This window comes from Solanum verrucosum, unplaced genomic scaffold, assembly GCF_900185275.1.
Source record: "Solanum verrucosum unplaced genomic scaffold, falcon-dt-bn FXZP01000094.1, whole genome shotgun sequence".
NCBI classification, from domain to species: Eukaryota; Viridiplantae; Streptophyta; class Magnoliopsida; order Solanales; family Solanaceae; genus Solanum; species Solanum verrucosum.
Window position 1 is genome coordinate 2,787,612 of NW_026019970.1, and position 72,089 is coordinate 2,859,700.

The 72,089-nt window shown below is 31.1% G+C and overlaps 5 protein-coding genes across 5 annotated transcripts; 2 read left to right on the top strand and 3 right to left on the bottom strand.

Annotated features, from left to right (window-relative positions):
* The first annotated feature begins 9,829 nt into the window (after window positions 1-9,829).
* Window positions 9,830-13,704, top strand: LOC125817030 (aldose reductase). Its single transcript, XM_049496619.1, is given in 8 exon segments — window positions 9,830-9,972; window positions 10,944-10,994; window positions 12,395-12,538; window positions 12,540-12,650; window positions 12,732-12,938; window positions 13,026-13,097; window positions 13,263-13,499; window positions 13,615-13,704. Coding segments are annotated over 8 exon segments (1,053 nt in total). The 5' UTR covers window positions 9,830-9,831.
* A 7,705-nt stretch (window positions 13,705-21,409) lies between these two features.
* On the bottom strand, window positions 21,410-23,485 carry LOC125817022 (uncharacterized). The gene has a single exon (XM_049496610.1). The coding sequence runs from the start codon at window positions 23,059-23,061 to the stop codon at window positions 21,529-21,531; it is 1,533 nt and encodes a 510-aa protein (XP_049352567.1). The 5' UTR covers window positions 23,062-23,485; the 3' UTR covers window positions 21,410-21,528.
* A 4,648-nt stretch (window positions 23,486-28,133) lies between these two features.
* On the bottom strand, window positions 28,134-28,310 carry LOC125817048 (60S ribosomal protein L38-like). Its single transcript, XM_049496636.1, has one exon. It carries the CDS (start codon window positions 28,308-28,310, stop codon window positions 28,134-28,136), a length of 177 nt encoding a protein of 58 aa, XP_049352593.1.
* A 7,151-nt stretch (window positions 28,311-35,461) lies between these two features.
* On the bottom strand, window positions 35,462-35,833 carry LOC125817132 (secreted RxLR effector protein 161-like). The gene has a single exon (XM_049496699.1). The coding sequence runs from the start codon at window positions 35,831-35,833 to the stop codon at window positions 35,462-35,464; it is 372 nt and encodes a 123-aa protein (XP_049352656.1).
* Window positions 35,834-45,021: 9,188 nt separating this feature from the next.
* Window positions 45,022-46,424, top strand: LOC125817133 (uncharacterized). The gene is made up of 3 exons (XM_049496700.1): window positions 45,022-45,104; window positions 45,204-46,038; window positions 46,329-46,424. The coding sequence occupies exons 1-3, from the start codon at window positions 45,022-45,024 to the stop codon at window positions 46,422-46,424; spliced, it is 1,014 nt and encodes a 337-aa protein (XP_049352657.1).
* Window positions 46,425-72,089: the final 25,665 nt, after the last annotated feature.

The following is a 72,089-nucleotide window of genomic DNA, read 5'->3' on the forward strand; positions in this document are numbered from 1 at the left end:
GACAATGCTCTAAGAGCGTTGGAGATTATGTCCGTGTGAGTTTTTATTTATGGGTGTGAAGCGCGTCACATTCATGGCTAAGAGGTTGCAAGCCTCCTTTTCATACTCGACTTACTTTGTCACTTTTCCAAAATCAAAGGTTATCTTGCATAATAGATTTCATTTTCAACCGATAGAGTCGAACTACAAGTAGCCTGATTCCCTAGGTTGAGGGATATGTAGGCGGACTCAATGTTGAAACTCGGTTGTATTCCAACATTCATTCTTAAATCTTATTTCCGAGCATTTTGATCCCTCCATAATTCGATATTAGGATGGCTTTTGAATTCATCTAAAATCGTGCGTGAAAATCAAGTTTATCGAACTACAAGTGGCCTGAATTCTCATATAGTCTGAGATATGTAGGAAACCCATTTTCCGGGGTTCGGTCATAATTCCTAAAGTCCGTACCAAAATCCCTTTTCCAAAAGATGAAAATGTGGTCGGTCAAAATTGGATTAGTCAATTTTATTTTCCTCGAATTTCTTGCATCAATCTGAGTAAAACGAGGGACAGCTGTTCACAACCAATTTTGACCCGCCACGATAGGAATTAACTTTTGAGCTTCCTAATTTTGAAGCAATTTGAAATAATTGGTTTTGTGGAAAAAGACTCAGAATATTTCTCAAGTTTTTGAAATGGTTTTACTTATTTATGTGTTTTTTTAAAAATAATTAATGTGTTTTATATAGGCACATATATTCAATTAGTTTATTTAGTAGTTAAGATATGTCACAATTTTTTTTTTATACTTGTGAGTTAAATATTTTATTAGTTTAATTTAGTCTTAATTATAGTTTTACTTTTAAGACAATTAATTTATTATTTTATAATTAAGATCGATTATTTTATTTCGCTAAGGTTAAGAAGCTCATAAATTAATTATATTAGTTTGTATTATCTTGAATTCTAGACGAAGTTTCTAATTATTTCTTTTGGTTACCTTCTACATCTATATGACTAAATTATTAATCTATCACAAATTTGGCCAAGTCAGAACATTTGTCTGCATTTCACTAAAAGATCGATTTTCTTTTTTTGGGCCCTTTTATCCGAATTTCCAGCAACCCACCTTTAATTCCTGGTCCATTTCAAAACAATTCCAGCGCCTAGCCCATTTCCATCACCAACTAAAGAAACCCAAAACCTTCACGTTCCAGCTCCAACGTTCTCAAACAAACACACGGAAAGCAGAAACGGCAATAGACGGAAAAGTAGCGAGGAGCGCAGAAACAGTACAACAGGAGCAGTCCGTATTGATTGTCCTCCCTAGCGTGAGATTAAGTCGTGTGGCATGGAGATGATGATGGAATCAATCCGGAGCGTCGAGTCGCCCTTTCCTCTTCCGGAATGAGGTTGAATCTTCATAAAAAGGATGTCTTCCCGGATTTGTGAAAGATTTTTGGCATTTTGAATTTGAAATTGGGCCCTGGTTTGCCAAAAAAAATGTTCGTTTTCTTCGCCCAAATCTACCCTAATTTCCCTGCTATATATACTCGCTTATTATTCACCGAAAGGGATTTTTTTTGGAGTTGGAAATTTAGTGTTAGAGAAAATAGTTGGAGAAACTATTAGGGATTTTAGGGAGAAAAGATACGCAGAATAGTAAAAACAGAAAATAGCAAAAATATATACCAAGTACTCCAAGAGAAACAGAAGAAATACTTAGTTTCGGTGTTTGAGTTTGATATCTCTGCCCAAACACCCTTACTGTTGTTCGTGTTCGAGTCTCGGCGTAGTGAAGGTCGTCGTTCTGCTCGTGCTGTCTCATTTCGCTGCCCTGAGAAAGGTAACCCATTCACTCTGATAACTTTCTCTTCATCTCTTTTGCTATTCGCTTCTGTTAATGTTGAAAAATCATTATTCAGTTGGTTGTTCGTTGATTAGTTATCGTTGAATTGATGTTGTTTTGACATGAAGCACATGTTCTTAATCGCTTCCATGAGTTAGTTGTAATATTGTTTTAAGGTTCTGTGAAATTTTATCGGATATGGTCATTTCTGCCTTTTTTTTTTTTTTGCTCAAATGTGTTTTGATGTTTCCTCTTCTTGAAACTAGTTCTGGAGTGCTGTTAAATCAATATTATTTTGTTTGTGCCGTGTTAAGCATCAGTTATGCTATATTTAGGGTCGTCACTATTTGAGGTTGCCCTTTTTTATAGGTTGAAGTTTTAAAAGCCGACCAATATGGTTAAGTATATGTTGTGCAATCGCATTCTTATCGCTTGGTTTTATCTATTTTTTGATTGTCTTCCTGCCGAATGTGAGTTACTTAAATCAAGTCATGTCCTCATATTTATCCAACTTTTGAGCCGAAAATGCATGCTATTTACCGTTTTAAGTTAAGCTTCTTTAGCATGTACCCTTTATCTTTGTCTTGTTTTCGTTTTCAAGAGGTCTGTGTTAGTGTTCCCAAAATATATCATATCTTGCTTTAGCATTAGATACTAAGATCTTGTTGCTAGAATTGTTCTTAGCTTATGTTGGTTAATGTGGCGTTTCAAATATTAATTCGATGAGGACGCGATTTGCTTGTGCGTGTGACTGGTCTGGGCATAACAAAATGAAGAATTTCTTTAGCTTAACTAAATTATATAGTTGAAGTTTCAGTTCATATTTGTGGGTTTAGTTAGATTTTTTTTTATTTCAAAAATGTTAATTAATCCAATATAGTTTTACTTGAATTTTTCTTCTCTCTCTGATGATGCTTGATAATTAATTGGTCATTTTATGTATTTGATAGTCCATCAAGACTCGTTTTGTCTTGTTCATTTTAACTTAGTATTGTGTTAATTATTTCATAAGATTATGTCACTGCTTCTTTTCATGTTATTAGGATAGTTATTTAATTGGATTGGCATGTTTGATATCAATAGTTTAAAATTATTGAACTTGGTTTTCCTTTGTTTTCTTGCACAGTTGATTTCTGGAAAGTTTATTAATTCCCTTTTGACTCTTCATCCCATTATTGTCCGTTACCTTGGATATAAAAGTATTAAGCATTCACCAGTTTCCCTTCCAATTTATTATTTAAATGTTGTGTTGTTCACGATTGACTGGTGTGTGTCACTTCATTTATTATTAATTTTTAATTTATCACTTCATTTCCTCCTCAAAAATGCTAATTATGTAATTTGTTTGTTTTGCATGTGAAATCTGTCTTGGTCCCATGGATCCCATCCTTGCATTTTCCTTTGGGCCATGGAGACCCAATTCTATTTTACCTGAGTTGATCAGCTATAAAAAATTGACGAACAGGAATTGGGGTCGATACATCGAGAATATACAACAATATATATTAAGTATATATGTTGTGTATTGAGACAGAACCAGGCCCAAAAGCCCACCTCTATTTATTTTGAGTTGTATTTTGTTAATTTGGGCCTAAACCCCCCTTGTCATTATTTATTATTATTGTGTTAATTCTTAGGACAGGTGGAAAAAATTGGGCCTAAAGTCCAAAGAAATATTTTCTTTTATGTTAGTTTAGGACAGGTGCAAGGGACTCAAATAGGTCAAAGGCCCAAAATGAAAATGGGCCCAAATATTGGCCCAGGCGGATAGGAAAACCAGATTTGGGCCCAAATCTCTTTCCCTCATTTCCTTGTTGTGTTTGTTTACTCGTTATTATTTGTTATTAATCTTAAAGTTAAAATTTTCAAATCTCCAAAAGACACCCATTTTGAATTAATCACTTAACTAAATTAGCCGTTTCTTTCTTGACTTAAAAATAAATAAATAAGTAAGTTTACAAAATACTTCATATTGCGATATTTTTCTGTTTCTCCCTTAAAACGGTAGTAACTATCAAGTAGTTCGCTTTTGCAATTCAAGATAAGTTAAAATATTTTAGCCAAATAATTAATTGCAGAATAACCACATATTAGCGGGCATTTTGGGTGCTTTCAAACCCTTACCGAAGTCTATCTCTCTCTCATGAGGGACTCTGGGTAGATCATCTGGAAAGACTTCTGGAAACTCTTTTACTACCGAAACTGACTGAATAGGAGGTATCTCAACACTAGAGTCATTAACTCAGACTAAGTGATAGACACACCCTTTGGAAACTAACTTTCTTGCCTTAAGGTACGAAATAAAACGACCCTTAGGCACTACTGAACTACTTTTCCACTCTAAGACTAGCTCATTAGGGCTTTGGAACTTAACAACTCGAGTTCTACAATCAATGGAGGCATAATAGGCATGAAGCCAGTCCATACCTAGAATGATGCCGAAGTCTACCATGTCTAACTCAATTAAGTCAGCCATGGTGTCTTTGTGATTCATGGAAATAACACAATCACGATATACTCACTCAGCTAGAATAGACTCCCCAACAGTTGTAGAAACACAAAAGGGTTCACAGAGTTTCTCAAGAAGAACATCAATATTATTTGTAACACAAGGGGTTACAAAAGATAAACTTGTTCCTGGGTCTAGCAAAGCATAAACATCAATAGTAAAAACTTTGATCATACCTATGACAACATCTGGAGAGTTCTTTTGCTCTTGCCGACTAGTGATCGTATAAAGACGGTTTGATCCTTCGCCAGTACCGAAAATAGCTCCTCTAGGTGCAACCCCGTCTACTGGAGCTATTGATGAAGATTGGGTTCTATTGCCTTGATTCCCATTACCTTAACGGTTCTTAGGGAACTCTTTCATAAAATGACCATTCTGGCCACACTTGAAACATCCAGTAGAGCCATCAAGACACAACCCTGAGTGGTTCCTACCACACTTAGCACATGCAGGAATCTTAGTACCCCCTTGTGCCCTACTACCTTGTGACTGTGTAGGTCTAGCTCTGAAATTCTAGGAATTATGACTATTGTAGTCACATTTGTTTCTTGGTGCAGGTACACCAACAGATGATGGAGAAGGTCCTTTCTGCTTATACTGGAAAGAAGACCGGTTCACATTACTCTTTTGCTGCCCGGATTCATTCCATGATGTCTTAGCCCTCTTATTCTTAAACCCTTCTCTATCCCTCAGTTTGTCCTCCTCAACTTGTTGCACAAAGATCATCAGCCTTGCTATGCCCATGTCACCTATTAGCATAGTTGCCTTACTTTCCTAATCTGACAAACGAGGCAGCCCAACAATGAATAAACTCATCCTGCTCCTCATGTCGGCAACCATCTTTTTACTTTTCTTAGCTCACGAGGAAAGAAACACCTCATGAAAGCACTCTCAAAACAGTCCAACTCACAATCGGTTACGCGCAAGCACGAGTTAGAAAGAAACTTTTTACAGATAAAACTCTAACGCACGAAATGAGTATGAAATAAGTGAAGGAATTTCCTAAATGTTGCAGCCTCCTAATTATAGATGTGGCGCGCTTCACACCGATAACTAGGACTCTACACATATGGCTTCATAGACTCCCTAGGACTCTTGAACTCTATACTCTGATACCAAGTTTGTCACACCCTTGGAGGGAGTAGCACTCGAGAACCATTGCTAGCCCCAAAAGAACCCTTGGCCTGGCTTACTTACTCAGCAGAAGACTTAAACATAAGAAATATAACTCATGCAATAACTTAAAAGATAATAACTTAGCCAAAATGGCAACTCAAGTCTTAAAGGTATACAATTGAAATGAATAAGACTAAAGAATTATTACTATCTATCTATGAAGCCTCTAAAACAAAGAGGGATGTCGGGACAAGACCCCCGATCATCCTAACAATGAAATACTAAAAGCAAATGATAAAAGGATCCCTCCGGAAAGCTAGGAGGCTCACCAACAGACTCTGAGTTCTCAACTGGATCAATGAGGCAATGGGTGATGATCCTAGTTACCTGTGTCTGCATCATAATACGATGCAGGCCAAATGGCATTAGTACATTGAATGTACGAGTATGCGAGAGGAAAACTGAACATAACATAAGCTTGAAAGAATCTGAAAGAAACACTTACCTTGGCTTTACTCAACTCATGAATAACTTAACTCAATATAAGCAATAAAACACAAGCAATATATGGAAAGCTTTATAAAACTATAGAAAGCAACTTAGTTCGTTAAAGAAAATGCAATAACAAACTCAATTTTACTTATATAATAAAGTAATATAGTTTATGTGGGAGTTTCTCTAATCGACAACCATCACTATGAGCCTAAGTGGTGATACAACGTCTTTCCCACGCTGCCAGAACTGTCCTATACTTTTCCTTCAAATAGGACACCTTAACTAAGTGGATCCACTAGTCTATGCTTAAAAGCACTTAAGGAATCATCTAAAAAGTATGATCCTTTACTACTCATGATGGCTACTTGGTTTAAGGAGACTTGAGTCATTATAAACTCGCGTCCCCATATCGGTGCTCAATACTACTCCAAAAATGTACTTAGCTCATATGTTTTTAGAACAAAACTTCTTTCTTTGGTTTGAGATAATTACTCAAAACTTAGCTTAAAAGCTCTCTTGGAATCGATGTTCCCTTTCTTTCTCAAATGTGAAAACATTTCTAACTTTTAGGAATACTTAGTTCCCGTATAATCTTTGAAGAAATGAACTTTACTCTTAACTCTTTAGTCAACTCGAAACTTAAGTATTAAGACAAAGTTAAAACGTTTGCGAAAAACTTTTGAAAACTTTATGAACTTCTCTTGACTTGCTTCTTAACTTCTAGAATTGACTCTTCACTTTCCTTGAATTGAATTAGGGATTCAAGGTTCATGATCTCATGTTTATGGATGATTTCATGATGTTTAGACGTACCTTAGAGTGTTGGAATCAACTAGAAAACATAGGTACGTTGCTAAGGAACTAGTACAGAAAGAAGGGGGAAATGGGATGAGCTGGCATCCTTGGCGCTTTGAGAGGCGTGGGGCACCAGAGCCCAAAGTTCAAAGATCCCTGCTTGGGGCTCTAAGAGGGGCGACGCCCCAGAGGCAAAATATCAGAGGGTTCTTCTTGGGGCTATGAGAGGGACGACACCTCAGGCCCCTATTTCGACTTGGTTCTTCCCCCCAAACACTTAGAAACAACTTATTCATCAATATATGCAATATTTAACTCGAATTCAAACCTAATAACATGAATCAATCTCAAGAAACTTCAACAACAAGAACCCACAAGATTCCAATTGAATTATCATCAAGAACTCATAGGATTTACTTTCAAATCAATATAACTTTGCTGAATTGAATCATGATTGGCGCGTAGGTGAACTGACCCAACGCTATGTGATCTCACATACCTCGTAGGATTGAATCCTTGGCTAAATCAATAACCAAACTCGAACATTCTTGACGATTCTTGATTTCTCCTATTTTCTCTTTTCTCCAAGCCCTAGCATGAACTTCAACTTTTCTAAACTAACTAAAATCTGATTTTACCCCAATTAAACTCCTAAAAACGAATTAAAACAATTGGGTAAGGAAAAGACTAAAATACCCTTCCAAAATCCAGATTAGACTTTCCTTATTTGAACAGCCCAACTTCAAATGGGCATATCTCACTCATACGAACTTGGAATCGCGCAAACTCAGCGTCGTTGGAAAGATTATTCCAAGATCTTTCCTATGGTAACTGGAAATACACCTAACACATGCTGAGCTACGAGTTATGGTCATTTGAAGTTGACTAAAAACTCAACTTAACATGCTTAAAAAATTTCCATATTTCAATTCTTTCCAAATGTGACTATTTCCAATTCTTAGCTTCTTCCTAGTTATTTCAATTTGCGAGATGTTACACTTTGTTTTGAGGAAATAACTGTATTTTCCTTATACTTGTTTATTCTTTAAGGTCAAAGTCCTGGATAATAAAGAAAAGTGGGATGCTATATATTTAGTAGGGGTGTACATGACCGGATTGGTTTGGATTTTTCAAATATCAAATCAAACCATTTGTGTAAAAATTTTAAATTTATAAACCAAACCAAACTAACAAAACTCGCGTTTTTTTTTTAGCTTTTCAACCTCGGATTGGTTCGAGTTTTTCAAATATTAAACCAAATCATTTGTGTCAATTTTTTTAATTCTTAAATCAAACCAAACTAATAAACCTTGGGTTTTTTCAGGTTTTTGAATTTTTCCAGTAAAGTATTCATACAAACATATAATTAACTTGTGCTCCAAATATTTATTTATAAGTCCAACCAAAATACAACTATCTAAGGTGTTTCTTAAGAAAATAACACAAAATATGAGATGAGTGATGACACTAAAATATTCAATAGAAAATAATAATGAAATCATATAAAATAAATATTGCAAATTGATAAGTCATAATGAAAAGATCATAATTTAAAAGTACTAAATCATGCAAAAATAAGTCTAATAAGTATTAATTACATGATTAAACATTAAAAAAAATTAAAATTAGATTATGTATTTTAAATGTCTAAACCAATGTAAAACTAAAGAACAAATATTCAACATTGTTGTCATTCTTAGTGTTGAATTAATTTATTTTATAAGCATTAGTATTGATTTAATTTCAAATTGAGCTTTATTGGAGTTACTAATATCTATGAACTATAACCTTTATTGGACCATTCAAAATTTTAAGTCTCAAAAAACTTGAAAAAATATGTTAAAACATAAAAATTATGAAAACGTATAAGTAATATTTAAAAATTACATCAAAGTAAATACTTTTATATATTAAATAAATTTTAAAAATTATATATATATAATGTCGGGTTGGTTTGATCTCGGGTTGACTTTTTTTTAGTTAAAACCAAACCAATTCAAGTATATTCGGGTTTTTTTTTCAATACCAAACGAAGTCAAACCAAACCATTCATCGAGGTTTTTTTCGATTCAACACGATTTGCAATTTGATTCGATTTTTGGTTCGATTTTGTACACCCCTAATTTTTAGGATATCTTGTTTACATTGTGCACTTAGGGCCCGTTTGTGATCGGCTTAAAAAAGTAACTTTTAAATCAAAAATAAAAAGTCAAACTGAAATGACTTTTAAGTCAAAAAATAAAAAATAGGGGGAGACCTACTTTTGGTTTTTGACTTATTTTAAGTCATTTTAAACTTATTTTAAGTAATTTTTGACCTTGTCAAACACTTCTCAACTTATTTTAAGTCATTTTGACTTATTTTAAGTTATTTTTTTATATTTGTCAAACATTTCCAAAAGTCAAAAATTGACTTTAAAATAAATTTGACCAACTTTTAAATCAATCTAAACACCCTCTTAGTACAAGATAGTAGAACTAATATAGAGAATCTGGTTTCAGTATTGAAGGTTGTACTATTTGGTGTTTAGGCTGAAAATCATTTAAGACACTCTTCAACCCCCTCTAGTTTCCAAATGATGTACCAAAGCAACACTTATTTTTTAATGAAAATTGATTAATTTAATTAAACTCACCTTAGAAATTAAAATAGAAAATTTTTATTAAAGATGACATTATTTTTATATTCAAGCTCAAGATTTCTAATTAAAAATTAAAAAAACTCGAAGTCTTTTAGAATAATTAATTTTGGCAGAAACTTTCTCCACTACCACTATTAATTAACTGGATCATTCACAAATGTACAAAACGTAAAAATCTAGAGCAAGAAAACAAAAAAACAAAGAAAAAGAAGGCAAGAAGAGTGTGGTAGGTAGCCAAAAAGAGAACGTGTCACAAAAATGTGTTGCAAAATTTGTGAATGTGTTCAAACGTGTCACAACATGCAATGCTACGTGTCTCTAAACTTTAGCCCCTCCATTTCCCATGCCATATAAATGTCCTTTAATTTATTTTTTTCTTTTATAGTATAGTATCAAAAATCTACACCTCGCTACAATAATAGATACGTTTCGATAGAAGTTAAGATGGCTCAGATGACAATAGACCCACAAGGTGAGAAAATTGAATCTTTTGTACTGTTGAGTGGTCACAAGATTCCTGCTATTGGTTTGGGCACTTGGAGAGCTCATAATGCAAGGGATTCTGTTTATACTGCTATTGTTGAGGTACTCTACCTCGTCCCATTATACATAATTATATTGTATCATATTGATATGTTAAAAGTAATATTGCGAATTGATTATATGTTGATTTGTGTAGATGAAGTAAATTAATAATTTGATTCAACTAGATAAACAAGTATTCATTAGTGGTTTGGTTTAATATTGAGAAAAAAAAACTCGATCATAGTAATTTGGTTTTAACTATAAAAAAAAACAAATTGAACCAACTCAACTCGACGTTTCATGTATACATTTTTTAAAATATTTTATCATACATAATAATATTTATTGTAATATAATTTATAATATTTTTTGAACTTTTTCATATTTTTTTGTCTCTTTAACATATACAAGTTCGGATCAAACTTAAAATTTGAAATGATTCAATAAATATTATAGCACATATATATATTAGTAATTTGAATAAAAACTCAAATCAGAGTCAAATCAATATTAATAGTAACAAAAGAAATTCAATTCAGCAAGAATGACAATAATATTAGATAGTGGATTGTTTGGCCAAGAAAACAAAAGCACTTTATTCGAAATTTTCAAAGTTGATGTGTGTTCGGTATACTTTTTGCAAGTACTTTAAAAAAAAAAAAAAAAAAAAAAAAAAACCTAGCCACCTAGGTGTACGATTAACGGTATGGTATTTTCGATTAAAAAAATTATCTATCAAATTAATTTGGTATGGTTTGGTATTTTCAAATCTCATTTTGAAATTTTGTGTTACTCTAAATTGATAATTACAGTTTGTTCAATTTCGCTTACATATACTCATATAATAAATAAAGAAGTATGACTTTGATTTTTCGCCTCATTCATTCTGGTGCGTGTGAGTCACTTAGAATGTTTTGTGATCTTCATTCCCCAAGGCTTGTCCTTTGGAGCATGAAACCCAACCTTTTAGCAAATTTGATTATTTAAAACTGTTTTTTTATGAGAATTTATGCTCTTGACTATGGCTGCAGGCTGGCTACAGGCATGTTGACACAGCGGCAGAGTATGGAGTCCAAGATGAGGTTCTTTTTCATTTGTGATTATTGCTTTTAAGTTGTTGAATTACATCAAAGTCGCATTATTATGTACAAGTTGTTTAGCATACACATACGATCGAGGCTTAGTTTTCTAAACAGAATTATTGTGCACATAGTTTAAAGTTTTCTATAACAGAATTGGTAAATAGATGTCATTTTAGAGAGAAAATGACATAAATAGTCCTTTAACTATAGGAGTAGGTCTAAAATGGTCTCTTAATTATACACTTAACGGATTTAGTCCTTTAACTATTCAAAAATTTATCAGCTTTTGTCCCTTAACTATACACTTATCGGTTTTAGTTCCTTAACTATAAACTTACAGATTTTACGAGAAAATAAATCTTTTAGCAATTCTTTCTATTGTTTCTCTCTCTCCGCTACTTTTTCTTCAAATTAACCTTATGCGAAGAACATTAACCTCAACGATTTAAAATAAAATTCACGAGAAAAGAAAATATAAGTCATAATTTTATTCAACAAAGGATAAAATGAAGCATATTATTGCTACTAATGACTTGAATATGCTAAACTTTATTATAAAAAGAAAAAAAATTATTACTCGTTAAATCCAAAGTTTGTACTCCAACGACTTCATTGACGAAATTTGTTTAATTTTTCAGAAATTGAAATTTATAAAATATAGATTTGTAATTTACTTTTATTTTTTTTAAATAGATCAATTTTATTATTCTATTCATTTTATTTTACGTAAAGAAATTTGAGTAAATTAAATAAAATCTGCATTGATTAGCATATTCAAGTGTGGATTCAAATCATTAACAACAATTATATGCGTAATTTTATCTTCATTGAATAAAATTAGGAATTATATCTTCTTTCCTCATTAATTTTATTTTGAATCGTTGACGTTATTGCTCTTTTCATGAGAGTAGTTTGAAGAAAAAAGAGCGGGGATAGAGAAACAACTTAAAAAATGGGTTAAAGATTTAATTTCAAGAAGATTTTCGTTAATATAAACCTAAGCTATTTGTATTTTTAAAATGGACAAAGACCAAATTTGATAAGTTTTTGAATACTTAAAGGACTAAAACCGGTAAGTGTATAGTTAAGGAACCAAATTAAAGCTGATAAGTTTTTGAATAGTTAAAGGACTAAATCCATTAAGTATATAGTTAAGGGACCAAATTAAAGCTGATAAGTTTTTGAATAGTTAAAGGACTAAATCCATTAAGTATATAGTTAAGGGACCATTTGAAACCTACTTCTATAGTTAAAGGGACTATTTATGTCATTTTCTCTCATTTTAGACATTTAGGATCGACGGGCAAGTATGAAATTTCATCAGCTTAAACAGATGTTTACCGATCTTATAATTTGTAGTTAACAAGATATATACATTTGTGTTTTGTTCTTATATATAGGTTGGTCATGGAATTAAGGCAGCTATACATGCAGGAGTAGAGAGATCAGCCTTATTTGTGACATCTAAACTATGGTATTATGCTTTAACTTATTTTAAATCTCTAGGATTTTTTTATACATCCAACGTGCAATTAAACGAATTAAGGAGATATTATTGATTGTTTTAGGTGTTGTGATTTGTCACGTGAGAGAGTTCGACCTGCATTGATGAAGACACTCAATGAATTGCAACTGGGTTATCTTGATCTCTACCTGGTACGACTTCCTTTTCGCAGTATTTAGTTGGGTAGTTTTGAAATCTAATAGATGAATGAATCTGCAAATTTTATGTTGAAGATTCATTGGCCCTTCCGTCTCAAGGACGGAGCTAGTAGACCTCCAAAAGCAGGGGAAGTGTCTGACTTCGATTGGGAAGGGGTTTGGAGAGAAATGGAGAAGTTAGTGAAAGATAAACTCGTACGAGATATTGGAGTATGTAATTTCACTGTCAAGAAACTTAAAAAGCTTTTAGATATTGCACAGATAATGCCTTCTGTATGCCAGGTTAGTTGAATATTATATTAATTCTCGTCTTTCAATTAATCGTATCGATGTCCTCCTCTTCTTCCTTTTTTTCATATTACTGATCAGATGGAGATGCACCCTGGATGGAGAAATGAAAAAATGTTGGAAGCTTGCAAGAAAAATAATATTCACGTCACAGTAAGTAACTGAAACTTTATGCATAACAACATATATTAACAATGATTTGGTAGCTAACAAGTTTCAAATGTAATGAACTTGAGGTAGGTACTACTAATACCTCGCGGAGTTGAGACTTGTATATATTTATTTATGCCTGAGGTTGTTTGCATCCACTTTTTTCAGGCGTATTCACCTTTGGGTTCGCGAGAAATTGATCTAATTCATCATCCTGTAGTAGAGAGAGCAGCAGGAAAACTAAATAAAACGCCGGGGCAGGTGCTAGTGAGGTGGGCTATACAAAGAGGAACGAGTACAATTCCGAAATCAGATCTCTCAGAAAGAATAAAAGAGAACATTAAAGTGTTTTCATGGGAAATTCCAGAGCTAGATTTCCAAGCTATTTGTGATGTCCCAGATCAGGTACTTCTCTCTTGTCATTTAAAAGTTCGTTATTACCAGTAGTTTCTACGTAAACAATAATTGAATTCTCGATGTGGATACTAAATAGTTGGGTTTTCATTGATTGTTTGTGCAGATGCGAGTATTAGATGGAGAAGAATTGTTTGTGAACACGAGTGATGGGCCTTACAAGAGCGTAGCAGATATTTGGGACCACGAAATCTAATTTAAGTTTTTTCTTCAGTTTGCCTTGTTTTAGTATATATATATTTCTTTCGCCCTTATTAGCTTTTAAAATAAAATAAGATGAAATGTTGTAGTTGGATGATAATAGTAGGTAATACTACTATATTAATCTTTGAATATATTAAATTTAATGCTTTAGGAAATATATGTATTAGATATTGAATAATTATATTTAATATCAAAGGTAAAATAGACACAAAATGATAAGTTATATCTTGATTTTTCAAACTGAATAAGTATTTTGCTAGAAAATTATTTTTAATATAGTTGATAAGTAAAGATAGACCGAGCTTCATTTTAGCATGCAGTTCCGTTTCTTCAGTTTTATGCTTCATGGCGTAGTTGTGTCAATATATCCTAGTATTAAGTTGGAGGTGGCAAAATTAGTTTATTAAAATGTTAGTATTAATTTGTCCATATATTAGTTGAGTCTAGTAAAATTGGGTCAATATTCAACTCAAATTGATTTTCTAATCGTGATACACACTATTCCCAATTTTAAAATAGCGTAAAATAGAATTTTAACTTCTTAACTATTTTCCTAATTTATTCATTCACTCCAATTAGCTCACTTCCTCTCCTAATTCTTTGTTCATCACTTAACTCTCTCTCCTTCTTCCCTTACTCCCATCTGAAATTGAATGGAAAATGGAGCATTACAAATCAGATTCTTTGAGTTTGATAACTAATTCAATTATTATTTGAGTCATGGCTCATGCTCTTGATTTTCATCCTCAAAAATCTCAACCAATCTTCACAATAACGACAAGATTAACGCATCACTACGTAAGAAATGACTTTTAGTGGTGATTAATTAATGGTAATAACTTAATTGTCACTAAATATTTATTTTTAGCAGTAATTAGCACTCAATGTATATGTCTCTAAAGTTTTTAGCGACATTGATTCTAATGACATTTAATTAATGCCGATAAAAACTTTAACACTCTTTATTAATATGTATATTTATTGCCGTTATAAAGTTATTTTTGTTATAGTAACGGTGAAATCATATATGAATCTCTACAACACACCATTGTATGTTTCTAGGCATTTTAATTACCTAAGCATGTACGAATAATATATTTGGTGTGTATCTAAGAATGTATCATGTAGCTGAACATGTATCTGAGTTGCACTTGCACCCATATTGTATCTTGTATGTATCTGTTAATGTATTTAAGTTGTATATGTGTATCTAATATGTACATGAACTCATGTATCTAAATACTAATCGAGTATTAGACTCATAGCATCATAAATAGTGTAAGAAATTTAAGTTCTTGAATATCTCAACAATACAGTGATAATCACTTGTCATTGTGTATTTCATAAAGCTTGAAATTCGAATTAACATAAACAATTATTGGAGAAAAAATTCAGGGAAAAAGTAGTGAATTTTTTTTATGCTCGGAAAAAATGGGAAGAATTTTGAATTTTTGATTTTTTATGGATCAGGGATACAACAGATACTCTTGAATCATTATATGCATGATTTGCTCCTAAACTAATGTCTTTCGATTACATTTCATATTTAAATACACATAATTAGATATATCTGATTAACATATATTCGAAATATATGTATTTGAATAGCATGAGAAATTTACTAAATTTACATCTAGTGGAGCAGTGGTTCACATAGGATGGTTCCCTAGTGGAAATATACTAAGTTTACTAGTTGACAAGAGATTGGAAAAGGAAATATAAAAATATGACATTTAGAATTTGAAATTGGTAGTATAACACACTACACATCCCTCTTGGCAAAAGGGTAATGTTTATGATTTTTTCATATTCACATGTAAATGATTTTTTGGAGATCGATTAAATAGGCTTCAAAGCCCGTTAATTGACCCCCTTTTTTTAATCTCGTTGACATAGATTATTAAAACTCCATTGCAATTTGCAGCAGACATGTGCACCAAATCCAACCTCCCCCACACCCACCTTTATAATTTTTGTTCATGATTGCAAATAAAATGATTGTAATTAAACAAAACTAACTAAACTTCAACCATACATAACTCAAAGTTCAGATAAATTGAGAAGATCAATAATTATTTCCTGGAGCAAAAATGCACCAACTTCTTTACTCATGCAACTTTAAACATTTTTGTATAAAGAAGACTAAAATTTGATTGACTGAATCAAGCTTTGGAGAACGCAGGCCGACTGTACAAGATTGGGGTCTAAAGTCAAATTTCGTATTGAGATCTTATTTTTTTAGTTCATAGATATAAATTGAATAATTATAACCTACACAATGTGATCCTATAAATGAGGTTTGGAAAGGTAGGATATATATATATGGACATTATGAAGTAGAGTTGTTGGCAAAAAACATCCTTAAATTATAGAGTAAATTTTAGGTTTAACAAACATAAAAACCATATTTGTATGCTATACTTATAGTTTGTATAATTGTGCTCCATAGAAAACTTTATGTTTGTTATGGCTATTAATCTGTATATTTCGGTATACATATACATAAAAAAATATGTATTTGGGTCTATTTGTATATTTCGGTATACAAATGGGTCCTGCATTTGTATATTTCGGTATACAAATGGGTCTTGCATTTGTATATTTCGGTCTATTTGTATATTTCGGTATACAAATGGGTCCTGCATTTGTATATTTCGGTATACAAATGGGATGGCAAAAAACATGGAATGTTTGCTGCGAATTACAAATAAAAGAAACTATGGCTATAGCATTTAATTTGAATTAATAGTTTGTTATTTCATACAATTTTCCCTAAATTATACCCTCAACTTAAACTACATCCTTAAATTATTTTTCTTAACAGAATACGTCCCTCAATTATTTAAAATTTGACAACTTTCATCCTTTTGTTAAAATTTGTCAAAAACTAACAAATTCTTCACAACAACATGTACGGTGCACATTGCTCTCAACAAATTAAACTCCCTAAATCACCCCAATAAACCAATTTTGTTCATTCTACATACATCTAAAATAATATTATAATTTGTTTTAGTAACAACGTTTTGCATTGTCTTCCTTTTAATTAGCAATTTTATTTTTATTTACTTTTCATTTGATTTGATATCAAAGAATCTATGGAAATGTTTTCTTTTCATTGAATATGTTTACTTCTAATAATGGAAAATGAAACTTGAGTACTAGAAATCAAAATTAGCAGAATCTTGATCCCATCAACTATCAATTTGCCCAAAAAATTATTGATCTAACGACATTTTGACTTTGCAAGGTGAAGATGGTGTGAAATTAAGCTCTAACTTCATTCAGTTTGTAAAGGAGAAGAGAAGATCATATCTCCTCGTAGACTCACACCGTCCTAACATTATTTTTTCAACAACAAACATGAGTCTCAGTTTTTTGTTTTTTATTTTTGGATGCTTTTTCCAATCGGTAATAATTTTATAGATTTTTTTTATATGAGAATAGTATGAATTGCATATGTTTTTGTGTGGAATTCACTATTTTTTTTTGATAAATTCAAATAGAGGGATGAAAATTGTTAAGTTTTAAATACTTGGAGAATGTTTTTTGTTAAGAAGGATAATTTAAGGATGTAGTTTAAGTTGGGGGTATAGTTTAAGGATATTTTTAGCCAAAAATTCTTATGGAGTAAGAAGGTAAAAAATGTAAATTTCCAATGAAATAAAGTTATAAAAAAATAAAATCTGACTCAAAATTTGAAAAGCTTATATAATGATATCGAAATAGTGTTACGTTAAATTTGATAAGTTGATATAATGATATTAAAATAGTGTCTATTAGTTTTAGTGCTTGAAATTTGAAGAAGACATCAAAAAAATAATTTGATCTTTCTATAAACACACAATAATAATTTTGCGTAATATATGTAATAAGGTTTGACTGTTTGAAAGACTTTACAATATTTAATAATGAGAGAATAAAAATAGTGAAAGGGGATTAAAAAAATTAAAACATAAGAATAATAATTGATTCATGATAATCGTCAGAATATATATAAGGCAACAAAATAGATAGCCACATAAAGATGCTACAATTAACTAAACATTATTTCATTTCTCAATTTAACAACGATTCATATATTTAATGAGGTAAAAAGCTATTATCTTTTCTATCCAAGAAATTCTTTTCAAATTTATTAATACATGATTTTTTTACACAATATATATATGGGAGAAAGTGGGGGTTGTAAAAAAATTGGGCCCTCAAACGATTGATTTAGTAGCCTTATCGTCGAGAGGGCCCTGGAGAAGGAGGATCGAGCTCTCTCAAGATCTTAAGAATCATCCATGGTAGAGGCACTACATCAAAAAAATAAAATAGCGATAATTAATGGCAATTACTGAATTGTCGATAAATATGTTTTTTTAGAGGCAATCAACACTTTTTGTAAATGTTTTTAAAGCCTATAATGATATTAGATCTAACGACTATTAACTAATATTAGTATAAGTTTTAACACTTTTTACTAATATACATATTTATTACCGCAAAAATTTATTTTTATAAGATTGAGCTTCTTCAGATGTTATATCACAAGAGAAGAAGAGAAGAGAAAACTCCAATTATGAATTGTGAAAGATGCAAACGGATTAATCATTTCACTAAATCTGAAGTTTATATTTCACGGTAGGGGTGCCAATAAATCCTATTAAACTAGAGGTGGCGAAATTGATCCATTAAAACGTTATTATTTTGTGTATTTTACTAGTTCAGTCTTGAAAAAGTTGGATCAATATTTAACTCAAATTGATTAATGAGAAACTTTATCAAAGTATTTTCAAATGAATATTTTTGTAGTAAATATATTATATAGTTATAAAAGAAAGTAATAATTTTAAAGAATAAATAAAGTAATTTAAATTTAATAAAAGACGACGGTTGATTTATGATTTACATTTTAATCAATTTCAATCAAGTATGATTTGCATTTTAATTCATTCAATCAACTAATTTTTGGACCGGATTCCGTTTTTGGACTGATTAAATAGTTCATTTGTTTTGATTCTTCAAATTCCTAGTTGTCCTAGTCACCCCAACATCAACCTGCTCTTTGAGCGTCTCTATTTTTTCCTTCATGAAATCGATAGTGCTCAACGCTTCCATGAGTCTCTGCATTCTAAAATAATGACGGTCTGCCTCATCTCTATCTTCATCTGTGTACACCTATTCAAGTCATTTCGAATGTTTTCGATCTCCTCAAAAGTATGTGCCACAAGATAGCTTAGTGTGCCTTCTACTTTCCCAAAGCATTGGCTAAATATCTCAATTGCATCAACCCCTGCATTAACCTTTGTGAACCACTCTCTACCAAACAAGATGTCCTCAGGCAAGACCTCCACATCATCTTTGCTCGCCTGAGTGGTATAAGGTTCTTGGAATGTAAGTCTTTCATTTGACTCAACCTCGAGTGGTACCTTCTCGTTCTTGGTGGCAACATTCCTCTTTTTGGTATGGTCCTTCTTGTCGGCGGCATGGGTAACGTTAGCTTGAATGTTAGCAACGTTAATTTTTCCGTCGTTTGTCATTCTCTTAGTTGCAACCTTGCCTACCACATTGGCTTAAGTCTTTTACTAAGCACAGGTGTGATACATGACAACTTGCTCATGATCTTGCTATGTCAAGTCAACCCAAGACTATAGAAATGACTAAGAGAATGATAGAGAGAACACAAGAGATCATTGATATGAAGAATGTCGTTGAGAACTTCGGTTGATTTTTGTTTGATGATTTTACAAATGGATGTCCCTCTATTTACACTACTCTCGATCACTTAGAGGCTGATATTTAAATAACAATTATCAAACAAGTTCATACATATTTACAAATAAATCTTTTTTCTAGAATTCTCTACCAGACTAAAATATTCTCAAAGGCCTTTTATGATTCTTCCTAAATATTCTAAAGTATTTTCAAGAAACTTTACATACTCTTGAATCTTCCCACAAATGCTAACATTCTTATCATGTATGCATCCACATGAAAAACTATATACCACGTGACACCTAAGTTTCATGATAACATAATGGGTCATCAAATAATAGTGAAGCCAACAATTTGACTAGAGATTGAAAAAACAAAATATAAAAGTCAAGCCAGTCGTGTAGGGCGATCAGGCCAGGCCTAGTCAGAAAGGCTTTAATGACTCAAGGTTCATATTAGGGAAAGGAGAGTAAGGGGAAGAGGAAGGTATCCCTCGGTCCGATCATCCAATTCGCTCCAACAAACAGACATGGTTTTGTAGTCAAAGCAACTTCCTCATTTTCGCATTTGCACCTTCCAATTTTGCTAATGTCTATTTTATTCTTAATATTTTTCAATTACACAAGGGTAATGTTACTTTATTTTTATTTTTTCATATTCACTTTAAAGAAAATTTTGGAGATCCGTTAATTAGGCTTCAAAGCCCCTTAATTGATCCCTTTTTTTATCTCGTTGACATAATTATACAACTCCATGTGCACCAAACTTTGATAATTACACCGAAAATTAATGATGATCTCTTTGCCAGGTACAACATCCACCTAGTTCTAATTACTAACTAGTTGCCTCACACAACGTCCAAAATATTTCATTGCTACTCCCTAAGAAAGATATGCTAGTACATACCTCCGTCTTATATAGTAAATATTTTATTAATTTGATTATCGATTTAGCTGGTTCACAAACTAAAATTTAATCAATCATAACGTTAAGACATAAAATCGACCAATCGATGCATATTACTACTTTCATTTCATCTCCAAGGAATTTCTAATTAATGAAAGGGTTTCGTTTGATTCCTTATAAGCATATCAAAATGTATTGGGGTGTGAAATGAACCACAATGAGTTAAAATTGATCAAATCAATAAATATCTAAGCTATAGTTTGGTTATTTAATGAGAAATCCCTTAATATATCATCACAGGATAAAAATATATTGGCATGGTATCATATTTCAACGAGGCACTCTTCAATCCTCTATAATACCATCATGGTGTATCTATATACTGATATGATTGGTATCATGGAGAACTGATTCAGTCCTTCAGTGAGATATTCCTCAGTATACAACCACAATATACCTATATATTGTCATAATATCATCTTTTACCGATATATTTTCATGATAGCAACCTTCAATGACACTCATCAATTTTCCATGTTATTTAAGTTGGTCAGAGCATGCAGATGAGCTAAAATTAATGAAGTTGAAAATAGAAGGATTTCTTACGTAACTATATAGGGAAAGGGATAATACAATAAAATGATCATATATTTATTTAATGTATCAAATACTATATAACAGTGTATATATAATGTATAATGAGTCGAATGTTAATGGAATTAGGCAAATGTAATATCAACCAAACAAGTCAGGAACATGGAAGAATTCATTTTCCATTCTCAATCAACTATCTAATCTGGAATCAATTGAAGGAAGCAAGCAAAGCTTATTTCTTCAAACAAGTGTGTAAAAAAACGAATTGTCGAACAAGAACAAACATGAAGATGAAGACTATTGAGTAGAGAAGAGGTAAGGGGAACAAAGTGTTAGCACAAAAATTCTAACATCATAATCCATTAAAAGCTCAACTTGTTTGAATTGAAAGAGAGAGGAATATCCTTCGATGAGCTTAACTTCAAGCCACAGTATTTAATCACAAATATTGTTGTTGTAGAAGCAAACGCATTGAACGTAATTCTTTATATGGGGCAAACAGTACATACATACGAAAATTTAAAGTAAAGGAGAGAATTTTTGGCCTGTTGTGTAAGAACTACAAATATATAAGAACTAAAGAGCTAGGGAAACTAGACTGTATTATTGATGATTACCACCATTGATGAACAAGAACTCCACTTTCTCTTAGAGAAGTGAAGAGATCCAAACACTGGCTATACGTATTCGGATACTTTGAAGACCTCTCCCCAGGGCAGCATTTCTGCCACCTATTGTAATGGCATTCAAGAAACACTTCATCAATCAAGCAAATTGCTCCTGTTTCAATCAATCTCGGGATCAAATCGAATTCAGTCCCTTCAACATCCATCTTCATCACCACATAATCCTTCTCCGACACCGCGCTCATCAACCATTCAGCAAAGTCAAAACCTTGGATTACATCCACCTCACTTGCAGATTCACTAGAAGATTCAACAGGTTGAATTCTTCCCATCCCTCTTCCTTTTGCCACATCTTTATGACCCGGATCTTGATTAATCTCAAACGACAACGTCTCGTTCTTAACCCAAGCTGCATATGGCAACAAAGTAACCCCTTTCTTCTCCTTATACTGCCCATGGAAAGTCTTGTCAGCCTCAACAGCATATATCTCAAAGGTCTTGTTTTGCTTAGGATACTGTTTCTTGAACCAACTCACAATGCTTGAACCATAACTCCTCGAACCAACATCAACATAGACATATCTCTGCTTAAAACTAATATCCGCCATGGACGACAAGTACTTAATGCTCTGTGCATTCTTCTTAAGTGTAATCCATGGTTTCTTAGGTTCCTCTTTAATCAAAGGCTCAGCTTTTTTAATCAGTTTCATTTTATAATCGGGAACATGACGACAATTGTTCTTGGAATCACTCACTTTTTCTTCAACAAATACATCCTTTTTCATAACAATCTCACGAATAGTCGAATCGAAACCATCAATATTCCTAGACTTAATCAATGTACAACAATTAAACAAATGAAGGAATGAATTGAAACTGTATGTATCATTAGAACCTGTATGGACAACCAAAAACCCTTCGGGTTTCAGAGTCCGGCAAATCTCCGCCGCGAAATCTCCCGGCTTAAGTGACTTATCTATCATTCCGGCACCGGAAAATATGAAATCAAATGTATCATCTTCAAAGGGTTGTTTAACAGCTTTACCTGTAATCACCAAAGGCTTTGAACCTTTCTTGTAAATCCCAACGGAATCGGCAACCCCAATTTCCCTCAACGCAAAAACATCAGCACCCATCGGAGTTTCAACGCAAAGGGTTTTCGAATTTGGGTTCAAAAAACCCTCCGCAACAAGATCCTCAAACACCGAAGAATAAAACTGGGCCGACTTTTGGAAATCTTTGTTCGCCCATAGATCGGGAAGTTTGGGCTTCGCCGGAGCAGATTTTCCGGCAGTTTCGGTGGTCATGACCGCTGATACAGACCCAGCGAGCTGTCCGACGCCGGAAATAACATTGAGATTTTCCGGTAAAGAGAAGAAACAAAAATCGCCGAGGTCACAAGTTTCCCCTTTGAGAGTCACCACATAAGCAAACCGACAACAGACAATCACAACACAAAAAAGGCATAAACGTACCAAAACATTCCTAAAAAATCCCGGTTTTCCCGTACTATGATCCATCAAAATCGCTCCTTTTACTTTTCAAAAATGAATATCTACAACGAATTTTTTGCAAGTATATAGAAGAAGAAAAAAGAATGGGTACCCAAAATTGGAGAGGAGAGAAGAGGGGTTTTCTGAAAAGAATGGATTACCGGGAACAGAAACGAGCAGAGGTATGATTACCACCGATGAGAGAACGATGAGACATAGGTTTTGAAAAGGGTATAAAGAAAGGAGCGAAATCAGTAAAAGGGCCCAACATTTTGCAGGAGAAAATCACTCTTTCATAGATTTCTTCCAGCATTCCCAAACCCAAATTCAATTGTTTTTTGTTGTTTGAGTGGATTATTGAGATTCAAAGAAACCCAATTCTTGAAAATTTGATGATTTTGGATGTGAAGAGAGAGAAAGCAAAGGCGAGAAAACTGTAATCCTAGCAGAGAGAGAGAGAGAATGTAGGAAAGCGAGTTTATGGAGGGCTGGAGATGAGAAAAAGCGTGTGAAGCGGACGAGTATTTCGGGCGGGTCGGGTCGGGTGGCAGAGGGGTTTTGGGTAAATTTACTTCCATAGGATTTGGGTTTGACTTTAGAAAATATCAGTATTGGATTCTATTTCCTAAATTTTAATACTAGTAAACTAATTTCATTAGTAAGTACTATTTTCTAAATCTTTTCAATTTTAAATTGATTGTAACAAAGATAGAAAATAAATATTGCTTTCGTAATTTAATTTATGAGATTTTAGAAGAAATTATTCGACTAATTTTATCTTAATAAAAAATGATTAATGTAGAAATTTATATTGCACTTTAACTTTTGCTATTATTTTTCTTTTATATATATCAGTTTTTAATTTGTGATCAATCATACATAATTAAACGAAAATTAAATATTTAAAAATAAAAAATTAATAATAATAAATATCTATTCATTTAATTATGTGTGATAATTAAAAACTCATAAATCGAATCGATGACGTGGCACTCATAAATTGACTAGACGGTTTAGAAGTGGGTTTGGGTTTCCAATTACAATTTTGCCCACATGCAGATGCTATGCCAGCTCATATTCAAGTCATATACGCCTTCATTTTGTATTTATTTTGCTTTCCTTTTGGTTAAGCATTAATTATTGGACGCGCAAAGAAAACGGATTCCTTTTAATGATTGGCTACTCTTTCTTTTCCCTCTATACTTTCATTCCTATAACACTTTTCAAAAGTTAATTTGATTAATTTTCAAAGTTATAAAATATTAGATTACATTACATTAATTTGATATTTTAAACAAAAATAATTAGATATTCAAAAATTATACAAAAAATATTATAAATTGTAATATCTTCATATCAATATGATAATAAATATATCATAAAATGTTAATTAAACTTTTTTATTGCTCGACTCTAAAAAAAGAAATAATGACAACTAAAAGAATGAACGAATGGAGTACTTTTTTTTAAAAAAAAACTTGTTATACATGGACTATTGTTACGTCCCGCCACTTCACAGTTCAAATTTGGCACCGGAATAATGGGAAAGAATCTAGAATTGTGGAGAGGTTAGTAGAACACTCTAGAATTCCCTAGAGAATTTTCAAGAAGACTCTAGAATAACTTAGAAGCTTTCTTAGAAAGCTTTGGAAAGTCCTAAAATGTGTAGAGAATTCTAGAGAAGGGACCAAAGTGTAAATACTTTAGAAACTTGTAAAGTAAATATTAATTACACTTTAACCCCTAGGTTGTAGTATAAATAGATGTGTCATTCATTTGCAAGGCACCAAACAAGTTGTAAGCAATTTTCCAAGCAATATAAAGCTTTCTTCCAAAATTCTCTAAGTTTTTCTTTGCATTCTCTTAGCAGTCTAACTTCAAAGGGCTTACTTGAGTTTACAAGATCGTGAAAGATTCGTGAGTAAGTTGTCAAATACTGCACGAAACATTAGTGAGACTCTAAGTCCGTGACACTACACTATATATATAATGTTAAACTATAATAATGAAATGTTCAAGTTAAGAATATGCATTTATTAAAGATAATAATGCTAATAATAATAATAATTACTTGGATTGGCTTTAAGTAATCTTGTTATATGGAGTAAAAATTAGTTGCACACATTCAATGCATATTATTAAATCTACTCTAGTCTAGAGGAGAGAATTGTTAGTAGTAGTTTAGTAGTAATACATTGATTAACTTCCTAGAGTTCAATATAAATAACCGTCTCTAGTAAAATTAATTGAATTGTAGAAAGTGTACCTTCGACACATCCCATAATAAAAAAGTGGTAGAAAGATGTCAAAATCAATACTATGTCAAAAAAAAAGCCCAAACACATACACAACCCATCAAACTTGCCTTCATTTTTCATTTTGGCACTCCAACTTAGTCTTATTCCATTTTAATCCTTAAATTTTATTTTTTCTGTACCATATAAACACTAATACTAATTTTTATGATTTTTTTTATTTATGTTCTTCAATTGAAAATTTTTATTTTAAAAAAAATAGACGTATGTCTGTTAATTTCGTAAAAAAATTAAACATTCGTAAACGAACATAAAAATTTTCAAACAATAATATTATTTTTTGAGATTTCTCTGTATTTTTGCATGAAAGTAAATTGACGAAAGTTCTTTGATTTTCTTTCTTAAACATTCAATTAAATTAAATAACACTACTTATTTATTATTTCTTATCATCTAGGCTATCTAAATTTAACGCAAATACTCACTTTTTATTTTTAATATAAATCAATACGAATAAAAAAACTCATCTTCAATACGAGTATAAAAGACTCTTGTTCATTGCTAATAACACTACTAAAAAATATTAAAACTCGACTAATTTTAATTTGTTAGATTGTCGGTGATTTTTAAGAAAGAAAACCAACATAATTTCGTCGATTATTTTTCACATTAAAAAACATAAAACTCTTAAAAGGAAATTATTATTTTTTTAAAAAATTATTTTTTGTTAATTTTTATTTTTTTAAAACTAAAATTAACTGACACATGCCGATTGAAAAAAAGAAGTTGCAATTGAAGAATATATATAAAAATAAAGAAAACATAAAAATAGTATTTCATGTTAAAATGGTACATAAAAAATGAAGTTTAAGAGTTAAAATGGAACGAGGCTAAGTTGGAGTGCCAAAATGAAAAATGAGGGCAAGCTAGAGGGGGTTGTATATGTGTTTGGCCAAATCATAACATCAGTTGGGAGGGTTATATGTTATTGATAAAAATTAAAATTAAATTAATTTAATCTCTTTCTAATTTAGCCTTATTAAAATATAATACAATATATATTTATGTATTTGGTTGTTATTGATTTTGATTTGGTTATTAATCATATATGAAAAATAAAGAAACTATTCATTAAAAAAAAATAGTCATTATAGAACTTTTGATTACTGAATTTAATGTGAATAAAACCCAAAAGTGCACGGAAGAGACTCTCAGTTTTCCAAAAACTATCATAGACACTCATATACATGAAATTAACAAAAATGTTCACTCTTCGGCTTTTTTCCTTTCATAAATAAATGATAAATAAATTTTGATGATTAAAAATTATTCATAAAATTATTGATATATTATGCATGTATAATTAAAAATATATGAATGTAACTTATTGGTTTGGTTCAATTTGGTTCGACATCTTCTAAAAAAAAACTTTTACAAAATGAAAATTAAATTAAAAATAATTGATTCTTAAATTTGTAAAATCAAATAAAATTCAAATAAAATCAACTTTATAGAACGTCATGTAGGACGAATGTGTCTCTTTGTTCAATTTTATGCAAGTTTAAGTGTTTATTTGTGCACACTCAAAATTAAAGATAATATGCGTCAACTAAAACTAAGTAAAGAGTTATGTTTATGTATTATGTCGAATAACAATTGTTTATTTTTATAATCATTATTACAAATTCACAATAATTACTACCCACGTATAAAAACAATTTTACTTATTTATTTTCATTATTAAAATAAGAATACATATAAAGCAGTGTCACCTTACTGGATTTATAAAAAATGTACTAAGAATTGAATATGGAGAAGTGTGATTTGTTGTAAGTTTAGAGGTAGAATATGATTAAATGATTGATTATTCCACGAGCACTAACGTGTCATATTATGGTGCCTTCTCTGCTGCATAAAATCTGTCAATATAAGAACATGGGCTACTAGCCTACTATTATAGCTTCTCTTAAAAAAAAACAAAAAGAAGTTGCCAGAGATTGATGTGGGCCCACTCACCTGCTGTGGTCCCACATTTCCCATAGTTTACATTTTACAATAAAGCCGGATTTAACGCCATTCCCATAGTCTAAATTTCCTCTTTTCGTCATTTTTCTTGTTAAAACTATACATTTTGTTTCATTTTAGGTGATATTATTTAATTTAAAAAGGTGTTTTAAAGATTTTTTTATTTTAAATATTTATGTAGTTATAAATTATTCTATTAGGAATAAAATAAAAATTTTAAAGTTAACTATTTTTAATTGTAGTAAGATGATTTTTAGATGAATTAAAAAAAATATGTCAAATAAAATAAGACAGAGGAAGTATATTATTCTATCAGTTTCAATGTATGTTATTGTTCTATTGTCCAATCTGTAATACTAAGATAAGATGCTTGGAATAATAATTTTGCGGAACTTCATAAGAACAACAAAGTTTAAAATATGGAAATGGGTCAAAAATACCTCTTCAATTTTAATTTATTGGTTGACTTATATCTTTTCTGTTAAAATAAAGTTGTTCTTGTCCCTACCGTTACAAAACTTATCATTCATGCCCCTCCTTGGACGGAAATCTTCAAATCAATCAAAATTAACCCAATTTTTAAGAAAACATAGGTGTGATTTTCATAAACTCAATTTGAAAATTAGATTGAAACAATACAGTGAATTTGAAATCTGATTTTTCAGGAGAACACTACACTTGTTTTGTTATAGAAATGGAGGAACGAGATGAAGATGAAGATTGGAGAGCAGCAATCAATGAAGATTGGCGGAACTGAATTACAAATTCTACATTGCGTTGTAACTCTATAAGAAAAACATAAATATTTTTTCACACGTCTTATACGCTCAAACATGAAGGAAGTAATTGCTTCAATTTGTCAGTCTTCTCAAAGTCGGACACATAGCGTGTATGAAGATACCTAGAGAAGCAAACCTTGAACTTGGCCATATCCTTGTTCTTCTTGGTCTTGACAGTTTGTGCATCAGTCATTCGGTCTGTCACACGAAATTTCATGATCTCATGAATTCACTTCGCATTTTTGGGAGGGGAAAGTGGTGATAGGAGAAACGACGAACTCAAAGAGAGGTTTGAAGATTTAATTGTTATGCGTTTATTTTATTTTTAGGGAAAAGAGTCTGAAAAATACTCTAATTTGGCTGAAATTGTTGTTACGATTCCAAACTTTATGGAGGACCTTTTACCCCCTGTACTACTTAATAGTGTGTTTTAAAGGTATATATGTGCCCACATGGACACAAAACTAGTTATAATGATGCAATATTTATGATGTCCACATGAGCACATATATACTTTTTAAAACACACTATTAAATAGTGCAGGGGGTAAAAGGTCATTTTCAAAGTTCGGTATTGTTACAATAATTTCGGTCAAAGTTCGGATTTATTTCAGACTTTCTTTCCCTTTTCTTAATACAATGGATACGATTTAGGTTAAAATAGATAATTGAGTAATTTTAATTAAAATCGAGTTAATTTTTGTTAATTTGAGAATTTCCGTCCAAGGAGAGGCACATACAATAAGTTTTGTAATGATAGAGGTAAGAACAACTTTATTTTAACGATAAGGGAATAGTCAACCAATAAATCAAAGTTATGGGGTATTTTTGCCCTTTTCCCTTTAAAATATACATTTTCAAAATCAAAAGTTACAACTAATAAAAAAAATATAATATGCAATAAAACAGAAATAATATTGCAAAGAAGAAAATTGAGTTCACTGAATACACAATATACCTTAAGAAAATCATTCCTCTCAAATACTCAAAATTAATGAAATATATTCTCACAAAATAGAACTATTTTATTCACTGATATATTGATATTTCATACCTAAAAATTTACTAAATACCGAATAAAAAAAGAAGAAGATGGATGACAGGGACATGTTGCAAGGGATCAACGATATCTTCTAGTAGAGTCCATATGACAGAAAATATAATACGTATTATAATTTCATTGGTTGCGATTTATAAAGTCATTTAGAAACGATTATTTTTTTCGCAATATTTTACTTTCCCACCATAAAGAAAGGAATGTCTTTCAATTTGCTTACAAACACATTTATTCACTATATGACATTCGTTTTATTTGATTTATATTAACCTGATATAATTTTAAAAATAATAATATTACAAGTGTAATTTGCTGAACTCTAGAGTCAAATAAAATTAATTGATTGACTTGTATTAAGTTGGATATGATGATTTGATAGATAAATTAATAATTTATAGTAATAAATTAAATTGCACTTAAAATATTAAACTTCTTTACTTTGTGATTATTGTTAACTAAACCAAAATTAGATGATTTTGGTAGTTAACAAGTAAATGTAGTTAGTTGTGTTAGGAGCTGGTAAACAGTTATCCCTCGCTCACTCTAAAATGTGAAAATGTTGGTAGCCGTTGGGACACAGAGACTTGAAAGAAAAATCCAACCTTTTTTCAACCATTTTCTGGTAAAAAAAAAATCACTTTTCACTGATTTTATTGCTGGTAAAGCTACTTATAGTATTGTTTAAATGACGATATGTTTTTAACATGATTTATTTTTATTTAAAAATGCGGAAAATAAGAATCTATTTCAATCGAAGATTCTTCAAAAACATCTTTTATCTCTATAAGATAGAGGTATAGTCTACCTACATTCTATTTTTTCAGATAAAATTTGTGAAATTTCATTAGATATGTTATTATTATGGGAAAAAAGACAAATATATTCCCGAACTGTCGAAAATGGTATGCAGATCCCTCCGTCATACTATTGGGACATTGATGCCCCTGCCGTCTAAAAACTAGAGCATATATGCCCTTCACTCTAACGGAAGACTAAATAGGGACACGTGGCGCAATCTTATTCGTCGATCTGATATTTAATCGGCAGATAATATTATGACACGTGTATGTCTGTTAGTATAAAGGGTATATATGCTCTAGTTTTGGACGGCAGGGGCACCAATATCCCAAAAATATGACGAAGAATATCTGCATACCATTTATGATAATTCGAGGATATATTTATCTTTTTTTCCCATTATTATTGGAGAAAAGAGATCTACAAAGCAAGATTAGCAATGAACTAAAATATCCTTTCAATAAAAATAAAAAATAAAAAAATTATAATATCCCCACTTCTCCAAATATTTGAGAAAAAAATAATAATAATGGATAGTATAACAATTTTCAATAAGTTTTGTCAGTAGTTATCCTATTTGTCATCCTTTGCATTTGAGGTCAGTCATCTTACTTAATATATTTTGTAAACAAATTTTAAAGTGATAAAAAATAAATTATCACAAATAAAATATGATTTATCGATAGAAAAATGTAGGTACAAATCTGTTCCTCTCGGGATTCTATTCTCATAAGATTTATCGATAATTCGAGGGTCGGTCGTTAGTGACGTATTTCTCGATCTAAGATGATTGATTTTGATCTCTGTATAAATATTCCATAAATTTGTGGAATTTTTGAGATTTTGATCTGTTTATGAATATTCAATGAATTTGCGGTGGATTTTTTATGTCTTTTCAAGGGAATATAGCACCATTTATATAGGCATGAACTAGTGTTTAGAGTTGACTAGCCTCTAAGAATTTTAATTAGAATTGAACACACTTTGTAGAGTCTCAACTCGAATTGAACACATCATGTACCCCACAAAATTTCAATGTCTAGAGTAATTTTTTGTGCATTTTAATAATATATAAAAATTATATTGTCAAAGTTTATATATAAAAAAATTCCTCCATTACTATTTGTTTATTTTGATCTTTCCTTTTCATCCATTTTAAATAAAAAAAACCCTTTTTTTCTTTTTGACAATTTTTTAATTTTAACTTTTCACATGACATATTTAAGGTATAGAATAAGATCAAATAACTTTTTGATACATTTCATGTATTTATCATTTAAAATCATAAGATTTAATTTTTTTTTTTGCTTTTTAAAATTTTATGTCAAGTTAAAGTCTGACAAATAAATCAACACAGAGGGACTAATTTTTTTTTAAAAAAAACTATAAATTATGGAATTAGAATTATTAGGTATTGTGATGAAGGAAAAAAATAAATTAGTATGGGTCATGTGAGTTTGAAGAAAAGTTTCTGAAATTACACTCGTGAATTATATCTCCTTTTGATGTATCTGTTTGTTGATGTAAACTCCAAAGTCTAAATAAATTGCTAAAAGTGGTCCCTTCAAGACCGTTGGAAGATTGGAATAACAGGCTCCTTTTATTTCTTTGGGATCAATTCATAGATATTTTGGACGTGAGTTCTCTAAGTATTTTAAATCACATATAAGTAAAATATTTTAAATTACGATCGTAATATATGTTCAGGTTAAATTTCACATATTTTATCTAATTTCATAGAATATATGTCTTCTCTCATCGATAATAGATAGCAGATAAAAATTAGATAAATAAGATGAGACTTAAATTCAACTCATGAATCCATTTGTTTGAGCTATATTGTTAAATTTGGATTTTGCATCTTGTTAAACAGTTTATATTAATATCTTTTAATTATCACTAGCATAATATACAAATCAAATTAAACATCATGTTAAGCTACGTGGTTAACAAATATCACCATATACATTTATTTATGGACATTTATCACCATATTAAAGTTACTACTTTGAAGTTTTAGTGTTTTACATCGGAAATTCAAATTTGAAGAAATAACATTTGGGTAAAAAAAAAAGATACGATGAGACTTTCCTATAATAATCTTATTTGTCCAAAGTTCTTATACATGTATACTCCCTTCGTCCCTAATTACTTGTCCGCTTTTATTTTTTAAATTGTTTCTAATTATTTGTTCATGTTGACAAATCAAGAAATGACAATTTTTTTTACCTATTATACCCTCAATTAATTACTTTGAAAAATATAGAACTTCTTGAAAACCTTAAGTTTTTAATTCATCCACTTCATAATTAATAGGGGTAAAATGGTAACCTCGTTATATCAATAATTATTTTCTTAATAGGTGTATCGATTTAAAAGTGGACAAGTAATTAGGGACGAGTACCTAATACCAATATGGATATTAGATTTTATTGGATTGTTATTGATTATAAACCACCATAAGATTAATTACAAAATTAATAAGGTAGACTGTGTGGAAAACAAGAATAACACAAAAAATCTCCAAATTTCACCTTTTAATTTCTCCTATTCCAAGTTTTCAAGAGTTTTTTATGTTCCAAATTTCTCTTCGGAACTTAACAAATTTATTAAAATGATATCTCCCATAAAATATCAATAATAGGCTACTTTTTTATTATTATAAAATATAAAATATTTGAATAATATTATTTCAAAGAGATAATTTTACAAATAATAAATCATTAACTATACTTATAGGTCATAAATATAATATAATATAAAATATCAATTCTATTTTTTGTTTTGTTTTGCACATCATAGTAACATGATATTGAAGAGGATGATAAATAACTTATTATAGAAAAGAATGAGGGATATATATAATTATTGGGGCAACCAAACAAGGGGACACCCATATATTATGAGGTCTACTTTTGTTTGAAGAATAACTTCATTCAAAAAGCATAAACTTTAATATGCTAGAACAACAATCATTATTTTTGGAATAATGTCCACTTTTGTTTTAAAAAAATCTTTCTCCCATCCCAATTTTAATTGCTTAGTAAAAGTGCTAATCTCAACCCTTCTCGGCGTTATTCTCGCAATCTTCTATTTTTTTTCTTCTGGATTTGGTAAGAATCAAGTGTTTTAAAAAGTTGGGGCGTTAGGTGAGACATTTTATATTGCGGAGAGAGGCGTAATCTCAGAGACACGGGATATAAGTCTCACGAATTTCTAGGGCGTGTATATTCAATTTTATAATTTCATCTCTTAAACCAATTTTTTGGATTAATTACATAAATCCCACCTTTTAGTTTACTTATTACCATTATCCCCTATAAGTTTTACAAAACTCCAAAATCCATCATTTTCACGCATCAGATTAGTGTATCATGTATAAAATGTACATTAGATTAGTGTATCATGTATAAAATGTAATGTATCTTACTTAACGATTAATGTATCTCACGCATCAGATTAATGTATCAGCGCTTATATTATTGTATCCGTTTGAGGAATTTCTGTAATTATAAACTTTTAAGGGATAGATTGTAATTTTGCCTTAAAAGTATGTGATTTCTGTAATTTGCCCTTTTTTCATAAATAATTTTATTACTAAGAAAATAAGCAAAAGTAGAACTTTTAATGATTTTACAAATAAATATTTAAAAATAACCAATAATATAGAAAAAATAATTGTAATTATTATTTGAGAAAGATATTAATAAACCAATAAAAGCGTGTGAAGAGGACGAGTATTTCGGTCGGGTCGGGTCGGGTGGCCGAGTGGTTTTGGGTAAATCTACTTCCATAGGGCTTAGGTTTGACTTCCGAAAAAATAAGTTTTAATTCAAAATCGAATCGACAAAAGACACTACTGAATATTAATTATGTATTAGTATTGGATTAATCGGCTAAATATCGTCTTGTTTTGGTTTGCAATTTTATGGTTTTGATTATTTTACCTTTAATTATATAATAACAATAATTTTAAATATTTTATCAATTCTATTTCCTAAAACTTTAGTAGTTGTAATTTCATTAGTAAGTACTATTACCTCCGTCCACTTTTAATTGTCATAGTTTCCTTTTTTTAGAATCAAATGATAATACTTTGACTAACATTTTATGATGCATTTTTCATCATATTGATATGTAAAAAAATTGAAATTTATAGTACTTTTCGTATAGTTTTTGAATATCTAAATATTTTATTTAAAATATCAAATTAATGTAATCTAACTTAACTTTGAAACTAAGTCAAATTGACTTTCGAAAAGAGCAACATGACAATTTAAAGTGGACAGAGGGAGTAATACAAACTAGCTATTTTGCCTCTTTATTATGATATTTATTATTTTTTCTATTTTCAATTTTAAATTTTAATTGTGACAAAGATAAAAAAAATTAATATTACTTTCGTAATTTATTTTATGAATTTTTTTAGAAGGAATTATTCGAGCAATTTTATCTTTAAAAAAATGATTAATATGAAATTTATATTGCACTTTAACTTTTGCTATTATTTTTCTTATATATATATATGTATTATCAATTTTTAATTTATGAACACACATAATTAAATGAAAATTAAATATAGGGTTTAGGGTTTAAAAATAAAAAAATTAATAATAAATTTCTATATGTTGTAAAACAAGAGGAAAATGCAAAAATACTTAAACAAGAAAGTAAGGCAAAGTGTGATGGAAAGTATAAAATTGAGAGCCTTATTTTAATCTCTTCAATGTGTGTTTCATAAGGGTGAAAAGACTACCCTTTTATATGATTTAGAAAGCACCCTTTTACATCTTTTAACCAAATATGTAGCACAACTTTAAGTCTTACATTAAATAGGTTCATTACGTTATGTTATTGATGAAAAGAAACATCCACAATTCAATGGTTTTATAACACTCCCCCTTGAATGTTTATATATATTGTACCTCGTTAAAACCATACTAGGGAAAATCCAGTGGGAAAAAGCCTAGTGAAGGAAAAAGAGTACATACATCTTGTAATACGCCTTGAGTGTTGCCTCATTAAAAACCTTACCAGGAAAACCCAATGGGACAAAACCTTGGCTAAGGAAAAAAGAGTACAACGCGTATTTTACTCCCCCTAATGAAAACTTTATTTGATATCTCGGAGATGACACATTCCAATCTTATATCTTAACTTCTCAAATGTTGACGTTGGCAATGCCTTAGTGAATAAATCTGCAAGATTCTCACTCGAACGAATCTGCTAAACATTTATCTCACCATTTTGTTGAAGATCATGCGTGAAAAAGAACTTAGGTGAAATATGATTTGTCTGGTCTCCTTTTATATATCCTTCCTTTAATTGAGCGATGCAAGCAACATTATCTTCATATAGTATTGTTGTAGTCTTTGTTTGCACAGAAAGACCGCATAATTGCAAAATGTATTGAGTCATTGATCTCAACCATACACACTCTCGACTGGCTTCATAAATGGCTATTATCTCTGCATGATTTGAAGAAGTAGCAACTATTGTTTGCTTCATCGAACGTTATGATATAGTTGTACCTCCATATATGAATAAATAGCCTGTCTGAGATCGAGCTTTATGTGGGTCAGACAAATATCCTGCATCTGCATAACCGATCAATTCTGACTTGGATGCATTAGAATACAACAATCCCATATCAATTGTTCCTTGAAGATATCTGAATATATGCTTAAAACATTTCCAATGTCTTCTTGTTGGACATGGCTGAATCTCGTCAATAAACTTACTGCAAAAATCTGGTCGGATATTATTAGCAAGATACATTAGTGCCCCAATAGCACTAAGATATGGAGTTTTAGCACCAAGAAGCTCTTCATCCTTTTCTTGAGGTCGGAATGGATCTTTATTTATGTCAAGAGATATCACAACCATCGGGGTAGTCAATGGGTGTGATTTATCCATGTAAAATCGCTTCAAAATCTTTTCAATATATGTTGATTGATGGATAAATATTTCATTTACCAAATGTTCAATTTGAAGGCCAAGACAAAATTTTGTCTTTCCAAAATCTTTCATTTCAAATTCTTTCTTCAAACACTCAACAACTTTTGAAAGCTCTTCCGGAGTTCCAATGATGTTCAAGTCATCAACATAACATATATTATTACAAATTCAGATTTTGACCTTCGTATAAAAATGCAAGGACAAATAGGGTCATTCTTATACCCTTCATTTAGCAAATATTCACTAAGATGATTATACCACATTCGCCCTGATTGTTTCAATCCATATAAGAATTTCTGAAGCTTTATTGAACAACTTTATTTTGAATTTTCATATGCTTCAGGCACTTTGAGTGCTTCGGGGATTTTCATAAAAATATTGTAGTCTAGTGAGCCATATAAATAGGTTGTGACAACATCCATTAGATGCATTTCTAGCTTTACATGAATTGTCATATTTATTAGATACCTGAAGGTAATTGCATCTACCACAGGAGAATATGTCTCCTCAAAATCAATGCTAGCCCTTTGCGAAAATCCTTGTGCCACAAGTCGTGCTTTATATCTTACGACTTTACTATTTTCATTGCGTTTTCACACAAAAATCCACTTGTACCCAACTGGCTTGACACCTTCAAGGGTTTGAACTATTGATCCAAAAACTTCACGTTTTTCAAGTGAAGCCAATTATGTTTGAATTCTTTCCTTCCATTTTAGCCAATCAATTCTCTGTCTACATTCATTGACAAATATTGGTTCCAAATTTTCATCTTGTTGCATTATTTTAACTGCAACATTATAGGCAAAAATATTATCCACCACAATATTATTTCGATTCCACCTTTTTCTCATCGAGATGTAATTTATAGAGATGTCCTCATTCTCATTATTTTCAGGTCCATGGACCTCCTCTTTGGTGTCATCATTTATTATGTCTCGGAGCTCTTCATGAGCAATTGCCTCCATATTATGATCATCTTGATCATTTATTCCTTTCCTTTTCCGAGGATTTTTATCCTTGGAGTCAATTGGTCTACCACGTTTTAAATGTGGTCCAGACTCATTTGCCTTAACATTTTGTCTTATCGGGACATCAACTCGAACTTGAGCATTAGCAGCTGGGATATATGATTTAGTAACCCGTGGAAGGTTAGTGAACGCGTCCGGTAGTTGATTTGCAATATCCTGCAAATAAATTATCTTTTGGACTTCTTGCTTACATTGATTTGTTCGAGGGTCTACATGAGACAGTGAAAGTGAATTCCAATCTATCTCATTTTCCAACTGCTTTTGTTCTCCCCCTAATGTTGGGTATACTGATTCATCAAAATGACAATCAACAAACCTTGTCATAAATAAATCTCCAGTTCTAGGTTCCAAATATTTTATAATAGAACGAGATTCATACCCAACATATATCTCTAACCTTCATTGGGGACCCATCTTTGTGCATTGTGGTGGAGCAATTGAAACATATACCGCACAACCAAAGATTCTAAGATGGGAAATGCTTGGCTCCTGACCAAAAATCAAATGTAATGGGGAGATGTCATGATAACTAGTTGGCCTTATACGCAAAAGTGCCGCTGCATGCAAAATAACATGCCTCCAAACCGAAATAGGCAACTTTGTTCTCATCAACAATGGTCTATCTATCAATTGAAGACGTTTAATCAATGACTCTGCTAAACCATTCTGAGTATGAACATGTGCAACAAGATGTTCAACTGTTATTCCAGTGGATAAGCAATAATCATTAAATGCCTGAGATGTAAACTCACCAACATTATCAAGACGAATTATTTTTATTGCATAATCTGGAAATTGTGCTTTTTAACCTTATTATTTGAGCCAACAACCTTGCAAAAGTCGTATTGCGAGTTGATAATAAGTACACATGAGACCATCTTGTAGATGCATCTATCAAGACCATATAATAATTAAATGGTCCACATGCAGGGTAAATAGGCCCGCATATATCACCATGTATCCGTTTAAAAAATGCGGGAGATTCCACTCCAACCTTAGTCGTTGATGGTTTGGTAATCAACTTTCCTTGTGAACAAGCAACATAAGAGTATTCCTTTGAATGAAGAACATTTTGGTTCTTCAAAGTATGCCCATGTAAATTCTCAATTATTCTGCGCATCATATTATAATCGGGATGGCCCAACTGGTCATGCCAAATGACAAAATCATTAGAATCAGTAAACCTTATTTACCACGGCATGTGATTCAACCGTACCAATATTTGTATGGTACAATTCAGAAGAAAGTGCAGACAATTTTTCATGCACAATTTTTTTCTCCGCATTTATCATAGTGATGTAAAGGTATTCCACTTTTCCTTCATTTGCAGTCTCAACATGATAGTCATTTTGGCGAATAACCTTGAAACTTAATAAGTTTCTTTGAGACTTACTACAATACAATGCATTATTAATTATTAATATTGTTCCTCCAGGTAGTAATAAGGCCGCTCTTCCAGAGCCTCAATCAATTTTGTACTACCGGATATTGTATTAACATATGCCTTTTTCATTACCAAATGAGAGAAATATTTCTTTTCTCTTAGTATTGTATGAGTTGTGGAACTGTCCAGAAGGCACATATCTCCATTATTCATCTTGGATCCAACTGAAGACTGGAAAATTTTATTTATCTTCATAAAAATAAAAATACATAATAAGAAGTACGAAACTTAACAAAAGAAAATTTAAGTACATGAACTATAAGTAATACATTAAAAACGCATAACGACATTATTTATTTTCTAGTTGAATTATCAATCTTCAGTTGCGATCCCCAAATAAGCCCTCAGTTTCTAGATGAGTAATATCATCGAGCCCATGAAAAGAATCATCTTTCAATGCTAAATTTGCCTCAATATTCTCATCATATTTTTGAGAAGATTCTGCTTGAGCATCATCCTTGAGATTCAAATGTGACTCCACCTGGGTATTAGAAGAGGAGGCACCACCTTTCTTTCCTTTTCTTTTGAAGGAATTCCGATACAACCTGACAAAATGCTTAGGTGCTCGACATTCATTCTTCCAATGACCTTTAAGGCCACAATGATGACAGTGATCGCCCTTTCCTTTAGATGGATTATTTTGAGAACCTATATTGTCTTCTCTTTTGTTATGACCACCACATCGACGATTATTATATTGTCTTTTTCCCTTGCCACGCCCACACACATTTTCGTTGCCCCGATTATTTTGTCTTATTTCAGACTGGCCGTGTGCTTCTATCCCGTGTGCCTCGGTAATGGAACATTCCAGCGGGACGGGCTTCATGCTGGTCAGCCACCAAAAGGCACGAGATCAGTTCAGAGTATTTCTGAAAACCTTTTTCAAGATATTGCTGTTGTAATATCATATTAGAGGCATGGAAAGTAGTTAGTGTCTTTTCCAACATGTCCTCATCTTTTATAGTTTCCCCACATAATTTCAATTGGGAAGTTATTCTAAATACAACAGAGTTATACTCAATTACGATTTTATAATCGTGAAATCGTAAGTGCATCCACTCATAACGATCCCTTGGCAATACAATTGCCTTGAGGTGGTCATACCTCCCTTTCAAACCTATCCACAATTCAAGTGGATCTTTCACTGTTAAGTATTCAACCTTTAGGCTTTCATCAAGATGATGACGAAGGTAAATCATAGCTTTCGCTTTATCTTGACTTGATGCTTTATTTCCTTCAATTATACAATCACCAAGACCCTTAGAGGTAAGGTGAATTTCAGCATCAAGTACCCATGACAAATAGTTCTTTCCAGAAATGTCAAGTGCCACAAATTCAAGCTTTGACAAATTCGACATGTTGAAAACTATCATAAAATAGTTGAGTTAATAACATGATGTGATTTCTTTATAATAAAAGATAAATTTATGTTTCAAATGATTAAGAATTAGTATAAAGTATATTATATGCATGAACATGGAATGTTACAAAAACATGTAAACTCATAAAGTATGAAACAGTAGTTTTAATATATGTTCTAATTATTTTCCAATATTTATTTCTAGTTTCAATAGTTATTAACGTCAAACTTTTGTAAGTTTTTCAAGTCATATTTAATATAATACTACTCTCTTTATGACACATAAATATTTATCATAAATTTATGACAAGAAAATATTTACAAGTCTTCTAACTAGCATGTTATCACATTTCCTACTATTTAATTTAGAGTTATAAGTTAGTAGCATATAAACAACATAAAAATATAAACCTGAAACGTATTGATTATTATGCCTAGTAAAGTATTATAATAATACCTAAAGCAAGTTATATATGCAGTAATTAAATTACGGATCAAAGATTTATGCAAGTTCTATTAGAGATGTTATAAACACATAAATGTATACCTGACTCTAAAAGAAAGTTGATTAACTTTTACGAATTAATTTCAAATTAAGTAGGTCTCAGTTGGTTAGAGACTCGTGCTGATAACGTGTTGTAAAACATGAGGCAAATGCAAGAATACTTAAACAAGAAAGTAAGGCAAAGTATGATGAAAAATATAAAATTGAGAGCCTTATTTTAATCTCTTCAATGTGTGTTTCATAAGGGTGAAAAGACTACCCTTTTATAGGATTTAGAAAATACCCTTTTACATCCTTTAACCAAATACGTTAGCACAACTTTAAGTCTTATATTAAATAGGTTCATTCCTTTATGTTATTGATGAAAAGAAACATTCACAATTCAATGATTTTATAACACTATACATTTAATTAAATGTGATCACAAATTAAAAACTGATAAATCAAATCGGTGATGTGCACTCATAAATTGACTACACGGTTTGGAAGTGGGCTTGGGCTTCCAATTACAATTTTGCCCACATGCAGATGCTATGCCAGCTCATATTCAAGTCATATACGCCTTCATTTTGTATTTATTTTGCTTTCCTTTTTGTTAAGCATTAATTATTGGACGCGCAAAGAAAACGGATTCCTTTTAATGATTTGCTGCCTTTTTTTTTTTCTTTCCTCTATATTTAGGGCCCATTGACCATGCGATATGAAATTATGATATGAAATCATTATATGGTATCATGAGATGAAATTGAAGTTTGTTTGGATATGCAATATCGAATTTTTGTGTTGTATATTTTCTCATAAACATAAAAATTTCGTAAGTTGTAAGACTATTAAAATAACTCCAATTGTTTATTCAATCTTATCAAATAAATAAAAATTTGTAAAATCTCATGATAAATTATTACAAATTTATTTGTTCTCCACTTAAGTAATTGTTTCATCTAGCTTTAATTTAATAAAAAAAAATTAAACATAAATTGTAGTGTACTAGTCTTTAATATAATCTTCCCACATAGTACGGATAATTTCCTCACGTTGAACTTGCATTTCTCGATCATGTGACCGAGAAGACGAACCAACATTGTTACTTTGAGTCATTTGTTGGTCAATAATAAATTTTATGTCGGTGAGAATAATAAATTTTAAAAAGTAATGATGTGATTATAAATTTTATTTACATATGAAATAAATGGTTAGTAGATATAAATGTGGGGTTGTTTTAACAAAATATAAACTCGTGGATCAATTTTTGTATTTAAATATCTCAAATCATGATATGGAATTCCCATATAATTCCATATCATGGTTTGTGGAGAATATGGAATCACATCTCATGATATGGAATCAACGTAAAATCACATGTCCAAACGCTGATTCCATCTCACGATACCATATCGTGATATGGTATCGCATGGCCAAACGCCTACTTACTATTCCTTCTGTTCATTTTTAGTTGTATTTTTCAAAAGTCAATTATTTGATTAATTTTCAATTTAAATTAGATTACATTAATTTATAGTTAAACATAAAATTTAGATATTCAAAAGCTATATGAAAAGTACTATAAATTGCAATTTTTACATATCAGTACGATGAAAAATACATCGTAAAATGTCAGTCAAAGTTCTTATCATTTGATTCTGAAAAATGTAATCATGACAATTAAAAATAGGCGGAGAGAGTACTTTTAAAAAAATCTTGTTATATATATGGACCACACTATATACATAATGTTAAACTATAATAATGGAATGTTCAAGTTAAGAATATGCATTTATTAAAGATAATAATAATAATTACTTGGATTGACATTAAGTAATCTTGTTATATGGAGTTAAAAATAGTTGCACACATTCAATGCATATTATTAAATCTTCTCTAGTCTAGAAGAGAGAAAATTGTTAGTAGTAGTTTAGTAGTAATACATTGATTAATTTACTAGAGTTCAATATAAATAATTGTCTATAGTAAAATTAATTGAACTGTAGAAGGTGTACCTTCGACACATTCCATAATAAAAAGTGGTAGAAAGATGTCAAAATCACTACTATGTCAAAAAGAATCATAATATCAGTTGGGAGGGTTATCGGTTATTGATAAAAATTAAGATTAAATCTATTTAATCTATTTCTAATTTAGCCTTATTAAAATATAATATAATATATATTTATCGATTTAATTGTTATTGATTCTGATTTGGTTATTAATTATATATGAAAAATGAAGAAATGATTCATTAAAAAAAAAAAAAGTAGTTAGAACAACCAGAATTATAGAACCTTTGATTACTGAATTTAATGTGAATAAAACTCAAAAGTGCACGGAAGAGACTCTCAGTTCCCAAAAACTATTATAGACACTCATATACATGAAACTAACAAAATAATGCTCACTCTTCGGTTTTTTTCCTTTCATAAATAAATAATAAATAAATTTTGATGAAAACATATATATATTTAAAATTATTCATAAAATATTAATATATTATGCATATATAATTAAAAATATATGAATATAACTTATCGATTTGGTTCGATTTAGTTAGATATCTCTTAAAAAAAAACTTTTACAAAATGAAAATTAAATTAAAAATAATTGATTCTTAAATTTGTAGGATGAATGTGTCTATTTGTTCAATTTTATACAAATTTATGTGTCTATTTGTGCATACTCAAAGTTAAAGATTATATTTGCCAACGGAAGGCAAGTTAATAATCAAGATGCATTATGTTAAATAAGACAATCGTTCATTTTTCTAATCATTATTACAAATTTACAATAATTACTACCACGTATAAAACAATTTTACTTATTTATTTTCATTATTAAAATAGTATAAGTTTCTCTGTAATGGATTAATAAAAAAATGTATGAAGAATTGAATATGGTTAAGTGTGATTTGTTGTAAGTTTAGAGATAGAATATGATTTTTTTTTTTTGTATCTTCTTAGGATCTCCAACCATTTTGCTTTTTTGATAACTTGAACTCGCAATCTTGTTAAGATAGAATATGATTAAAGATTTGTAAATGATTGATTATTCCATGAGCACTAACGTGTCATATTATAGTGCCTTCTCTGTTGCATAAAATCTGTCAATGAGTAATAAGTATAGAACATGGCCTACTATTATAGCTTCTCTTAAAAAAACAAAAAGAAGTTGCCAGAGATTGATGTGGGCCCACTCACCTGCTATAGCCCCACACTTCCCATAGGTTACATTTTACAACAAAGCAGGATTTAACGCCACTCTTTATTTTTTTTTAGATAAATTAAAAAAATGATGTCACATAAAATAAGACGGAGAAATTATATTATTCTATCAGTTTCAATTAAGATACTTAAAATAATAATTTTGCAGAACTTCGTAAGAACAACAAAGTTTAAAATATAGAAAAATGGTTTAAAATACCTCTCAACTTTGATTTATTAATTGATTATACCACTACCGTTAAAATAAAGTTATTCTTACTCCTACCGTTTAAAATATGGAAAAATGGTAAAAAATACCTCTCAACTTTGATTCATTAGTTGATTATACCCCTACCGTTAAAATAAAGTTATTCTTACTCCTACCGTTACAAAACTTGTCATTCATGCCCCTCCTTGGGAGGAAATCTCCAAATCAATCAAAAGTAACCTGATTTTTAAGAAAATAACCCACCATATTCTTCTACTTTGATTCATTAGTTGATTCTACCCCTACCGTTAAAATAAAGTTATTCTTACTCCTACCGTTAGAAACCTTGTCATTCATGCCCCTCCTTGGGCGGAAATCTCCAAATCAATCAAAATTAACCTGATTTTTAAGAAAATAACCCACCATATTCTTCTACTTTGATTCATTAGTTGATTATACCCCTACCGTTAAAATAAAGTTATTCTTACTCCTACCGTTACAAAACTTGTCATTCATGCCCCTCCTTGGGCGGAAATCTCCAAATCAATCAAAATTAACTTGATTTTTAAGAAAATAACCCACCATATTCTTCTACTTTGATTCATTAGTTGATTCTACCCCTACCGTTAAAATAAAGTTATTCTTACTCCTACCGTTAGAAAACTTGTCATTCATGCCCCTCCTTGGGCGGAAATCTCCAAATCAATCAAAATTAACTTGATTTTTAAGAAAATAACCCACCATATTCTTCTTCCTCTTCCTCTTCTTCCTCTTCCTCTTCCTCTTCTTCTTCCTCCTCCTCTTCTTCCTCTTCCTCCTCCTGTTGTTGAATAAATTGCCGCAACTGCAATATCTATTTCAACAACTACTGAATAACTTACAACAATTGTGATAGTTTAATATAATTTTTCTTATGATCAAATTTTTAGTTCTAAGTTACAATATTTTCAGGTATCTTCAACATCATTAATGGGAGATAGAATAGTAGTACCAGTTGATTGTAATGGTGAATGGGTCGAGTCCGACAATCGTATATTTGGCGTTGGAAAAGTAAAGAATTGACCGCGACAATTGTAATGAATGTTCATCGAGATATTGCATATGATGATTTTGCAAATACAATCATTACTTGTTGTCAATTAAATTGTGAGTTGGAAGATATTGTGATCACTTACCCGCATAGTTGTGGTGAAAAGCAGAAGATGGCTCCTTTTAAGATAAATGATCAACTTAGTTTAAGTACTTATTTGGAAGATGAACCTAGAGGTGTTTTAAGGATCTACATGGTTGAAAGATTGGTGGAGAATCATAATTTATGTGATGACCAACAAGTGTTGAACGATGAATGTGGTAGGATGAATATGAATATGAATATTCCGAATGAAGAGCGTGAATGTCAACATATTCTTTCTCCTGAAGTTCGGAATTGATTGCCCATTATTGGTGAAGTTGCTGATGAGCAAGTACTATGAACTCATAAATTTACTTATTTCTAAAAGTTCATCCTCTTTGTACACTTAATTAATTTTTGCTTTAGCTGATAATTAATTAACTTAATGCAGTCATGCTCAAGATGATGGAACAGGTTTTTACAAAGATATGTCGTTTAAGAATAAACAAGAATTAGATATTGTATTGAAAATTGCTTGTGTCAAAAAAGATTTTAGGTTGAAGAAGGTAATTAATTCGTGTTCAGTGTATTGTGTCAAATGTGAGCATCTTGAATACAAGTGGTGGCTAAGAGCGGTGAAAGTTGAAAATTTTGATAGATTTTATATTAAAAAGTATGAAAAGATGCATGCATGTGGCTCAAAACATCTTACGAGTCATAATCCACACGCCACAACAAAAGTCATTGGAGCATACTTGAAAGATAGATATCCCGAAGGTAAAGGTCCATCTACAAAAGATTTGAAAAACTCTATCCGTATTGAATTGGGATGCAAGGTTAGTTATTGGAAAGTTTGGATGGGTAGCGAGTTTGCAAAGTCTTTGGTAAGAGGGACACATGAACATGGATATGAAGTGATTGATGCGTATAGTCATATGCTTAGGACATCTAATCCGAAAAGTAAAACGGCGTTGAAGATTGATGAAAATGGTAGGTTCAAGTGTTTTTTGTGGCATATGGAGCTTGATTCTTGGTTTCGCACAAATGAGAAAGTCATAGTTGTTGATGGGACATTTTTGAGAAGTAAATATGGTGGTGTGTTGTTGTCTGCTGTTGCACAGGATGCGGAGAATCATATTTGTCCGGTGGCATTTTGCGTAGTAGACTCTGAATGTGATGCTTCCTACCGATACTTTTTCGAGCAATTGAGAAGTTTTGTACTTGATACTCCTGAATTGTGCATAATCTCTAATAGACATCAAAGTAGTAGAAAGATGGTTTCAATTGTATTTCCTTCAACTCATTATGGTTGTTGCATGAGGCACTTAGGAGAAAATATTCGAAATAAATTTCACAATGCGAGTGTTGTCTACCACTTTTATAAGGCGACAAAAGCATATAATATTGATGTGTTCAGTGATCATTTTAATCGAATAAGAGATTTGGTTCCACAGGCTGCCACACATCTTGAACGTGTTGGATTTCACCGATGGAGCAGGGCATTCTTTCTCGGAAATAGGTCAAATTTATTATAGTTATTATTGATAGTTGGTATAACTGCTGCCGTTTTTTACAGCTACTGTTGCAATTTTTTATAGTAACTGCTGCACTTATTTCAGCACCTGCTGAGAAATATGCAACAATTGTTATAAAAACTATACAACAGTTATAAACACATACTTATAATATATTTTTGGACACTTATATGTTACAAGTACAATATTATGACGACAAATATTGCTGAGTCGATTAACTCAATGTTTCTTGATGAAAGAGAATATTCCATTACTGCTCTATTTGATGCAATAAACAGGCGATTTGCAAAAAAAATTCATGAGAGGCGTATGAAATTCATTAATGCACCAACCATCTTCGTCCCTTCGATAGAAAAAGACATTGCAAAAAATATTAATCTGGGGAACAAGCTATTGGTCCATCAAACTGCCAACTACAAGTATATTGTCACCGGTCATGATAAAGTTGTAACAATTGATTTGCTAGACAAATCTTGTATTTGTAAAGTCTTTAACATTGACAAAGTACCTTGTCCACATGCTATGACAGCGCTTTGATGCCAATATGGTGATGACTATGGGAGACACATTTATGATTACTCCTCTTCGTATACAAAGTAGAGGTATACCTTATTGCATATGTGGAGGAAATTAAACCGGTGCCATCTGAAGAAAGTTGGGAAGTCCTATTGAGATTTTAGAGAGAAAAATATCTTCTCCTTTTGTTGAGCCAGGCAAGGCTGGAAGAAGGTCCTCAAAAAGACATAAAGGAATCGGGGAATCATTTTCAACGAAGAAAAATAAATGTTCTTTATGCAAAAAATTGATCACAAGAGCGAAATGTTGCATAAAAACACATTTGTTCTTTTTGTTTTTTGTGAACATATTTGATCTTATCTTTTTTTTGGTACTAATTGTTGTTTTTGTTGTTAATATTTGTGAACACATTTGATCTTATCTATTTTGGTACTAATTGTTGTTATTTTGATTGTGAGACATATTTGATTTTATTGTTATTCTTATTATTATTTTATTACTTGTTATAGAGAATTTTAGCAATTGCTATATAGAGTACAACAACTTTTTTACTTTTCCGTAGAAAAGTTCAGCAACTGCTATGAAAAGTACAATAATTTTCATGCTTGTTGTAGAAATTTAAATAATTGCTGTAAAATAATACAACAACTCGTTTAATTGATATAGAGAATTGTAGCAATTGCTATGAAAAGTACAACAATTTACTTATTTGTTGTAGCATATTCAAATAAAATTTCTAGCTATTCTAGATTTTCTTTTAAAATTAGTCAAAACTATCCTATTTATCATGGAATATGATTAATATAACTAATTAACAATCAATTTATCAATTTAAGTTGATTACATGTGAAATTACTTAATTGATCGTCTGGTATCTCAAATAACTATCTTATTATACAAGATCACTACCTAATATAAATTTTATTTTTAAATTAAATCAACACTACTCTATTTATCATTAAATATGAGTGTTACAACCAATAAGCAATCAATTACTCATTATAAATTGATAACATGTGAAATTGCAATGGAATTGATCGTCTGGTATGTCAAATAACTATCTCATTATACAAGATCACTATCTAATATAAATTTTATTTTTAAATTAAATCAACGCTACTCTATTTATCATTAAATATGAGTGTTACAACCAATAAACAATCAATTAGCCAATTAATTTGCTTACTTGTTAAAGAAATTTTTAGCAATTGTTATATAAAGTACAACAACTTTTTTACTTGCTGTAGAAAAGTTCAACAACTGCTATGAAAAGTACAATAATTTTCGTGCTTGTTGTAGAAATTTAAGCAATTGTTGTAAAACAATACAACAATACAACAACTCGTTTAATTGTTGTAGAGAATTATAGCAATTGCTATGAAAAGTACAACAATTTACTTAATTGCTGTAGAGAATTTCAGCAATTGCTGTAAAAAATACAACAACTTGTTTAATTGCTGTAGAGAATTTCAACAATTGGATGAGTCAAATCCTCACCTTCAACTAGTTCACTAACAACATCACAATTCTTTTTTTCAATTAAAATATCTATTCATCAAATTTAAAATACCATATTTACTAATGTACAACAAAAGTGAATTAAAAGTGTAGCAAAATAGTGGTAAAAATGCATATCTACAAGCAACCCCTTCAATTCATCAATTTCAAAAGTATAAATTATAGGAACCACATATTATAAGTACTAAATAACATCATATCCCTTCTAGTTTTCTATTTACCAAAAATCCCTTAAAAATAATGTTTGCGGGATACATAGCGTTGTGCACGGGATACATTAGGTTTGATACATTCCACATAGAGGGATACATAGCGTTGTGCACGGGATACATTAGGTTTGATACATTCCATATAGCGGGATACATAACATTGTGCATGGGATACATAGCGTTTGATACATTTCACATAGCGGGATACATAACGTTGTGCACGGGATACATGCGGGATACATAGGTAAATAAGGGATTTTTGAAATTTTTGAAATAAGTAGGGATAAATGGATATTAAGGTAAGTAAAGGAGTGTAGTTAAGTAATTTGTCCATTTCAAAATACCATATTCACTAATGTACAACAAAAGTGAATTAAAAGTGTAGAAAAATAGTGGTAACAATGCATATCCACAAGCAGCCTTTAATTCATCAATTTCAAAATACCATATTCACTAATGTACAACAAAAGTGAATTAAAAGTGTAGAAAAATAGTGGTAACAATGCATATCCACAAGCAGCCTTTAATTCATCAATTTCAAAATACCATATTCACTAATGTACAACAAAAGTGAGTTAAAAATGTAGCAAAATAGTGGTAAAAATGCATATCCACAAGCAGCCCCTTCAATTCATCAATTTCAAAATACCATATTCACTAATGTACAACAAAAGTGAATTAAGAGTAGCAAAATAGTGGTAAAAATGCATATTCACAAGTAGCCCATTCTTCATCACTCTTTCAACTCCTTTTTGAATTCGAATCAGCCTCTTCATCTGCAATATCAGCCCCTTCATCTGTAATATTAAAAAAATGAATTTCACATGTAAAAATGAAATATATATAACACAAGACAAATCTTAGAAAGATGATTAGAATATAATTTTACCTTTACTATTTCCGGACACCAATTCTTTTTCGATAATGGTCTCATTCACTTTTTCCTTTTTTTTTTCTTTCTAGCACTTGATAATGCCTCCGAAATTTGTCTCCTTGTTCTTTTAATATAGTCGGGAGTATATGGATGATAGATCTTTGATGATGGCCTAATACCTCTCTTAGACTTCATGGTGATGATAGCTTTCTCTAAAGACTCAATCTTAGCATTCATGGTGACGATAGTTTTCTCTAAACACTCTACTCTAACATTCAATAAATCTATCGTCTCCTTAGTGGATGGAGTTTCTTGAAGACAAGGAACATTCTCATCGATCGGAGAAGATGTTCCTATTCCAAAACCACCACTAATATCACTGAAGTCTCCTCCTCTTTCGAAATCAACACCATCAATACATCTATCAACATTTGGAGTAAATTCTCCTCCTCCATCACCAACACCACTAAAAACTCTCTCAACAATTGGAGAATATGCTCCTCCACCTCCTATGTCAAGATTATGCTCATCAATTATGATGTCTCTTTTTGTAGCCACAACACCATTCAAATCCATCTCAAGCTTTTCAATCTTATCATTCTTGGTTAATTTCTTAGGCACAAACGTAGTGAAAAATTCCATTTCCATTTCACTAGATGTAGGAATTATCCATGGATGCACAATCTACATGTAAAAATAATAATAATTAAAATGTGATAAAGCAACTGCTGCATTTAAATATTATTATATATCAGTTGTTCTAATTGTTCCAGCAATTGCTGTAATAACTTCAACAATTGACAACAACTAATTAAACAAATAAACCACTTGTTGAAAAGGTTACAACAAAACAGAAAAGCAACAACAATTTCACTTTAACTAAAAATGTTTAAAGAATAATGCTTACCGAGTCCTGAAGGGGATCAAACAACTCATTAATGCTAACTGATTCGTTATTAGTCGCCAAAAGCCATCGAAAAATCTTCGATGAAGACACTTATTTCGAAAACACCTTATATTTCTTTGGGAGGAAAGGAACAACCTCAAATGCCCAACACTACATAAAATAATCACAAAATGAGATCAAATTATTGGAAGCACCCAAAAATAATGAAATAAATATATATATATGAACTAAAATAAAATAAAATAAAATTTACCATAAAGGCCTATGGAAAGCCATAAAGATTGGTAGTCTTCCCATCAATAGTCTTCACCACTTTCAATAGATGCTTAATTGTAGTATCGTAGCTAATACGATCCCATGGATAAGCAAAAATGCTTTTCTATCGGTCGAGAGCAAAATCCACTTTTTTGGAATATTTGTATTCACATCTTTTCCACAAAGAAAGCTATGAACAAAATAAAGTAAACACAATGATTTCTTTACATCTTTACTAAGATTTTTGGTTTGGAGATGTTCAATCAACTCATTTCTGTTGCAACTCCTTCCCACAACCTCAAGAATTTCTTTTCGTCTCATTTTTGTCTTAGTTGACATATTTTCTCCATCATACACTTCTTCATTATGTCAATTTAAGCCGGTGATGATAGCAAAGTCCTTCATTCCAAAATAAATCGGCATGCCACTATAATTTATCCAAATTTCATCTTTTCGATGGCTATAAATTTGACGGTGAAGAAGTTGGTAGACTAAACTCATTTGAAATCTTATACGATCTTCAAGTTGTAAGTAATTTCTGAAAATAGAAGATCGAAAGAACTTTACCAATTTTTATTTTTCTAAAATCGTTCTAAATTTAGAAAACTTACGTAACTCCGACTTAAGAGTTAAAGAACCTCTTAAGTTTGGATACCTATCAATCATTTACTCCAAATTGTAATTTGCATACCTAATCGACTTCACAATGAAGTTATTGGGTGAAGGACTGAGCGGAGAAGACTCAACAATAGGAGATGTCTCCTTTTCTGGAATGGCTATGTCATCTTGTTCCTCCTCAAATGCTCTATCATCTCTTTCTACATTTGTAGAAGAAACATCTATTTCATGTTCTCCTTCTTCTTCTTCTCCTTCTCCTTCTCTTTCTTCTTCTTCTCCTCCTCCTCCTCCTCCTCCTCATTTTTCTTCTTCTACTATAGATTTTTTCAAATTTGTGTTTTCTAGTTCTTCTTCTTCTTTTTGTCTTTGTGTTCTGATTCGTCTTTCATACTTTTTAGTAGGAGTTGTTAGTTTTTTCTTGGAGTCATGGATGCACAATCTATATATAAAAATAATAAAATCAAACTATAATAATAAAAAAAGACAATTCATTATCATTTAGATAATTTTGAAAGTTAGTTTCAAAACCACATAAAGAAATAGAGTAAACAATTATAAATATATCATCAAAATTTGGCTGGATGCATATTATTTGAAGTATATATGCAAATCATCTATATGTCATCTTGTTTGGGATTGAGGTATAGTAATTACTGTTGTTGTATACAAAGCATACTATAAAATAAGGTAACAACAACATCAGGAAGTGGCAAAATCATACTACACGTTTCCTCTTAAATCATGAACAAAACTATAGACTTGAAAAAAATGAATATGTTACTAGTTACTATAATACATTCTGTAAAACACACCCACTAAGAGTTAACGAACATCATAATATTGGAAGATAACAACTAATAGCAGTGTTCAACTACCAAGGATCAAACTAACTTAAGACTAAGAAAAATAAATGGTCTCTAAGAACAACATTCTCCATAAGATGAGCAACAATTAAAGGTCCAAGAAAGACACCTCTAATGTCTCAAACATTTACCTCAAAAACTACCAAATTCTTTTTTTCCTACAGGAAACAAGAACCTAAAACAGGGCAAAACATTAAAATGCAGACATTAAAGAGACATCAATCACCACATAGAAGAAAATAAGAACAACCCCACATAGATAGCAAAAAAATAAATAGAAGAAGGATCAATGAAAGCACACAAATCTTGTGTAAAAGACCCACCTTTTTTCCCCAAGAAAACCCTACCAACTAAAATTGTTAAACCCACAAACTTCCATATGCTAAAAACAAAGAAGGCCTAACAAAACCCAATGGATTTTCAACCTTTACAATCTCAAAACCCTAACAATGAAAGAAAAGAAAAGAGTGTTACCTTGAGGTAGATGACGACTATGACGAAAAAGACCAAGACGAAGGTATTGGAAGTCGCCAACAATCTGTTCGCAACAATGTCTCCCCCGATACCACTACAAGCTGTTCGCAAGGAAGAAAAAGAAAGACAACTGGGAATGTGTTTATTTGAATATTTTTAAAAGTTTAGAAGTTTTAAATATTATATTTTAATCCCAATTATCTTAATCACTAATTAAAAAGAAGTTTGATTTGGTCAGTTTTTTTTTTGTCACCAATTTTAATCTCAACACTTTTTTGTCACCTTCTCCTCAATTAACTCTAGTGGCCTCCCAAATTAGACAAAATACAATTTCATCGGAAATGGATCGAATTGGTACAAAAAATACTCTAGTTTTGTAAATATCTGTTAAGTTATTTGCTAAATTTTGAAGATGGATTTGATGATGATGGAGAATAAAAACCTTTTGAGGCAGAGGATGAAATAGAAGCGAAATTTTCTTTCATTTTTATGGTTTTCTTGTGAATTAGTTGTGAAAATAAATGTCCCTTGGATTGGTTTATGAACTGCCGGGTCTTGTTTTTTGTTTGTGCATGTAACATCACAAAATTTATTGAGCTAAAACTCGAACCATTCTTCGTTTATGAATAAGATTTTACGGAGAAATTTTAAATTTCTTAGGTGTTAAGGTCACTAGATGCTTGTCCATATAAAAATCGGTTGATCACTCCCTCCTATGTAGTCAGGTAGAAAAGAGCACCTCAAGTTCCAAAAATAACTAAAGTGAAATTCATTCAAGTCATCCGTAAGTCCTTTCAAGTTTTGGGTCAACTTCAAACGACCATAAATTTTAGCACATAACGAGTTAGGTGGCCCATGAGGTATCAAATCAAAGGCATTTGAGTGCTCTTTCCAACTCCACTGAGTTTGCTAAAAATCCAAGTCTGGATGAAGGAGATATAACCGTTGGAGTGCAGCCTCTCTAGATAGGGCCTTTTCACCCGAACTAATGAGGGGTATTTTAATCTTTTCCTTACCCCCACTTAGTCTAAACATGGATTAAATCCAATTAAGGGTTTAAACTGATTGGAATCAATTTCATTCATCCCCAAAGCATTTAGGGATTTAGAGAGAAGATTCAAGAGGGAGAAAAAGTTCAAGGTTTCAAGCGTTCATCCAAGATTTTGCCAAGAACCTAGTTCTTTGAGGTATGTAAGCTCTCATAGTGTTGGGTTCGTTCACCCATATTCAAAACATGTTTCATTGTTCATGAATTCATCCATGAGATTTAGTAATGTTGAGATTTTGATGAAGTTCTTGAGGTTTTGTCATTCTTTAAAGAATAGAGTCTTATTGAGTTCTTGAGGTGAGGGACTTGCGAATGAGTGATGTTCTTGATGGGTTTTGAGCAAGATTTTGTTGAATTAGTGATGGGTTTATAAATCTAAATGAGTTTGGAAGAGATCATATGATTCTAGATGAGTTAGGGCTTGAAATTGAGCAAGAAAATCCATCGGTTTTCTTGGTACAGGTGTGGGGCGGCGTGCCACCACTGCATCAAGATTACTGGTCAGTAGTTTGGGGCCTGGTGCGGTGTGCCAGCAGTGCACCCCAAACACTACCCAGTAGTTTGGGGGTTGGCTCCCTGCGCCACTCAATGCGCTAGGGTCGCCATGTCCCTTCCCCTTCCGTCCTTCCTTCTGTGTATTCCCTCGAATTGTACTCACGTTCTCTTCTTGATATACACTATTAAAGTCTTCATTAATCATGAGAGATCTTATATATCCTAATAATAACTCTTGAATTCATATTCCAAATTCAAGGTAAAGTTAAAAGGAAAGTTCAAGAAAGTCTTTGAGTCAAATTGTGAATTCCTTTGAAATCAACTATCGATTTGATCTAAGTTTTGAGGAAGTAAGTATGCGGATGAGAAGAGTTTTACCCATGAGTTCTATATTGTCATTGAGACATTTGAGTCAAGTCATTCATGTCTATAATTTCGCATGAACTCTATGAATTAAGTGTTCTTAAGAGGAGTATTATCTTTGAGTTCTAAAGTTCTTGAGTATTGAGTTCCTAATCCCTTTTGAGATTTTATTCCTAATTATGGGAGTACCATATGTTATACATGAAGGTCCTTGAGTTGAGTCGTTCATGCCCATAATTTTGCATGAATCCTATGAGTCGAGCATTCTTGAGATGAGTAGTATCATTGAGTCCTTGAGTTCTGGAGTTATTGAGTTTCGGGTATTGAGTCCTATATATGGTTATTGAAAACTTTGAATTGAGTTGTTCACGTCCATAATTCGGCATGAACCCTATTTTGAGAAGTCTTTTGCGATTATTTATTATTTGTTTTAAGACTTGAGTAAATGAGGATGAGGATGAGGAGAGTTGAGTCTCATATTTCAAAATGAGTATAAGGGAACTAAGTATTCCCAAGCATGTAACACTTTTACATTTAAAACGAGAAGAACATTTATTCCTAAATGAATTTATGAGGAGTATTGAGTAACACCTTTTTTAAGAGGGTATTTTGAGTAATAATCTCAAAGTTAGAGGATGAGGAATGTTTTTAAACATTGAGCATGAGTTATATATTATTGGGAGTAGAATTGAGCACTGATATGGAGACGAGTTCAAATAACTCAAAGTCCTCATAAACCATGTATGCCAACATGGGTAAAAATGGTCATACTTTTTAGATGATTCATTATTGCTTTTAAGCATAGCTTAGTGGATCTACTTAGTTAAGGATGTCCTATACTCCGGCAAGGTATACGACAGTTCTGGCAGCGTGGACGAGATGCTGTATCATCACGTAGCTCATAGTGATGGTTGTTGGTTAGAGAAACTCCCAAATAAGAGTTATTATTGTATTTTTTTTTACATACAATTGATTTATTATCTATTGTTTTAAAAGCTTTCCATATATTGAATCTTTTATTGTTGCTTTATCCTTGAGTCGAGTTGAGTATCATTGAGTTGAGTATCCTTGTGTTGAGTTGAGTATCTTTGAGTTGAGTATCCTAGAGTTGAGTCGAGATGAGTGAGATGAGACGAGGTAAGTATGTTCTTTTTTATCAAGTTCAAGCTTATGTTTATGCTTCAGAGTTCCCCTTATATGCTAGTACATTCCATGTACTGATGTCATTTGGCCTGCATCTTTTATGATGCAAATACATGTATTCAGGTCATCAACAAACGCTCTGTTGATACCACTTGTTGTTCTAATTATCTTTGGTGGGCCTCCTTGCTTCCGGAGGGTTCCACTTTTACTTTCAGTTTGTTAGGATGTCGAGGGTCTTGTACCGATAATCATTCTGTAATAGTAGAGGCTTCATAGATAGTTTGAAGGTCGAGGAGTCTATCATTATTCCTTTTGTTGTTGTAATGTTTTGAGTTCATGAGGCATTTAACTAATACTTGTTAAATTATTTTCAGACGATTATTGGAATTGAGTTTAAAGTAAGTTTTAAAATTATTTTGCATCATGAGTTTCCATTTTTGCTTGAGTAAGTTTTCCGTTGAGTAATGAGTCAGGCCAAGGGTTCGCTAACCAACAATGGTTTTCAAGGGCCAGTTACGTCCAAGGTGTAGTCCCGGGGCTTGACAGTGCATATGTACACTGATTTAATTCGATAGAACGACAAAACATGGGTGTGATTTTCATAAACTCAGTTTGAAAATTAAATTGAAAAAATACGGTAAATTCAAAATATGATGTTTTAGGAGAACGTTACACTTGTTTTGTTGTAGAAATGGAGGAACGAGATGAATAATAAGATTGTAGAGCAGTATTCAATGAAGATTGAAGGAACTAAATTACAATTCTCCATTGCGTTGTAACTCTAAGAAAAACATAAATCTTTCGTCACAGGTCCTATACGCTCAAACATGAAGGAAGTGATTTCTTCAACTTGTTAGTCTTCTCAAAGTTGGACACACACTGTGTATGAAGATACCTGATGAGTCTGAGATTTGGACTCATTTGGGGCTTTGTTTATATAGATTTAGTGTCCTTAAATGCTTAATTTGTGCCATAAACCGATGCTAAATCATTGATTTTCAGGTATATGGATTGAGGAGCAAAGCAAGGACACTGACAGGCAAAAAGGAACAAAACAAACTGAAGAAGTGAAGAAAGGCGAGCCTGAGGATCGCCAAGAGCACTTAGCGTGTCGCCGAGTGGCTACTTTGACCGCCTAAAGTTCCAGTGTGCCAGCCCTAAGGGAAGAAACCCAGTCGGCGATATAAAAGGGGCAGTCGATGAATCGTTGAGCAGTTTCGCGATGCAAGAGAGATCTCCCAAAGTTACAAGACTTGAGAATGCTGAATGTCAAGGCAAAAAGGTGATAGAAGAGAGAATTGGGGGGTTCACCTAGTGGTTCGGCGAACCCGACTTACTTCGCCTAATGTCCCTTCGTGGCTTATTTTTGGCACCTATAAATTAGATTTTGAACAGTTAATTTAGGGGGCTGACTTATGCTGAATTAGTTTAGAATATTTCTCTCTTGAGTTTTTTTGAGTTTCTCATTAGACTTGAAGGATTTTGGAGATTTAATTTGGAGATTTTGAAAGTGAGTTTCGAATTTTCTGCAAATTGAAGCAATGTAAAGACTAAATTACTCTTATTCAGTTGATGGCTAATCGATTTGGTAACCGTTTTTACCTTTATATGATGCTTGGCTAAAACCCAATTCTTGGGGTGTGATCATGTGATTATGGGTTGAATTAGTTTATAGGTATTGTTAGTTACTAGTTTGAATGCTAAATTAAAGTGAGTTTAATCATTAATTGTGGTTTAATTTATGAATTGTAGTTGCAAATGCAATTCTAACCTTGTGTTCTTGGCTTCCTTGAGAGAGAGGTTTTAGAACTAAGATTATTGATTAATGATTTGTAGGTATTGGGTTGAGCTAGGTTCAGCTCGAGAGAGTGAATCCTAAACCCAATCCTACCCATCTAACTCGAGAGAGTGGATGAATTAAGGTGTGGGTTGTTCTTCATTTTCATGCTTGTTGATGTTCGAAAGAAATCACCTGATTCGGGATAATTGTTCGAGAGAAAGCTATCTCCCTAATAGTCTAGCCTACTCACTGATTTTTAGCTATTTACTAGTAGTTTCAATTATCCATATATCAAAATTTGCCTATAATCGATCACATCCCGAGAATTCCTCTCCTTATTGTTATTTGAATTGTTTGTGATTGCTTTGTAGTTGATAATTGCAAACCAAAACCCCCCATTTGACATTCGTGTCACACCTTTTAGTTTGTTTCATGTCTTTTTCGATAACTTCTATTCCTATAGCTGAGTAGATCACATTCGTACTTCTTGATTGAATTTGAACACGTACCGCTCCCTGTGGAATTCGACCCCAACTCAATTGTTGAATTTTATACTGACTAACGATCATTTGCACCTAGAATTGGATGAGGTGTGCTTGAAACACTAATCAAAACCTAGAGAAGCAAACCTTGAACTTGGCCATATCTTTGTTCTTCTTAATTTTGACACTTCGTGCATCAGTCATTCGGTCTGTCACAAAGATCTTGGATTCACTTCACATTTTTGGGAGGGGAAAGTTGTCACGACCCGAGCCTACACCCTGGACGTGGCCGGCACTCGAAGACCATTGCTGGTCCCCAGGCGAACCCTTATCCTGGCTGACTACAAACGGAAAACTGATTCAAGCATACAAAGCTTAAAAACTGAAATAAAAGTTCATAAAACTTAAATACAAACTTTAAGTCCAAAGAAAACTCTGTATAATAAAATATATACAACTCACCATAAAAAGGCAACTTTAGTCTTTAAAACATTTAATAAAATAAATGATACAGACTTCTCAACTATACTGACTATCTATGAAGCCTCTAACTGATAAAGATGGAAGTCGGGACAAGACCCACGACATCCTAACAACTGATATAACTGAAAGGTAAATGAAATCCTCCGAAAGCAAGGAGGCTCACCATAGCTAACTCGGACTCTCGGATGTATCAACAAAGCTCTTGTTGATGATCCTGAATACTTGTGTCTGCATCATGAGAAGATGCAGGCCAAATGGCAAATGACTCAGTACGTGGAATGTACGAGCATGTAAGAGGAATTCTAAAACATAAACATAAGCTTGAAACTTGATAGAAATGAAACATACTTACCTCTTCTCAAACTTACTCAACTCAAAGAATACTCAAGGGTACTCAAAACTACTCAAACTTACTCAACTCAGAAGTACTCAAGGATAAGATACTCAACTCCGAGATTAGATACTCAACTCAAGGATATGATATTCGACTCAAAGATATGATATTCGACTCTGGATACTCAACTTTGGATACTTAACTTTGAATACTCAACTAAATATGACTGAACTCATTTCAATATAAAGCAATTTAAAACAAGTGCAATATAAAGAAACAATTGTTTAAAAACATGCTATCAAATCTGTGTGTATGCACGGATACAACATAACTCTGAAATGTATATAAAAATACAATAAACTGATGTATATAAAAATACAATAACTTCTGTGGGAGTTTCTCTAATCGACAACCATCACATAAGAGCTATAGTGATGATACATCGATCTACCTCACACTGCCAGCGCATCCTATACCCGGCCAAATGTATAGGACCTAAACTGCCTAATGGATCCACTAGTCTATTTCGAAAAAGGTTCATCTAAAAAGTATGACCCTTTTCTACCCATGGTGGCTACATGGTTTATGGAGGCTGTGAGTTGTCTAAACTCTCCCCCATATCGGTGCTCAATACTACTCCCAAAAATATACTAGCTCTTATGTTATAAAAACATACTTCTTTCTGCCGGTTTGAGATAATTGCTCAAAACTTAGCTCAAAGGCTATCTTGGAAATCCCAGTTTCCTCTCTTGCTTCATTTAGAAAGCGATTGCTCTTTTCTGAAAACTAGCTTGAAAGCTCTTTGGAAATCTCAGTTTCCGTTCTTATTTAAATGTGAAAACATTTATAAACTTTTTGGGAATACTTAGTCCCCATATACTTTTGAAGAAAAAAACTTCAAACTTTACTCTTTACTCTGTACTGAACTCAAAACTTAAGTCTTAAAACAAAGTTAAAACGTTTGTAAAAGACTTCTTAAAATATGGTTCATACCGAATTATGGACATGAACTACTCAATGCAAGGTTTTCAATAACCATAGATAGAACTCAAATACTTGGAACTCAAGAACTTCAATAATACTAATTTCAAGAATGCTCAACTCAGAGTTCATGCGGAATTATGAGCATGAACTACTCAACTCAATGACTCAAAGATACCTCTTATCTCAAGACTGTTCGACTTATAATGTTCATGCGAAATTATGGGCATGAATAATTCAACTCAAGGACTTCATGGATAACATGTAATAGTCCCATGATTAGAAATATAATCTCAAAGGGGTTAGAAACTCAATACTTAAAAGGCTTAGAACTTGAAGACACCACTTCTCTAAAGGATGCTTAAATTACGACGTGCATGCGGAGTTTATGGGCATGAACGACTCGACTCAAGGGTCAAAATATCAATAAGGAATTCATGTACAACTCTTCTCATTCTCATACTTACTTTCTCAAAATTTAACTCAAATCGATGATGGATCTCAAAGGATTCAGAATTGAACTCAAAGGCTTCCTTGAACTCTACTCTTAACTCTCTCTCTTGAATTTGAATTATGAATTCAAGAGTTATGATTCATGATATGAAGGATCTCAATACCAATATAGCTATTAGATAATTAGGAAATATAACTTTTAAAAGAAACGTGAATTCAAGAACTCAAAATCAACTTATATCAAGAATACTCAAATCTAGGGAAAGTATCTTAGATTACTCTTTTACTGATCTGAAAGTAGAAGTAGGGCGTGAGGACGAACTAGTCCAACACTATGATAGCCTTACATACCTAGAAGAACAAGATTCTTGAAGAATCTTGAAGAAGAACTTGATTAGAAGTCTTGAAACCCTAGCTTGAAGGTAAACAATCAAGAAAACCTTTCTTGAGATTCTCGAGTTAGTTTCTTGAAATCTCTATGGCCAAAAAATATGATTTTCATGAGTGAAGATGAAAATCTGATTGTTTTGAGCTTTTTATTTGTCAAGAAATTCGTTGATGGTTTTCTTGGAGGTAAAAAGACAAACGATTATTTTCAATATATTCCCGTCGGCTAATACGTAACAGCACTGTATAAGTTACTAAAATAGTCATAACTTTTTACTCAGATATTGGATTGAAGTGAAATTGGTGGGATTGGAAAGTAGATTTAATTACCTTTAATTGGATAGGTTATGGCTCACGTAACTCTTAATATTCTAAGAGATATGGTCGCTTAAAGTTGACCCAAGAAGAATCTTACATCAAAACTTAATGAAACTTCAAGAACTCATCAAGAACTCTAATCTTTAAATTTCAAGAACGAAATTACGCTGAATAAATCATGATTGGTGTGTGGGTGAAAGAACCCAAGACTATGTAAGCTTACATACCTCGTAGGTCTTAATCCCATGGTGACAATCCGCAACAACTCTCAAGCATCTCGACGAACGCTTCAATCCTTTCTCTTTTCTCCTCTTTTCTCTTCTTCTTTTCTCTTCTTGAACTCTCAACTAAAACCCTAGGTGTAAACTAGGATTATAAAACTGAACCTAATTAGATTAGACCCCTAAAATATTACTAAAAACTAATCAAATCTGTTTGGGTAAGGAAAATACCAAAATACCCCTTACTATTTCCGGTTATGACTTTCCTTAACTGGACAACCTAACTTCAAAAGGCCATATCTCTCTCATCCAAGCTCGAAACTTAGCAAACTCGGCGGCGTTGGAAAGATAATTCAAAGGTATTTCCTACAGTATCTAGTAGCACACCTAACTCATCCTGAGCTAGGAGTTATGGTTGTTTGAAGTCGATCCAAAACTCATACTTAAGCATAACTTATAAAATTTCAGATTTTGCTATTTCCAATTTAGTTCTTTTTCGAACTCAAGGTGCTACATCTAGTGAACTTAACACTTAAAGAAATTTTAATTCCTTGGTAAAATCCTACTCACAACGAAGGATGGTTCAAGTCTTAGTTCGAAACATTTTCTGGGTTGTTACAAAAGTGGTGCTAAGGAGGAGAAACGACGAACTCAAAGAGAAGTTTGGAGATTTAATTGATATCCGTTTATTTTTTTAATATAGTGGATAGGATTTAGGTTAAAATAGATAATCGGGTAATTTCAACTGAAACCGGATTAATTTTTGCTGATTTGGGAATTTCCGTCTAAGGAGGGGCACAAATGATAATTTTTGTAACTATAGGGGTAAGAAGAACTTTATTTTAATGGTAAGGATATAACCAACCAATAAATCAAAGTTGAAGGGTATTTTTGACCCTTTTTCCTTTAAAATACATATATTTTCAAAATCAAAAAGTTAAAACCAGTAAAAAAATATATAATATGCAATAAAATAAAAATAATATTAAAAAGAAGAAAGTTGTCCACTGAATATACCGTGTTCTTAAGAAAATTACTTCCCTCAAATAGTCAAAGTTAATAAAATATATCTTTTCAAAATAGAATAATTTTATTCACAGGTGTATTGACATTTCATACCTAAAAGTTTACGAAATACCGAATAAAAAAGAAGAAGATGGATGACAGGGACATGCTGCAAGGGATCAAAGATATCTTCTAGTTCTAGTAGAGTCCATAATCATAGAAAATATAATATTATAATTTCATTGCTTGCGATGTAGACATATTATAAAGTCATTTAGAAACGATTATTTTTTTCGCAATATTTTACTTTCCCACCATAAAGAAAGGGATGACTTTCAATGTGTTACAAACACATTCATTCAGCCTGGCACATTCGTTTTACTTGATTTATATTGATTTGATATAATTTTAAAAAAAATAATATTACAAGTGTAATTTGCTGTACTCACTTTATTTAAATTTTTTATTAATTTCAATATAGGAGTCAAATAAAATTAATTGATTGACTTGTATTAAGTTTGATATGATAATTTGATAGATAAATTAATAATTTATAGTAATAAATTAAATTGCACTTAAAATATTAAACTTCTTTACTTTGTGATTATTGTTAACTAAACTAAATGATTTTGGTAGTTAACAAGTAAATGTAGTTAGTTGTGTTAGGAGCTGGTAAACAGTTATCCCTCACTCACTCTAAAAGACTTAAAAAGAAAAATCCAACCTCTTTTCAACCAATTTTAACTAAAAGAAAAAAGAAAAAAAGAAGCAATTTTAACTAATTTTATTTCTGGTAAAACTACTTATAGTATTGTTAAATAAATTTTTGACATGATTTATTTATTTTAAAATGATGGAGAAGAGGGATTTACTCGAGTCGATAGTTCTTCCGAAATAATTTATTTATTTCCACAAAGTAGAGATATGATATGTATATATTCCATTTTTAGATTTCATGTATGAAATTTCGTTTAATATGTTATTCTAATTAGAAAAGAGGGATCTACAAAGCAATGGTTTAGCAATGAACTGTAATATCCTTTCAGCAAAAATAAAAAAATATAATATCCCCACTTCTCCAAATATTTGAGAAAAAATAAAAGACAATAATGGATAGTGTAACAATTTTCAATAAGTTTTGTCAGTAGTTATCCTATTTGTCATCCTTTGCATTTGAGGTCAGTCATCTTACTTATTATATTTGTCACCCAGAGTAGTTTTTTGAGCATTTTAATAATATATAAAAAGAATTGGGAAATTTTCGTTAACAACTATGGTAATAAATTTAATTATACTCCGTAGTTATAGTTTACATATTTACAGATTGTAGCTACAGTTTAAAGTTGTCTCGTTTGTATAATTCGCGGTAGATTTGTATAATTGAGTTGTTTTTGTATAAACTCAAAATAACGAATTTATACATACACAAACATCTGAACTTTAAACAGTTATACAAATTAAATTATATTATACAAAAGTTATACATATTCCGAATTATCCAAATGTGCGAATATACAAACTCGAAACCCTATAACACGTAATTGTCATTAAATGTTGGTCGCGAGTGATAATTAACTAAAACTATATCTGTGATGACTAATTAACTAGTATATGTTTACTCAATCATGTAATTTTCCCAAAATTATATTATCAAAGTTTATACATAAAAAAAATTCCTTCGTTAGTATTTGTTTACTTTATTTGTCCTTTTCATCCATTTTTTTAAAAAAAAACCCTCCTTTTCTTTTTGACAATTTCTTAATTTTAATTTTTCACATGGCATGTATAAGATATAACACAAGTTCAAATAATATTTTGATACATTTCATGTATTTATAATTTAAAATTATAAAATTTAATTTTTTTACTTTTTAAAATTTTATATCAAATTAAAATCTGACAAATAAATTAACACAAAAAGGGCTATTTTTTTTACTACTATAATATATGGTATTATTAGGTATTGTGGTGAAGGAAAAAAACAAATGAGTTTATGGGTCATGTGAGTTTGAAGAAAAGTTTCTGAAATTATACTCGTGAATTATATCTTCTTTTGATGTATCTGTTTGTTGATGTAAACTCCAAAGTCTAAATAAAATGCTAAAAGTGGTCCCTTCAAGACCGTTGGGAGGTTGGAATATGAGGCTCTTTTTATATCTTTGGGACCGATTCGTAGATATTTTGAACGCGAGTTATCTAAATATTTTAGATCATATATAAGTAAAATATTTTAGATCATGATCTTGATGTTTAAGTTAACTTTCATCTATTTTATATCATTTTCCATCAATAACAAATATCAGATAAGAATTAGTTAAACAAGATGAAACTTAAATTTAACTCATGAATCCATTTATTTGATAAACAATTTATTTGAGCTATATTGTTAAATTTGGATTTTGCATCTTGTTAAAAAGTTTATATTAATTATCTTTTAATTATCACTAGCATAATATACAAATCAAATTAAACATTATGTTAAAGTTAAACTATGTGGTTAATAAATATCATCATATACATTTATTTATGGACATTTATCACCATATTAAAGTTACTACTTTGAAGTTTTAGTGTTTTACATCGAAAATTCAAATTTTGAAGAAATAACATTTGGGTAAAAAAATGATACAATCAGTCTTTCCTATAATAATCTTATTTGTCCAATGTTGTTATACATCTATACCTAATACCAATATAGATATTTAGATTTTATTGGATTAATTGTTATTGATTAAAATCCACCAAAAGATTAATTACAAAATTAATAAGGTAGACTGTGTAGAAAACAAGAATAACACAAAAAATCTCCAAATTTCACCTTTTAATTTCTCCTATTCCAAGTTTGCAAGAGTTTTTTATGTTCCAAATTTCTCTATGGAACTTAACAAATTTATTTAAATGATATCTCCAATAAAATATAAATAATAGGCTACTTTTTTATTATAGAGATAATTTTACAAATAATACATCATTAACTATAATTATAGGTCAAAAATATAATATAATATAAAATATCAATTCTATTTTATGTTTTTGCACTATCATAGTAAGATGCTATTGAAGAGGATGGTAAATAACTTATTATAGATAAGAATGAGGGATATTTATAATTGTTGGGGCTACTAAACAAGGGGGCACCCATATATTATGAGGTCTACTTTTGTTTGAAGAATAACTTCATTCAAAAAGCATAAACTTTAATATGCAAGAACAAACAATCATTATTTTTGGAATAATGTCCACTTTTGTTTTAAAAAAATCTTTCTCCCATCCCAATTTTAATTGCTTAGTAAAAATGCTAATCTCAACCCTTCTTGGCGTTATTCTAGCAATCTTCTATTTTTTTTCTTCTGGATTTGGTAAGAATCAAGTGTTTTAAAAAGCTGGGACGTTAGGTGAGGCATTTTATATTGCGGAGAGAGGCGTAATCTCAGAGACACGGGGTATAAGTCCCATGGATCTATAAGGCGTGTATATTCAATTTTATAATTTTATCGCTTTAACCAATTTTTTTTATATATATAGTTTTATTAATAGTAGAAAATAAGCAAAAGTAAAATTTTCAATAATTTTACAAATAAATTTTAAAAAATAACCAATAATATAGAAAAGATTATTGTAATTATTATTTGAGAAAGATATTAATAAACCAATAATATAGAAAAGCTCCATCCGTCCCATTTTATGTGAGGTAGTTTGACTCGGCACGAAGTTTAAGAAAGAAAGGAGGACTTTTAAAACTTGTGGTTCAAAATGAATGATAGAAATTTGTGTGACTGTAAATCATTTCATTAAGGTTAAAATAGACATTTTATAGTTAAATTGTTACTTAATATAGAAATGTGTCATTCTTTTTGGTACTGACTAAAAAGGAAAGTAAATCACATAAATTGGGACAGAAGGAGTATAATTAGTATTTGAGAAAGGTAACAACTAATAAAAAAAATAGCCAAAATAATCTTTAAAATGAAATTATCATTCATCTTCATAGTTACTAGTCAGTTTTTGCATTGATTATTGTTTATATATTTTAAATATTTTAAAGAAGAAGAATGATATAAAGTGAAAGATTGTCTCAGGGTTATAATGCTATGAAAGTTTTACCCTATTAATTAAGACACGTTTCAGGAAAAACATGAATAAATTTATGTTTAATTTTGACAACACTGGTGCACAAAAGATATATTCTTTTAATTTACGTAAATATTTTTCTTAAAAAAAATTCTCCCACAAAAAGAAAAAGAGATAAGATAGAGAAAGATAATGTACATTAGCTAGGCCATGGCCCATGATAAAGAGAGCCTTTTCTAGATGCCTTAATTTAGAGACATACAATATTTAGTCATGTTGAATTGTTTCAACTTTTAATGGAAAATGTTTTATACTAAGAAATATAACACCATTTTTTTGGATTCTACAATGAATGTGAAAATAACATTTGAAGGGTCTAATGTCATTTATGAAGTGATGTTTAGAACCAAATTGGATTAATGTTACATCATTTGAATTTTAAAAAAAATAATATATGACTTATTGAGGCACATTTGGTAAGATGTGTTTACATTGGAACATCCCATATGGATTGCGTTTGCTGTCTCTTTTATACTATATATTGGTTATTCATGAAATGAAAGTACAACTAAACATACACTTAATTTGGCATTTTTAATTGGATGCAGGTGGATCAAGAAGAGGTGTATTTTATGGGGTCCTGCCAGCACAATTTTGATAGCTACTCGTTGGCCTCAATTTTGATTTATTCTTTTCTTTGCCATCCAAGTCAAGACAATTTATTACTTAAAGTGGACCTGTTATAACTTTGGGATGTTCTTTTCTGACTGAAGAAAACCAAACTGATACGAAGAGTGGGCTGAAAATCCATTGCAATGTGATGTAAAAATCATTGGGCCTTTTTGGTCAACATCTAAATACATTTTGGGAAAAATTACTTAACTACACACGATTTATTATCATATTTTCTTATTTTTCCTACCATTTAAAAAAATATAAAATTTTTCTTATTTTCCTCCCATCATCCCCTCGTCCGGATACATTAATTTGAAATCTCATATTCATGACTTTCCTTCCCTTTTTTATGCCACAAATCTCTCCATAATTACATCAATTAATCTATTTTTGAATTTCAAATCTTTTCTATTTCCAATTACTGATTTTAAATTATTCAAGAGGTAGATTTCTTTCCATCACTTCAATTTCCGATTTCTTTTTTTTTATTTTTTTTATTTTTTCATCTTAGAAAATAAAAATAAAATTACCTCTGCCCCCTGTCCCATTGAAATCTTATTGAACCTTTGCAATTTTAGTTAATCATATTGTCGTTGAAAATTTTTGAAATCTTATTGAACCTTCTTGAAAAATATTTATTTTCTTTTAATGTATCTACTGTTGAAAAACGTCCAAAAAAAGAAGAAAAAAGTTGGATCTGCCATTGCACGGCCATCACAATCAAAGATACAAATTTTAATGTATCTCGTTTATTTTGAGTCTTAAATTAGTCTTTGTTAGTGTTATCATTGGTCCGATACATTACTGCTACAATAACTTTTATTTTATGCAATGTATCATGTTCATATTTAAGGTATTGATACATAACTCTAATGTTGTTGAATCTTCGATTAGGGTTTATCATGTTCAATATAAATGTACTTGATACATAAACTTTGTGTGATGTATAACACACACAAAAAAAGAAGCTAATTTGGAACAATTACATATATAATGTATTTTTTAATTTTAAATTATAGTATTTCTCAAACAAAATAAGATACATAAATAATAATGTATCATGTACTAATTTTTTTAGTTATGATACATAAATTCGAATTTATACTAAATGTATCTGATTCATAACAATTATCAACAATAATGTATTGATCTCAAACCTAAAATCTTATGGGCAACACTTTCTTATTTAATGTATCTAGTAGAAATACAACACTTATTAATTTAAACTGAAAGGATCTTCATGATGTATCTTCTCAAAATTTTCGATAATTTTGAATCAAAATTGAAAGGATTTTCAATGAATGGGAGAAGAATTTTGAATCTCAAAATTTTGGACAAACTTGAGTCAAAATCGAAAGGATATTCGATGAACTTGAAGATTCACAAAAGAAATCGTTTGTCCAACAACAACTCCATCACTTTTGTATCCTTCATAACTCACTTAGCTTATCCAAAATTTCGACAAAAGTTTTTATGAAACAGAGAGAACGATGAACAAGAAGAGAAATTTAATTTTTGAATTTTTTGGTTAGTTACCCTATATGATTGAATTCTTGACAATAATTTGGAATGAAATAGCGCAATTTATGGGATCTTAATTTGATTTTTAGTTTTTTTCCCCCCTTAATTAGTGCAACAGATGGATACTATGAGATCTTAATTTGATTTTTCAGCTTTTTTTTTCTTTAATAAGTGCAACAGATTGATACATAATGTATCAACAATAATATATTTGGATCCTTAATTATGTATCCGAAATGCCTAAAAACCATGAGATATGTGTAATTAGAAAAATAATAGGGATAGAAGGTAATTTAGGTTTTACATTATGAGATTTATGTAAGTTATACTAAATTTTGGGTAATTTATAATAAGGGAACTTTCGCATATAGTCATAGCTTAATTATGCTCCATAGCTATGATTTGATAATTATGATTCGTAGCTACATGTTATAGGGAGGAGAGTGGCAAGCGATATTGGGAGAGGGAGGAGAGAGGCGAGCGAGATTGGGAGAGGGAGGAGAGAGGCGAGCGAGATAGGGCAATAATTTGTATAATTTGCATCTCGTTTATATAATTCCTGGATACGTTTGTATAATTCATGTGTTTTGGTATAATTGAGCAATACAAAGTCTGAAATTATACAAATATGATACAACTCGAAATAACAAATTGATACAAACATAAACATATGAACTTTAAACAGTTATACAAATTATATTTTACAAATTATATTATATAAATTATATTATACAAAATCCGAAAACTATATGTTCATATAACCTTTAAAAAGTTATACACAAAAAGATTAAATGTATATGGTGATAAAACTGAAAAACTAAAGCAAATCATTGTCATATACAAAGACAAACCATCGTATACAAATACAAATCAAAGAATAATTTTTAGTTGTGAATTATACAAATGTGACAAATTATACAAACGTAGCTAATTATACAACTCAAAGTAAGCCCACATAATTAATGAATAATGTTAGTCGCGAGTGGTATTTATAGCAAACTATAGCTATGATGACTTAAGTAGTATAAGTTTGCTTAACCACGTAAATTTTTCCTTTATAAAAATCTCACTAGTTTAGGAGCTAGTTACTTAAATACATGATAATTTGCAACATAACGAATCTTACCAGATTTTGGTGTATCCAAATACGTCCAGATATATGTATTTTTGGATACATGAGGTCAAAATTAGGTGTAATTTATTTTAGATACATTATATCCAAGTGGATTCACATGTATCTGAGATACATAGACAAATCTCACTCGCGTATCTAATATCCCAGATACATGTGAATCATACCAGATACCTGTACATAGTGGGATACATACAAATCTCACTAGCTTCCCTCACTTCCCTTCCATCTCACTCATGTATCTAGTACTCCAGATACATGTGATATATATATATATATATGTTGACATGACTATAGGTAGCTCCTAGGCGTAACATGGCGTATAAGACCCCACAAGGTCCCATACAAGCCACTTAGCTTTCATCATACAAGAAATAGAATAAAAGAGTTTAAGAGGAACATTTCAAGTCCAAAACATTTTATAAAAGTAAAGCGAAAGTCTAAAACGTTAGTCTCAAATCTATCTGGTACATAAGAATGAATCTGGGTGAAGCCCATTCATCATGTTCAAAAACTGAAAATAAGGAAAGACTGGAAATAATAAATGTCCGTCCTCGAAGCATGAGGACTCACCAAAGCTCAAAATTTCCTCAACGAACTCTAGCAACGAAACTGGAAACCCTGATTATCGGACCCTACATTGGGGAAATGTAGGCAAAAGTATGCGTTAGTACAAAATATGTACCAAGTATGGTAGCCATGCATAAAACTTATGAAAACATGCTTAAAGAGAGATACCTTCATAAGATGTAATGACCAAGCTAAACATGACATAAGAGTTAGAAAACATGAGTCATAAAACATGATCAATGCAGATAGTCATCATCTTAAAGCATGCATGAGATACTTCCTTGAAGTAACCTTAATCGACATATAAGACCATGTCAGCTATTAACATGGAATCCAATGTCTGCCCCACACTGTAAAGAGGTTGTCCTACTTGTCAAAGTAAGGACCATGAACTTCTAGCTTATATGGATCCACTAGCTAATGTTTATCTAGACAATCCTATGTTGGCACATAGTTTATGGGAAACGGGTAATCGCCACTTGTCCACTCGGTTCTAAGCTTAACTTCCATGAAATAGTTCTTATTCATATTCATCTTAGCTCTTAAAGGAACATGAGTAATTGCCTCTTGTCCTTACATCTTGTGACATGGGTAATCACCTCTTGTCATTCAATTAGAGAGCATGGGTAATCACTGTCGCACTCCTATTTCGAACCAGCCGAAACAGTTCACAACATAATATGGCTAACACTCTGATTTTGAAAAAAATATATTTTTGTTTTAGAGTCGCCACCTAAATTTTAAGGAAAATATTAGGAAAACCGTTTTTTAATATGTAAATGTAAACTCTGTTTTGATTTGAGAAACCAGTGAGATTCTGAGTAAGAGTTTTGGTTACTCGAAGGGGAAGATATTAAGCATCCCTCAGAGCCTATCCGAAGATAGTCCTTAAACTCAATTTAGGAAAATATAATTAGGAAAACCTGTTTACTTATTTATTTATTTTAAAAAAAAATCAATGGTAAGTAAATTTTATTATTTAAAGAACAGAGTAAAATACAAGGTACGACGTATATATGCCTATATAATTAATAGTAGTATGTTTATCATACGGTAATAAATAAATAAATAAAAATAAATGTACTAAAATGTATGATAATTTTATATGTTGAAAAATATAGATGCGTCTTGTATAAATGTATCCAAAATAAATGTTGAGTTCAAAGGCTATAAAAATTTGTTGTTTAATTTATATATAGAATTAAGATGTGAAAGAAAATAAAATAAAATGATATAGTAGTCGAGTTGCAAACATGTAGTAAAATAATGTGTATGTTAAAGTGTATGGATTTATAAATTATATATAAAAAATAGAAATAAGTAAAAGGTGATAGTAGGTATGAGAAAAATAATAATATGAAGTATAACAAAATAATAAGTTACATATAGAGAAAACAAAGAAAATAAATATATGATTTGTACCTTTTTGCATATGACATATATATGTGTACCTTGTATTTTGAACCTGTTGGCATATCTAAGATCTTGAAAATAGCATGATAAGAGATTAAAATATTTTAGCAATATGTGTTTTATAAAATAGAGACAGTAATAATAGTAAATATAATTTCTTCACAAAGGGGTGATGTAAAGAAAAAATAAAATAAAGTGGGCCTAACTATTGAAACTTATTCTATAGTTACATTTATTTTTGTTAATAAAATATATAGACCTACTTCCTTATTTATTTACTTATTAAAAAAAAATAGATATTTCTAAAACGGTAACAACTTTAGCCTTACGCTAGTTTCAAAATCATTTGAGAGTTTTAAAGGATAAGTTTTTCCTTAACATAAAGTCCTAAGTGAGAGTTTATAGATAAAGCTAATGAATATTTTGGTCCTTCTCGGAATGACTAACTTAAGCCGTGTGTTTTCAAGACTAAAAAGGTAACAATTCTAGCGAGCCTTATAACATCCATTTTGGCCTTCTAAAATCAAGTTTCTTTTTCCTTTCGAAAGTAGTGTTTTCAAGCACTTTTAGACTCGAACTACTGAAACTTTTAAACTCTCAAAATGTAGTGGTTAGTTCCAAAAATTTATACTTTTAGATCCCACAAAATGGTGTTCGAAAACTAAGGAAAAGACTGCATTTTTATTCTAAAAA

Excerpts from the sequence above, each read along its gene's own strand:
- LOC125817132 (XM_049496699.1), bottom strand. The coding sequence starts at position 35,833 with ATGGTTGTGATATCTCTTGACATAAATAAAGATCCATTCCGACCTCAA.
- LOC125817133 (XM_049496700.1), top strand. The coding sequence starts at position 45,022 with ATGAAGAGCGTGAATGTCAACATATTCTTTCTCCTGAAGTTCGGAATT. Across the intron at positions 45,105-45,203 it reads GTGAAGTTGCTGATGAGCAA|TCATGCTCAAGATGATGGAA; the intron begins GTACTATGAACT and ends AACTTAATGCAG. Across the intron at positions 46,039-46,328 it reads GTAGAAAGATGGTTTCAATT|CTACTGTTGCAATTTTTTAT; the intron begins GTATTTCCTTCA and ends CGTTTTTTACAG.
- LOC125817022 (XM_049496610.1), bottom strand. The coding sequence starts at position 23,061 with ATGGATCATAGTACGGGAAAACCGGGATTTTTTAGGAATGTTTTGGTA.
- LOC125817048 (XM_049496636.1), bottom strand. The coding sequence starts at position 28,310 with ATGAAATTTCGTGTGACAGACCGAATGACTGATGCACAAACTGTCAAG.